The sequence below is a fragment of the Onychostruthus taczanowskii genome, unplaced genomic scaffold (assembly GCF_017590055.1).
Source record: "Onychostruthus taczanowskii isolate IOZ18803 unplaced genomic scaffold, ASM1759005v1 scaffold89, whole genome shotgun sequence".
Classification (NCBI taxonomy): domain Eukaryota; kingdom Metazoa; phylum Chordata; class Aves; order Passeriformes; family Passeridae; genus Onychostruthus; species Onychostruthus taczanowskii.
This window is the reverse complement of record NW_024506882.1, coordinates 1235280-1305137: the sequence shown is the minus strand read 5'-3', so window position 1 is coordinate 1305137 and position 69858 is coordinate 1235280. Positions and strand designations below refer to the sequence as shown.

General features: G+C 50.1%; 4 protein-coding genes across 5 annotated transcripts in view; 2 read left to right on the top strand and 2 right to left on the bottom strand.

The window, feature by feature from the left end:
- The window catches only part of TADA2A (transcriptional adaptor 2A), a 21230-nt gene extending 16730 nt beyond the window's left edge, over window positions 1-4500 (top strand). Inside the window, exons 13-14 of one of the 2 annotated variants that reach the window (XR_005954154.1) lie at window positions 1685-1758; window positions 3059-3125. Coding sequence is in view for 1 of the 2 variants with exons in the window: in XM_041425289.1 (XP_041281223.1) it covers window positions 1685-1758; window positions 3059-3244 (260 nt within the window). In the remaining variant the exon portion in view is untranslated. Of the gene's footprint in view, window positions 1-1684; window positions 1759-3058 lie in introns of both variants that reach the window. The other variant, XM_041425289.1, reaches the window with a different exon arrangement.
- A 5948-nt stretch (window positions 4501-10448) lies between these two features.
- DUSP14 (dual specificity phosphatase 14) lies at window positions 10449-22043 on the top strand. The gene is made up of 3 exons (XM_041425315.1): window positions 10449-10574; window positions 19220-19315; window positions 20655-22043. The coding sequence occupies exon 3, from the start codon at window positions 20774-20776 to the stop codon at window positions 21368-21370; it is 597 nt and encodes a 198-aa protein (XP_041281249.1). The 5' UTR covers window positions 10449-10574; window positions 19220-19315; window positions 20655-20773; the 3' UTR covers window positions 21371-22043.
- Window positions 22044-24523: 2480 nt separating this feature from the next.
- Window positions 24524-61076, bottom strand: SYNRG (synergin gamma). The gene is given in 22 exon segments (XM_041425280.1): window positions 24524-27704; window positions 28637-28672; window positions 29218-29328; window positions 31928-32076; window positions 32360-32456; window positions 33160-33213; window positions 33913-34076; window positions 34433-35017; window positions 41731-42675; window positions 44094-44156; window positions 44390-44508; window positions 46491-46618; window positions 47363-47626; window positions 49162-49358; window positions 50065-50142; window positions 51572-51799; window positions 53992-54103; window positions 54370-54475; window positions 54750-54880; window positions 56096-56214; window positions 57531-57571; window positions 61006-61076. Coding segments are annotated over 22 exon segments (3930 nt in total). The 3' UTR covers window positions 24524-27572.
- Window positions 61077-62635: 1559 nt separating this feature from the next.
- On the bottom strand, window positions 62636-68468 carry DDX52 (DExD-box helicase 52). Its single transcript, XM_041425282.1, has 15 exons — window positions 68364-68468; window positions 68010-68226; window positions 67580-67710; window positions 67199-67384; window positions 66806-66949; window positions 65966-66077; window positions 65666-65738; window positions 65388-65591; window positions 64912-65002; window positions 64609-64731; window positions 64233-64383; window positions 63902-63977; window positions 63501-63572; window positions 63290-63382; window positions 62636-63029 (listed from the first exon to the last, which is right to left on the bottom strand). The coding sequence occupies exons 1-15, from the start codon at window positions 68448-68450 to the stop codon at window positions 62942-62944; spliced, it is 1848 nt and encodes a 615-aa protein (XP_041281216.1). The 5' UTR covers window positions 68451-68468; the 3' UTR covers window positions 62636-62941.
- Window positions 68469-69858: the final 1390 nt, after the last annotated feature.

Below are 69858 nucleotides of genomic sequence, written 5' to 3'. Positions count from 1 at the left end.
GTTGTCACCAAAGTCATGACAGTGAACAGTGTTGTACAGAATAGTGGTTGCTTAGGTGATGTCACACTTATTTTAAATGAATTAAACAGAGCAGAGTTTAAACAAATAACATTCATACTATGCCAGGCTCTTCTTGCTTCAAGAGCTTCAGAAGCTGTCCCTTTCAGCCTGGTGCTACTTGGCTGCTCATTCAGCTTCCCTGGAGGTAGAAAACCTTCTCTTAGCCAACACAGCTAAATACTATTTGCAAGAGAAGTACTCTAAATAACAATGTTTTTTGTGCAACACTGGTAAATCACTGTGAGAAGGGCCTTGTGGGCAAGACCTACGGACAGCACAGAGGCACAAGAGTGCAGAGAAAAGAAGCACAGAGTGCTGCATCCATGGCTTCCCTGCACAGACCTTTCCTTGCAGCAGAAGGTGTTCTCAAAAGGCTGCAAGATGCAGCGTGGAGAGGCTACAGGACAGCAACACTCTTCAGGAACAGTCTGGACACAAGCCATGGCAGAGTCCCTCTGCCACCTTGGTATTTCACAGGAGAGCTCCCTGCCATTTTCCTGGGAGGTCTGGTTCATTTTGCCTGGTCCCTTGCACTCTGCCTTTCACGACTCAGTGACACCTCCCTCACTCTGCTACAACCAGAAATTCCCTGCTATGTCATTCCCTGCTATGGAATGAGCTTCTCCCGAACACTTCATTACGGACACAGTTGTACTACAGCTGAGACCAGAGAAGCTCTAACAAATTCTAGGAATGCCATCCTTTAGAGGGTCTTCCCTGGCTTAGGATATCCAAAGGTGGCAGGAAAGGGTTCCACTTGTCTGGAGAAGTCAGGCAGGAGCTAATAATCACTGCTCTGCGTGATTCAGATACTGACCTAGGTAAGATTCTGCATTCAGGACAGCAAATACTCACTGAGACAGCAGAGTGAAAAAAGATCTGCGCAAAGTGGAAAAAAAAAAAAAAAAAAAAAAAAAAGAACACAAAAAAAACTATTAGAAAAAGAAAAAGCCAAACCTGCAAGCAGACAGCCCTTGTGAAAGTTTAGGCTGTGCCAGGTAATGTCCAGCAAAGTAAATAATAACTTTATAACTGTTGTTTATGTAATAACATAGAAGCAATAGTGAAAGTGAAAAATACCAGATGAGCTTGTGATAAATATTCCTTCAGAACTGTTCATCCTAACAGACAAAAAAATCAATCCCCAAACTGCATTTGCCTTGCAATACCTGTATGGTATTTAAAGGCATTTGAAGAAAACTCTGCCTCATGAAGCTGTCAGTAATGCCAGAGAGAAATTGGCTGCTTAATCACACCAATAAAAAGTCTCATCATCCTTACAAGGTGCTGGTTTCAGCACACCTGGCACACCCTCCCTGGAGCTGGGATAGTCAGGAGGCTCAGCCCAGCTGAGCCATGCCTGATGCCAGTCTGACACAAAGCTTTTGTCTTGCAGTTCCTCCCAAAAACCAACAGCTCACGAGTCTCATGCAACATTCACAGAGCTTCAAATTGCAAAACCAAACCTTTTGTGGCATCAGCAGAGCTTTCTGCCGAGCCCTAAACAGCCCTGTCTGTAAACACTTGGCTCCAGCTGGGTTCAGTTGCCTCCCTAGCAGAGCCCAGGAGCTGCTTTCCCCTCCAAACTGCTCCGTTCTCCAGCTTTTCCTTCCTCGTTCCACAGGCAGGCGCAGCGCCCCTCCGCTGAACCTCACCGGCCTGCCAGGCACCGAGAAGCTCAACGAGAAGGAGAAGGAGGTGAGGAAAGGATGGAAGGATCCTCTCTGTAAACTGTGTCTGCACAGCACAGGGCTGCCCACACCACGTCTGGGGAGCTGTGAATGTCACCTCACTTACAGGCCCTGACTACTCTTCCTTTCTCACAGAAATCATTCAGGTTTTCCAGTTGGCTTCTTAATCCCCTGTGCTACACATGCAGCACAAACTGGCTGATTTAGCAAAGAAAGGAGCAGAGCACCAGGGTGTTATTTGGTGCTGTTACAACATCCATCTCCCTGCCTGCTCTGTGAGGCTGGGCTGAGCAGAGGGGTTAATTTTTCTTAATGAACACTGGTTGTTTTTCAGCCCAGTGCAGGCCTGTCCTCTAACTCAGTGAACAGCTATTGAAATAAGAGATTATTATTTCTTAATCCAAGCCCTGAGGTGTCCTTAGGCTGCCCCAGGCAGGTTGCAGTGAAGCACAGCTGTACCTCAGCCTCCCCTCTGTGCGTGTTTCCTTTGGATGGAGCTGGCAGCACTGGGAGTCAGCTCCTGGCTCCGTGTGGAACTGGCATTTCTGCTCCATTCAGCACGGGAATAATGGTGGCAGGACATCAGTGTGTATGTGGAATCTGATTTCCTGGTCAGCTGAGACACAAAGTCTGAGGGCTGAGGAATTCTGCAATTTCCTATCCGTGAGGAATGAGCATGAAGCATTTCCTTATTAAAGGGAGGAGACAGACAGTTTCTCCAGCAGGAGCAATGCCGTGCTCCTGGAAGGCAGCTGGAATTTGGGAGCTGAGCAGAAGCTGTACAGCCAAACAGCTCAGGGGCCATGCAGAGCCATTCCTTACCAAACTTCCAACCACGGAATGCCTTCCCTGCACAGCTTCCATGCCAGCCTTGTGGAGAGGGAGCTGCTTTTGTAGAAGGTATTAAAGCCCGAGTCTGCAGGGGATTAGCAGCCAGATGCCCTCCCTGGCTCCTGGCCAGCCAGCCCAGTTGCTGCTTCCAAGTCTGGCATGTGTTCTTCCCGGGCTTGGGAAGGAGCAACGCCCACACAGGACACACTCAGAGCTGTGCTCCTCTGAGCCCAGGGCTTGCTTTCATCCTCCTCCTTTATTTTTCCATCAGGAATGTTTCTGAATGCAGCAGCCAGCAGGCTCCTCCCCTCCCTACCTGTGGCTCCAAACAGCGTTCCCGTGTGCCTCCGCTGTGCAAAGAAACACTGGAAGTGTTCTCAGGAAAATATTCCCCGTGCTCCTCCCCCAGCAGGGCTCTGGGAATGGAAGAACATGACAAGTGTTGGTGTTTATTAACTTCACCTTTTGTCTTGCAGCTCTGTCAGATGGTGAGGCTGGTCCCTGGAGCCTATTTGGAATATAAAGCTGCTTTAGTGAACGAGTGCAACAAACAGGGAGGCCTGAGACTGGCGCAGGCTCGAGCCCTCATCAAGATTGATGTGAACAAAACCAGGAAAATCTATGACTTCCTGATCAGAGAAGGGTACATCACAAAGGCCTGAGGACAGCAGTGCTTGGCTGGAGCAGGCAGATGTGGAGAAGCTTTGAAGTCGCTTTGACAGCGCTGAAAGATTTCACCAGTGTTGAATGAAGGACATTTCCTTTTGTTTAAAACCTTTTGGGGCTTTTTTTTCCTTTTTTTTTTTTTTTTTGTAAAAACAAGTAGGGAGCTTTGTTAAATTGCATGAATGCTGACATTTGTCTGGGTTCCTTTGACTCTGCTGTTGTCAGGATTCCTCTGCCTCGCAGCGCTGGGAAGGATCATGTGCCATATAAGCTGATCTTAAACGTGAATGGGCATTCATTCCTCACACCTCCTGTGGCTGCAGAGAGGATCACGGTACCTCTGAGCTGATGGTGACAAAGAATAAGGACACAGTCTCACTTTTTGCAGTACAGGGTACAGAAATGCAGTCCCTCCCTCCTTGTGTTCCTTCCTAAATCAGCAGCAGCTTTCAGAAGCGACAGCACGTGCCCGAGGGTGTAAAAATAGAGCTTGCAGTGGTCCAGTCTTTTTAACTTAATTGTGATAAAGGATGAGAAAGGACATGGCAGGGAAGCTCCTCAACAGTTGTTACTTTTATGTGGTATTAGCACATAATCCCAGCAGGAGGGCTCTGCACAAACCAAGGAGCTTCAGCCTCTCCCCCCCATGATTTGGGGGTGTCAGGTTAAATATAATCCCTCAATTTGTCTTCTGCTCCTTGGGAAGGCTGGAAGCTACAGCCACTGCAGCTTTTGGGAACAGGAATAAAAAGGTTCTCGGGACCCTGATGTTCTCCCACAAAAAAAAAAAGGAGTGAAGAAGCTCCTGTTTGTGGGGTTTTATTCCCTCAGTGTTACCAACGACACACCCGAGGAGGTGCCACAAGTCACTGCTCAAACACAGCCCCCATGCCATCAGCTGCTCCAGGAGCTTCAGTACCAAACGCTGGGATCTGGCAGTCAGTTGGATGATGAAGATTCTCTGCAGGTGCAGCTTGTGTGTTTATTGAACAGTAAATTGTTTGTCAGACAGCTTCCTGCTAAGGTGTAATGCCGGAATAATGTCCCACAGGAAAGGCAGGAGCCAAAGCAGGTGGGCTGATGGATGCTCCCAAGTTTGGGATCTTGTGGAAGAGCCGAACTGAGCTACAGCTGCACCAGTACCTATCTGAGGTTGTTGTTTGTTCCCCAAGAGTAATTATCCTGTGGACGTGAGGTGCCATTGAATGTGAAGTATTTTGGTTTGTAATAAAATCAAAATGACTTGAAACAATCTTACATCCACGTCCCCAGACTGGGAGTGAGACTGTAAAGGTCACACAGCTGCCTGGATCTATATCCATCAGCTCCTCACCAGGAGAGAGGAGATGAACCCCAGCAGCGGCCGTAGGGATGCAGCCACTGCATTTCCTAGCAAATAGTACTATTTAAAGAAAAGCAGCAGTAATAAACAACGTGTTGGAGATTAAAGTCCAGAAATTAAGACTGGGGATGCCAAGGGAAAGGGCACAGTAAGGTGTAAAACCTTGGAAATGTTTTTCCCATTTGTCTTTTAACAGCTAACAGCCAAACTGCCTTTCTTTTGCCCAGCCTTTCAGGTGACCTGCACCCAAAAGCAGTAAAGGGGCCGAGGGCACTGGAACCATCCTGGGGTTGGTTTTGGGGGCTGCTGCTGTGATTTGGGAACCCCAGCCCTCGCTGCACTCCAGACTCACAGCTGGGGGATGCAGAGCCTCAGTTGCAGACTCGGGTGGACGTGGAACATTAAAAATGGAACAAGGCTGGAGATGGGCCCTTTGGGCTGGTGGCACCTGCAGGATCGGTGACACCAGGGCCGGGTGACGCGGGGAGGCTGCGCTGCTGCAGCCCAGCGGGGCTTAGTCACAGCACTGAGGTATGCACGGAATGAGCCTTCCCGGGGCTGTGTTATCCGCCTGTCATTAAAGCATCAGTGCTGGGGGTTTTTTTGGGACTCACAGCTGCTGTCACCCCAGCAGCAAACGCACTGGGCCCGCTGGTGACTCAGCCCGGGAGGTGGGGGCTGCCTGGAGCAGATCCTGGGGGCTCCTGCCGCCCCAGCAGCGGCTCCTGCTCCCCACGGAGCAGATAACGCTGATAACAACGGCACACGAGGAGCCCTAGTTTTAGTGCCTGCTCAAATTCCCATCAGGAGGGGCCTGTGAAACCTAAACCGCCTCCCTGGGAGAAAACAGCACACTGGAGCAGCAGCTTTTGAGCCGTGGTTAGAGAAACCCCAGGCTGCCATCCTGGTGAGAAGGGAAAAGGGAAAAATCCAATACCATGTGGTGATGCCCCATAGTGATCCCTGGCCTTCCAACAAACTGGCTGGGTGACCTTCCAGGAAAAGCCAGCATGGATTTATTAGTGACTGGAGAAAGCACACACAGTGGCACAGGCAAAGCACATTCCCACAGCCCTCCCTGTGACTGGAGCCAATGGACAGTGCTGGGACTGAGCCCATCAGCAGCACCAGGCACACGAATTTCTGCAGCCCCCATCCCCCTGGACCTCTTCCCACCTGGCTGCTTCCACAGGGGAACCACAGCCTGGCCACACATCCCAGCTGTGTGCTGTCACACCTGGCAGAGCTGGGTCGGGACCATGTGGAACCCAGCAAGGAGGAGGAAGAGCATGGGGAGCACAGAGATGGGGTCAAGAAGCAGCTCAGAGTACACAGGTGTCAAGTATTTTGGGTCTCAGGGAGTGGGAGCTGTTGGGCAATGCCTGCCCCACCACAGGCCCTCTGTGGCCACAGGTAAGGATTGTGAGCACCCTTTGCTCCAGGGAATGCACCCTGGAATCTCCTCAGCTCTCCATACAATCACCAACATCTCATTTCTTTTGCAAAGCCTGTCTGGAAAGTCAGTGTTTTATGAACCAGGCGCCAGCAGTGAAATGGGAACGGATGGGAGCTCAGAGCACCTCATGCAGTGCTGGAGGGGCAGGCACTGCCAGACAGCTCCCAGGGGATGTCTGGGGTCCCTGGGACGGGCCAGCCCCCAGCTCAGCTGCCCAGGAGGCAGGTGGTGCTGTGCAGGCTGCGATGGGGAGGGAGCAGTGAGCACCCTGGGGAGGCTGAGCTGCCAGCCCATGTCAGTGCCCCTGCTCCCAGCCTGGCCACAGAGCCCAGCCCTGGGCTGTGCAGAGGGGGTCAGGACAGGACACGGAGCATCCCAGAGGCACATGGGCCACAGCCCTGGCTCACGTGGCTGCTCAGCCCCTGACTCAGCAGGTGAGCACCACATGAAACTCACCCCACCCTCCCGAGACAAACCAGCACCCTGGCACCTCTCTGTGCCTGGCATCTCGCTGAGGGAGCTGCCAAAACGCAGCCCACGCCGTGGGGTCCCTGCACCACACAGCATCCCTGCATCCCTCTGCCTAGCGAGGGGCCTGGCAATGCAATAAGGGCACCCCAAACATAACAAACACAAATGGCAGCAGAGCTGCTCCTCCTGACCCTCTAGATCCCACAGTCACCCATAGCCCATGGTGGGAAAACTGGCCTTGGGGGACAGCACTTTCCTCCATGAGGCACCTGGGTGGCCAGGGGCAGGCAGGGATCCTGGCACGCAGGGCAGGGCACAGGGATTGCCCCGGTGGTGACCAAGCTTGTGGCACACGTGTGGCTCCCCACAGCCCAACACACCCAGGTTGTGGAAACACTGCCCATTTCATCCACTGGCCTTACAGATCAGAGCACCCCGTGGATTTGGGAAGGGTGACACACCCTCATGGCCACATCCTGGGAGCCCTTCAGCCAAAATCCTCCTGCCCAGGGAGCTCGGATTGGAACACGCTCCCTTCTGCTCCTTGTGCCGCTGGAAAGCCAACAAAACCCTGCCATGCTTGACATCCCTGCGGAGCTGTGACATCCCTGTGGAGCTGTGACATCCCTGCAGAGCTGTGACATCCCTGCCTCCTCAGCGAGGCCTCTGCTGACCCACATTGGGCCAGTGAAGCCCCACGTGGTGACCCAAGCCCAGGCTTTGTTCTCGCCCATCACGGAGCCACAGCTCAGCGCCGGCTCCGGCTGTCACCTCGCATCGAGCGCCAGGCAGCCGATGGCCCCTGCTGGCATTTGTCCCCACAGGAGCATTCACTGCCTCTCCTGGGTCCCTGCTGCTGTCAGGGAGGCGAGGAGGGGAAGGCAGGACCCAAAAGCAGCCCCTCCAAGGCTCCCTCTGGCTGGGCTGGGGGTGCTGCCGGGGGCTCAGTGCCTGTCGCTCCACGCTCCGACCACCCTGGATGCAGATGTTGTCCCAAAACTAGGAGGTCCCAGTCCCTGGGCTTTTTGCCTCACACAAGGACCTTTGTCTACATCACTCAGGTTCAGGTTGAAGGCAGGGAAGTGTAAACTGTGGTGTAGCCATGGAAACTGGAGAGGATGGATGGAGGGAGGGATGGATGGATGGATGGATGGATGGATGGATGGATGGATGGATGGATGATGGATGGCAGCCTGCTCCCCTCTCAGCAGGCCTGCGTGACCCTGAGCACAGCCTGCACAGAGCAGGGGAACACCAGTTATTAAGATAATAGCCCTAATGACCAGCTAATGGCCCGTGGTCAGGCGCACCCTTCAGGAATGTGCCCGGGACCCACCATGCTGTGCTCACCCCAGCACAGCCAGCGGCATCTGCCAGGCTGGGCTGGGCAAGGTGGGCTCACAGGAGTCACAGAACATCCTGACCCAACAGCACCACAGTCCATGTCCTGACCTTCCAAAGCCATCACCCCCAAAGGCACCGCGCCGTGTCATCGGTCACCACGTCGAGCATCTTGCCCCTGGAAGTCTTCAGAACTTTTCCAAGAGATGCACAGTTCCTATGGGAAGGGGGAAAACCTGTCCACAACACCATGTCAGCCTTAGAGGAGAGCTGCTCTCCCCACACCCCCTGGGGAGCCCAGGCTGCCTTCCCAGGGCTGGGGGTCCCACAGAGGCCCTGCTGTCCCCCCCATGCCATGTCAGCAGCTGTCCCAGAAAGCACCCAGTGCCTGACACCTCCCCTGTGCTCAGGAGCAAAACTTCACAGTCCCACCAGCCCCTCAAACATCCATCCTGGACAAAACAGAATGTTTTTCCTTCTTGGCATGAGGGGGCTTGGCAGGACAGCAGCCCCCAGCCACCCACCAAGTTCCCCAGCTCCTGTGAGTGAACCCCTGGCCAGGGCTGAGTGTGGGAAGGAGCTGACATTCTGCTTTTAGCTTTGTTCCCTGCTGTGTCCCTGGTTAAAGGCCTCCCAGGTCTCCCTCTTTGCATCCCCTGTCCCACACCAAACACACATAAAGCTCCTGGCAGGGTGCAGGTCAAAAGCACGAGTTGCACCAGCATTAGAAACATCTTTGCAGTTGTGTGAAGAGTTAAAAACTGCCCAGGATGAGCAACTGGAGCTGTGCAAGAGCCTTTTCCTCATTCAGAGGTGGTGAGGGGGAATGAGGGGTTTAGATGCTTGCGCAGGGAATCCCACAGGCTGCCACTCAAAATCCCAAAAACCCATCCTCGTCTCTCCCTACGCTGCCCGTGGCCAATAAACACCACCCCAGGCTGGCACTGCCAGGGCTCCGAGCCCCGGCCCGGGGAGCCCAGCTCCAGGGGGACACCCCAGGGGCTCAGCAGTCTCTCAGCTTCTCGCAGACCTGCGATCACCCAGTGATCACCCGGGGATCCGTCTCAGCCCCTGAGATGGTGCAGCTCCAAGGAAGGCAGCAGAACTGATGCAACACGGAGGCAAAGCAAACCTTGAGCTTGGAGAGCCAAAACCCTCACATTTTCATTTTTTTTGGCCTTTTGAGGTTTTCTTAATTTGTCTATTTTTGTTCCTCGCCCACCTCCGCGCGGAGTGTGACGCGAGCCCTCGCTGGAGAGGCAGGGTTTTAAGGGAGAGCTCTGGCTGCTATAAAGCAGCGAGGTTCTTGGAAAAACAGCCTCTGGAGCAATAAACAGATTTGGAGCTGAGGGCTGTGAGGGACGGCTCCATCTGGGCTGCTGAGTCATGAAACCTGCCCGAGCGAGATACCAGCCGAGGGCTCGGGCTGGGGGAAGCTTCCTATGAGGGATTTGGGCTATTTCAGTCGGAGCGTGCGACAACAAAACCAGAAAGCGAACAAAAGCGGGCTGGGGTGGCCACGCTTCGCTCCAGCAGCCGCGGGGTTAAGGCAGAGGCTGCCCTCCTCCCCCTCCTCCTCCTCCTCCTCCTCCTCCTCCTCTGCCAGTGCCAGCCTTGTCCCGTGTCCCTGCCATGGTGGGGAGGCAGTGGGAGCAGAGCCCTCACCTCAATCCCACAGTTTGCAGCCGAAGAAAAACTCTCTGTCCCCTTTGCTGTGTGGATCCCCTAACCCACGGCATCCCTCCCTGGGGATCCCTGACCCTCCTTGGGGATCCCCATCCCTCCTTGGGGATCCCAGCCCATGCCAGCTCTCCACCTGAGCCCACCCTGCCCTGGGCCAGGGTCCAGGAGGGTGCCACAAGAAGCCCCGGGAGCCTCAGGACCACCTGACGTTCCTTCACTGTGCTCCCAGCGTGGGGAGGAGCTGTGGCTTGGGATGTCCTGAGTCCCAAAAACCAGGTTCCTCTCTCTTTTTCAGGGCTGGACCCCTCCCCAGTGAGCACCCATTGAGCCGAGGCACTCTGGCACATCCCCATCCCCAAAGGCACTCCACCTTGTCCCCACACACACTGGCAGGGTCCCCACAGGGACATGGCATGTCCCATCCCTAACAAGGGATGTCCTGGGCCCTGCCACATCCCCACACGATGTGCCGTCCCCAGTGGGACCCTGCCACATCCCTGTGCCCACAGCGACCACCTCTCCCTGCCATGGCCCTTCACTGACTTCAACACATCCCATCCCCACAGTGATCCCATCATGTCCCCACTGGGATCCCCACTGTCTCCATCCTCACAGGGACCCCCACTCGTCCCCACACAGAGGAGCCACATCCCCACAGGGACCCCGTGTTTTCTCCACAGTGACACTCAGCTGTTCCCATCCCCACAGCGACCCCGCCATGTCGCCCCCGGGAGCCCCCTGTTCCCGTCCCCACAGGGCCTCGCCGCCCCCACAGCGGCTCCCACTCCCACAGGCCCCGCGGGCCCGGCGGCGGCGGCGCCTTTAAGCGGGGCCGGTCTCCCGGAGCCCCCGCCCGGGGGCCGGGCCGGGCCGCCCCCCGTAGCCTGGTAACGGCGGCTCTGCGGGCGGGGGCGGCCCCGGCAGCCGCGGTCAGGTGGCACCGCCGAGACGGAGCCGGCCGAGCACGATAAAAGTCCCGGCCCGCCGCCGCCACGGCCGCGAGGGAGCGCGGAGCCGCCGCCCGGGAGCCATGGTAGGGACGGGCAGGGCCGGGCGGGGGGAGCCGGGGCGCTCGGGCTGGGGGGCCCCGCCGTTCCCCGCTGTGTTCGCTGTCCCCAGCCCGCCCCGCTCGCTTACGGTGCCTCCGGAGGGGCCCCCGGCGGGCGGGACGGGACGCGGGGAGGTTCCGATCCGCGGCGGGCTCAGGGTACCGGGGTTGTGCCGCGGGACAGCGGCCCCGCTGCGGCGGGACGGGGCGGCCGGGGAGCCCCACGGAGCGGGACGCGGCAAAGAACGCGGTGGGCGCTGCTCAGAGCCCGGCTGAGCCCGGCGGGAGAGCGGGGGGCACCTCCGAGCTGCACCGGGGCAGCCGCGGGCACGGCTCCGGGGGTTGCTCGACGTGGAGCCAGCCCCAGCCCGGGCTGTGCTGGAGCAGGGCTCCATCCCTGCATCCTGGCTCCGCACCCACCTCTGGCTGCTGCCCGCGGCACCCCCAGCTCAGCATCATCCCCTGGACCCTGCTCTTGCACCCCTGCTGTGGGCTCCCATCCCTGGCTCCTGCCCTTGCACTCCTGCTCTGGTCATCCATCCCTGGCTCTTGCCCTTCCTTCCATCCCTGGATCCTGCTCTTGCACCCCTGCTGTGGGCACCCATCCCTGCCTCCTGCCCTCTCTCCAATCCCTGGCTCCTGCCCTCTCTCGCATTCCTAGATCCTGCCCTTGCACTCCTGCTCTGAGCATCCATCCCTGGCTCCTGCCCATCAGTGTGCTGGAGTGGAGCTCCCATCCCTGGCTCCTGCCCTCTCTTCCATCCCTAGATCCTGCCCTTGCACTCCTGCCCTGGCTCCCATCCCTGGCTCCTGCCCTCCACACCCCCTCTCCCAGGGCACCCCGGTGTCCCCAAGCCCCGCTGGGTGCCTGCAGCTGCCCGGCCTCACATCCAGCCCGGCTGCATGCACGGCCCTTGACTCAGCTCCGGAGCAGCTGCTTTGAGCAACACCGGTAATCAATGAGTGGCATTTGGCTGTAGGGAGATGGGGCAGGATTATAACCTGTTCGACTGGGCAGCAAATGAGCCTTTTATTCTGGAGGTTTGAGTGTTGGCAGATGCCTTAATATCATGTTGCAAGTTCAGTTTATCCCTAATGCCCCTGCCTCAGGAATGGTGGAGGATTAGCACTGACAAAACACTGTTTTCCCTTATGATACACCGGCTCAGCTGCCCTTCTCTGGCAGGGAGTGGATTCCTCCCCCAGGCCTCGCTGTAAACCTTGGTGTTTGCTGTGTTCCCGGTGGTTGGGACGGGCTCTGTGGCACTCTGGTTCCCAAGGAATGGGAAGGAAGGATCCCTAATTTGGGGGACACGTGCTGTTCCCCGCTGGCAGAGAGATCTGATGCCACGACTTGGCTGACGTGACCCTGGTGAACGTCAGGGGAGCAGTAATGCAGCAGGTTTTAATCAATTTGTGCCTGGAAGGTGTGAACGTGCAGCTCTGCCTGTCCTTCCTGCCCCCTGGACAGGGACACAGACATCCCGGTTTCCTCCAGGAACAAAGGTGAAATCCCAGGGATTTCATCCGAGTCCTCGAGTCCTCGCTGCGGGGTCTGCTCTGGGCTCTGGCACTGCTTCCTCGTTGGTCAGGGCAAGATGGAAATTTGCATGGCTTAATTCAAAACCTGATCCCAGCTGGAATCTCAGAGCTGGAAAGCCGGAGAGCTCATGCTGCTCCAGTGCTAGAAACATACAGGATGTGGGGGGAAATCTGCCTGAGCCAGGCTCCATGGGAGGGAGGAAAAAAGGGATGCAGAGCCACCACCAAAAAAGTCTCAGGTCTCTGCTCGGGGAGCCAGAACCAGCTTTGTCCCACGGAACCAGCCACCTGCACGCCTGGGCATGCAGGAAAAGGCTGGGAATGAGGAGTGGGGAAAAGGCACCTGAGCAGGGCAGTGGGGCCTGGGAGCACCATGTGCTGACCCCACCAGAGCCATCTCCTACAGGCTGTTCACCAGAGAAGCCTTCCAGGCTTCCTGCCACCGCTGCAGGACTTTCCTTCCAGGGTGGTTTTCCCTGGAAGGGAGGGGTAACACCTCAAACCAGGCACGGGAGCTTCTCCCAGCCCCTCCTCTCCAGGTACACAGCACACACACACCCATTTATCGCTTCAGAAAGGACACTCTGAGCAGCCATGACGTGAAGAGAGGGCTCTGGCATTTGGAAATAGCTGAGGAATCTCTGAACAGGAGCCCCAGCTCCCTGGATGCTTGGGAATAAAGCCAGGAACTGGGAGGCAAAGGCACTGCCCACCCTTCCCGGGGCACCTGTGGTGCAGGCAGTGCGTGGGCTCAGCTCACACAGCTACTCCCCTGCTTCAAAAATAGTATAAAATTATCATAATCAGGCAGGTTTGGGGTTCCCAGCAGGAAGAATCAACAGGTGCTGCCACAGTCACCCCTAGGCCAGATGGGTCAGGATTCCCAGGCCAATGAGAATTAATTCTCATTTATTTTCACCATCCCACCCTGCAGTGTGGGGGGATCTGCAGGTCCCTCCCTTTAGGGGCAGGAGGAAATGTGAATTTGCACAGCATCCCTGGGAAAGAAAATTCCCCCCAGCCTGGAGCAGCCAGAGCTCCTCCAGGGAGCCGAGGGGTGCTGCTCACAGGGGAGGAAGCCCCACGTGTAAATAAACTCCATCTCCCCCAAACTGATTAAAAAGCCTCTCTGCCTGTCACCCGACACAACCCCACGGGTGTGCTCAGAGCTGACCTCATTCCTCACAGCTGCTGCGGGCACATCCCTGTGCTCCCCTGCCCGGCCTCGGGCAGCCTGGGCAAGGCGTGGGCAGCCCCTGCCCCAGAGCTGACCTCATTCCTCACAGCTGCTGCGGGCACATCCCTGTGCTCCCCGCCGTGCCCAGCCAGCCCCTGCCTGCCGGGAGTGCCTCCGGAGGGGAATGTGCCACCATCAGGTTCATCTTTGAGCCCCCCTGGGAAGCCAGGCAGCTGAGAGCATGCAGCAGTTGGCAGTGCCCCTGGAAAAGGCCCGGGTGAGGCCAGCACGGAGGCACCGGGCCGTTTCCAGGACACGTCGCAGCGAATTCGCAGCTGCCTTCAATTTCATGGGCTCTGGGGTGGGCTGGGGCAGAGCCCCACGAGCAGCAGGCACAGCCCTGGGCCCGGCAGGGTCACACACGAGCAATCACACCAGGTCCCTGTGTTTTGTTCTGCTAACAGGGAAGAGATTGTGTCCCTCCTGTCAGCTGTGACTGCGCAGGGCACGGCTCCGGAAAAAACAAGGCTCCATCTTGCAGCACCCCGGGAGCCAGAGCCAGGCGTGGGTCTGCTCCCTGAACGTGCCCCCCCTGCTCTCCATCCACCTCCCCCGGGGTCACACTTGGACACAGGGAGCAGGGGATGGAGCTTTCCTAAACTCCACCTGCAATCCAGATGCCATCAGCTGGCGCTGGAATAATCTGTGGTGCTCCAGAAGAGGCGGTATCACCACTCGGGGCTGGAAAACAGCCCTCAGTGCTCAGGAACCGATGCTGCACGCAACTGTCGGATCCCTTGGTGACTCCTCACAGCTTAGTTGTGGATTTTAAAGCATTTCACGTGCCTCCCAGGAGTTTTTAGGCAGGATGCAGGTGGCCTCCATGCTTGGGGAGCCCTGTGCCCCCGCTGCGCTCTCCCAGCGAGCAGCACACAGAGCCCGTGGCTCTGAAAGCACAGACGTGGCGTTTAAAAGAAAGATGGTTTGTTTTTCTTGCATCAAATCCCTCGCTGCTTGCCGAGGGAGCCTTGTCCTCAGAGCAGAGCAAGGATTTCTAAATACCAGCGTGCCCCAGGTTGTGCCCGCTGCCCGTCTCGCTCCGTCCCTGCGGCCGGCAGCTCTCCCTGTGGCCAGAGGTTTGGCTGGCAGCTGGCAGGATCCAGCTGCCAGCTGGAGAGGCAGCAGTGCCTGTTCCTGCTGTGGAAGGGGGCGGCTGCACAGCAGGATCACAGCGTGGCAGGGATCACAGCGTGGCCGTGGGCAGCGCCGCTGTCGCAGGAGTTGGTGGCAGTGGGAATCCAGAGGCTGCCGAGCTGCTGCCCTGCCTGGCAGCCTGGGACCCTGCCCGTGGCACCCAGCGGCATGCTCAGATGGAAAACCTCACCGCCCGTTTTTCCTGCTGGGAGAATGGCAGTCAGGGGGTGCTTTTGGCCGGCAGAGCACTCGGGCACTGCTCAGCACCTCGGGCTGGGTTAGAGTCACCAGCCCTGAGCCTGGTGCCAGCCCGAGCCTCGGTGCTGCCCTGTGGGAGCAGAGCCTGCCTGTGGAGCGAGGGTGGCTCATCCTCAGCAGAGGCAGGAGGCAGTGGCTGAGCCTTGCCAAGCCCTGGCCTCACCCCACTGCTGCCAGCGGGAGGGACACAGGAGTGTCAGCTGTCACCCCTCTGGAGTGAGGCAGCAGGCTGGGACAGGCTCCTGAGGGATTGCCAGCCCTGCACCCGGGATGCTGCCCTGGCTCTGGGAGCAGCCTGCATGCCAGGCACGGGGGGCAGGCAGGACTCTGTGCTTGCAGACCAACCTGCTTGCTCTGGGGTCGTTCAGCTTCCCAGGAGAGCCAGGGACTGGTTGCAGGGTGTCTTGTCGTGCGTTTTGGGCACGATTCCCCTTTTTGTGGATCCTGGGGGAAGTTACTGGTGTGTTCTGGCAAGCGCGGGGACCCAGCTGTGCTGGGAGCTGCACAAGCAGCCAGGCCTGCTCAGAGCTCCGGGCAGACAGATTATTATCTTGATTTAACATCTGACAGCTCCCATCCTGCTCGGAGAGGCCAGCCCAGGCTGCCAGCAGAATCACTCGGGGGTTGGTCGCAGCATCCTCTGTCTCAGCCCAGATCACCCCGCCTGCTCCCCTTCCTTCTTTCCCATTCCAAACCCGAGCCACTCGACCTTTCCGTGGTGAGGATGTGCTGATGGCCCTGACCCACACGAGAGGAGCCTGTGATGGCTCCAGGAGCACAACCAAAGGCAGGAGAGCAGAACCAAGGGCTAGGAAGAGAGGAGCCGGCAGCTCCCACTCGTTCTCTCCCCTCCCAGCTCTGCTTTGGGCTCCCTTGGACTCAGCACAAGCAAGCCCTGACCCCAGAATGGCTGCAGTTTGTGCTGTCTGCTGAAATTTATTTGAAATGCCACTCTCCAGGACCATTTCTGAAGCAATTTGCTGTTCAGCCTGGCTGGGAAGAGCCCTGAGCAGGCTCGTTCATTCAGCGCCTGCGATATTGACTCTTCTCTTTACTGCAGGATTAGAGAGCATTTGTCATCTCCAAAATGAATAACTTTTCCTCTCCTGGGAGGGGGGAGAAGCCTTGCCTCAGTACTGACATTTTGCACACCCAGCCCACAAACCTGCTTCAAATCCCAGATGATGATCTGGGAATTAAACCAGGGCCTTCAGTGTCTCTGTTCCCTGGGCAGAGCAGGGCCCACCCTGCACTAAATCTGAGCTCCAGAGGGGGAAAGGGGAGCTCTCACCTGTCCAGGTACCAGCCCCATGCTTGTTCCTGCCACACAGCCCAACAGAAACTCAAGTGCCCCAGGGACAAGCCACAGCCTCAGCTCTCAAGACAGAGGAGCTGCATTAAAAAACAAACAAACAAAAAAAAACCCTTAAAAATCAGAGCAAACCACCCGGCAGCACCAGAATAAGAAGGCAGAAGCTCAGACTTGCCAACTCATTGTCTAGAGCCCGACCAGTTCTCCTTCCTGTCCTGGAGATCACAGCACTCAACTCACAAACTCACCCTGTTTGTCATTTGAGCTTCCAGAGGTGTTTTCAAGTCTTTCTCAGGAGGTCCAGGAACCAGCAATGCTTTCCCGTGGGAATTTCAGCCTTTGTTAACAGGACTGCGTTCCCAGGAATGAAAGCAAGAGAAACAAACTCCAGCTGTTGCAAGATTTGGAAGAGCAGAGCCACGAGCATTGCCAGCAGCAACCTTTCCAAGGGGCTGCACCACCAAAGCACCAAGCACGGCTTCGGGGTTGCTGCATTGCTTTGGAATTCCTCTTACCTGGAAAGGAGCTGCTCTGGGGCCAGGAGATCCAGCCCAGGTGGGATACAGCCAGCCTTCCATGGGAGCAGCTACAGGGCTAGGCACCTGCCCCTCCTCCTGCCACCAGGGAGGCACGAAGCTCAGCCTGGAGGTGCAGCAGGAGAGACCTGGGAGCTGCAGAGCTGCTGGGTGCAGGATGAGATCCAGGTGGATGGGGGCTGGAGAAGTATCCCCTCGCCATAAACCTGAGGATGGTGCTGGCCAGGAGCGCTGGGAAAGGACCTGGAGGCTTTGAAGAGCAGAGTGTTCTCCAGGCTGTAATTAGCCACTGGCTTCCCCCACCCCTGATTATGCAGAGGAGGGAAATGGCAGAACCCACCAGTCTGCCGGGGAGGGAGGAGGCTGCTGCAGTCCTGCCCCTGCTGCAGCGGGGTCCCTCTGCCACCCCGGGGACCCCCTGCCACCCCAGGGTCCCAGCCCTCCCTCTGGGCACTGTCTGGGATCAGCACGTGGGTAAGACCAAGTCACAGTCTGGAAAGGGATTTCCTGTGGGTCAGGGCTGCTGCAAGATTAATTAATTCATTAACTGGAGTCAGCCCAGAAAAGGAGGATGTGATGGCAGGAGCACCTGGATGCTGCCGGCCCACTGTTCTCCTGAAGGGCCATCTGCACCCCTGGGGATGTCAGGCCTTTGCAGGAAAGCCCAGTGACATTCCAGCTCCTTTGGAGGGCACTTCCAGTGCTGCTTTAGGGACGGTTCTGGATGCAGCCCTTGGACAGGCTCCAGCACCCTGGGGCACCAGCTTTGGGCTGCTGTGACTCCCCAGCCTATGCCAGCACTCAGAAACCCCAGCCAAGGAGCAGTGGGAGAAGAGGTGGGGTTTTTATTTCCATGAGGTGGGGCACCCTGGCTGTTCCTGGCATGCAGAGGCTGAAGGGGCACCGGTGCCCCTCCCTGTGCCCTGCCAGGAGCCTCTTGTGCCATCAGCCTTCCCAGGCACAGCCACGCCGGGCTGTGGGAGTGCTTTGTTCCATCTTCAGCGATTTTCTCCTTTTTTGTTCTGCACTCAGCCTCGGCTGGGAGGAGGCTTTTCATTCCTTTTCTCTTCCTCTGCCCCAGCACAATGAGGGGAATGGCTGCGTGAAGAGCAACAGTGTTGGATTACAGCGGGATGCGGTGGGATAAGGCGGGTGTGCTGGGAAAGGCAGGGGGACTCTCACGGGAGCAAAGCAGGGCCGGGCAGGAGGGATGCAGGGCTGGGCACCGATGAAGGCTCACACCTGGGACTCTCAGGCAGCAAAGCAGGGCACTTGGGGCCGGGCAGGAGGGGTGCAGGGCTGGGCACCGATGAAGGCTCTCACCTGGGACTCTCAGGCAGCAAAGCAGGGCACTTGGGGCCGGGCAGGAGGGATGCAGGGCTGGGCACCGATGAAGGCTCACACCTGCGAGCCTGCGGGAGCCGGAGCTGCTGCCAGCCCAGGCAGACGAGCCCCTTCCCTTCGCAGCTCCCAGCAGCTGCTCAGCCCGGTGTGTGTGGGCAGCAGCGTGGCTCTGTCACATGCCTGAGCCAGCAGTCGCAGCCGGTGCCATCCCAGCCAGCTCCCGCTGCGGGCACAGCACCCAGGGGACACGGCGCTGCATAAGGGCTGTCCCCAGCCCCGGGCACCTGGGCTGTGGGCACAGCAGCCTCATCCCTCGCTGGAATAATGAGGTTCTCCTCAAGATACTCCCTCCTTCTGGCTGAGAGCTGCTCTGGTTCGGGGGGGGAGCTGTGTCGGCCATGCCGAGCCCCGGGGATGCTTTGTGTGTGTGCTGGGATGTAACAGGTTGGATGGAGCAGCTGTGGCTGCCCCTGCGTCCCTGGAGATGTCCAGGGACAGGCTGGATGGGGCTTGGAGCCAGCTGGGATGGGATGGGATGGGATGGGATGGGATGGGATGGGATGGGATGGGATGAGCAGGTGTTTGCCGCTGGCATGGCAGCCCCAGTTTGCAGAGCAAGCCCAGCCTGTCACATGCAAATCCCTGGATAAGTTCCTGCCTGCAAACAGGAACCACTTTATGGAAAGCAGCAGAGCCCTTCCCAAACTGCTCCAGCTGCCCCGGGAGCAGCTGGAGGCTCTGCCTTGCTCAGAGCTGGTTCGGGACAGCACTGCTCTCATCCAGCAGCGTTTCCCAGGTGATTCACCTCCACTCTGAGGGGGTCTGGGAAAGGAACGGGGTGTTGGCCCCATCCTCAGCTTTTTGGGAGCATGGTGCTGTGCCTCTGGCATCAGCTCTGCCCCTTCCCATTTCCAGGAATGGGGAACAGGGGGTCCCCAGTGGGTGGCTTGGGCACCGTTAGGACACAGATCTGCCCCAGCTGTCTGGGCTTGGGTGGATACTAAAGAAGACATTAGAGTAAATTAATTACTTAAATGACTTAATTATTTTTGAGCCATGACTTCTGTGCCAGCCTCAGATTCCTGTGGGCTCACCGTGATTTGAGTGCCGTGTTGGCAGGAATTGGTGACATTTGGCAGCAAGTGCCACCCTGAGTCCTCAGTCTCTCTGTGGGGAAGCCGTGGTCCTCCCTCCCAGTTCCTGGACACCCCCCTGACTGGTGTCCAGCACAGATCCCAGTACAATCCATGCTCTTTTGTCTCCCCAGCTCAGCACTGGACACTCTCCCTGAGCCGTCCCAGCCCCAGCAGCCCAGGGCACGCGGTGCCACTCCGTGACTTAGAGCAGGACTTTGTGACCAAGGGTAAGTGCCCAAATCCTTTGCATTGTCAGTAAGAGCTGCTTGAGAGCAGGGATTTCCCCTGCTCAAAGAACTTTATTCCTCTGAAAAAAACACACCTTTCCTTGCTGCTCCAGCTGGGTGGAAGCTGAGCACTCGTAGCTGCAGCAAAAACCTTGTTGGGGCAGGAACTTTTACAGGTTTAGGTCCACAGCTTCAGGAGCTGCTCAAGTAGTTGCCAGCAGGGAAGAGCCACGGAGGAGGCCACGCTATGCTCATTAAGTTTCTCTGCCACAGAGCCAAAAATCCACTGGCAGCACCACCAGCCATGCTGGGACCTGCTGGTGCTTCCCAGAGCATGACATGAGGGCACACAGCTGAGGGCAGGGGAAGCCACAGACCTTTAAAGGACCCTCTTAAAATAATTAGGAATTCTGGAGGGACAGATCCGTCTCCCCAAGGCCCTGAGCATCCCAAGTCCCCTCAGCTCTGCCAGTGCCACCAGGGTGGGCTCAGAGGTACCTGGGCAGGGACTCCCCAGCCTGCACAGACTGGAGCCTTTCTGTGCCCTTCTCCAAACAGAGAATACACAAACTGATAAATTATTGATACTCCAGGGCTCATCCCCTTGCCTGCAGCTTCTCCCTGGCTTTGGAGGTGCCCCAGAGGAGCAGGGGGAGTCAGAGCAGGGACCCTCCAGGCCCGTGTGGCTCTCGGAGGTGATCCCAGGCTTCTGCCAAGCATCAGTCAGGCATTAAAGCAGGACAAGAGCCTCCCCTGTCCCAGCCTCAGCTCTTGGGTTTTCCTCCCAGCTTCTGACATAACCAGGTCACTCTTTCCACACTTGCCCTGCCTCCGTGAGAGCCGATGACTGATGGGGCTGGACGTGACTCACCGCCTTTCCTAATGAGCGACTTTCCTCTGTTTGTGTGCTTTGGCGGGGCCTTTCCTACACCTAAAAAGGAGAAGGGTGGCACTGGGGAGAGGGCAGCGTGCTGGAAATTGCTGGCATCTGCTGTTCCTCACCATCCCTTTGAACTGTGGCCAGCTGTGAAGCTGCTGTGTTTGAGCACGGAAAAGGTGTAGCTCACCTTCCACGTGCTGCTCCAGGTGAGATGCTGTCCAGGCCCACAGGTAAACCCTTGGCCAGTAATCGGAGTTAATTAGGCTGAAGATTTTTTTTGTTACTATCTGTCCAGGCAGTGCCTGGGGGACAGCAGTAATGAGCACTGTGAGCCCAGCCCCACATTCCCCACGGAGCTTTGCCAGGCCACAGCAGGGCGAGCTGGGCTTTCCTGTTCCCTGGCACAGACACAGGTGAGGGACAGCTCCCCGCTCACGTGGCCTCGCTTGTGTTTTGCAGTGACTAAGCAGCGGGAGCTCTCGCTGTCCTGCCGCCACCAGGCCAGACAATCCCTCCCTTGGCTGCAGATCCCCTTGGCTCTCTTCCCATAATGGAAGCCTGAGTGCCAAGGATCCTCCATGACCTCCAGAAGCCACAACTCCCTGCCGAGAACTCTGATGGCTCCGCGAATGCTCTCCGAAGGTGCCCTGGGGGGCATCGCCCAGATCACGCCCTCGCTGTACCTGAGCCGGGGCAGCGTCGCCTCCAACCGGCACCTGCTGCTGTCCCGGGGCATCACCTGCATCATCAACGCCACCATCGAGATCCCCAACTTCAACTGGCCGCAGTTTGAGTACGTCAAAGTGCCTTTGGCTGACATGCCCAACGCCCCCATCTCGCTGTACTTCGACAGCGTGGCCGACAAGATCCACAGCGTGGCGCGGAAGCACGGCGCCGCGCTGGTGCACTGCGCCGCCGGCGTCAGCAGGTCGGCCACGCTCTGCATCGCCTTCCTCATGAAGTACCACAAGGTCTCCCTCTTCGAGGCCTACAACTGGGTCAAGTCGCGGCGCCCCGTGATCCGGCCCAACGTGGGCTTCTGGAGGCAGCTGATAGACTACGAGAGGAAGCTCTTTGGGAAGACCACGGTTAAAATGGTACAGACGCCCTATGGCATCATCCCAGACGTTTACGAGAGAGAGAGGAGACCCCTGATGCCTTACTGGGGAATTTAATGGGACTGCAGAGGGGAAGCACGACGGAGGGGACGCGCTGTTTCGAGTCCACCAGGCTGGAGATGTTCCCTTCTCCTTCTACAGCCAACTTTGGTTCTCCACCATACAGCAGAACCTCAATTCTCACCTCACTAACCTGCAAGGCCAACGATTCCCTTCAAAGCATTTTTCTCTACGGGGATTTCCCATCTGCATCTCTGATTTAGCAAAACCAGGTCTCATTATAAGTTTATTCCTTCCATAAAGCCTACGTCTATTTTTCCTTTTTTTAGTCAGTTTATTAGGATCCTGCGAGGAAGGGCCTCAGAGGCATTGGGCAGAGTGGATGGCCCAAGCGCGCTTTGTGCTGCAGTAGTAGCCTGGATATTTTGTTATAGCTTGTTTGCTTCCTTGCAAAACCCTGTAGTGGCTCAGGAGCAGCACTGGCGAGGCCCTGCTCCACAGCAGCAGGTTTTCCAAGCACCAGGGAGGCAGGAATACAGGGGCTGTGGTGCTGGTGTTTTCTTTAACACTCATAGTGACTCTCAGTATATAGTGTTTGAGATCTTTAGTCAGCTCTTAATCGTATTCAAAGTTAGGGGGAAAAAAGGGAAAAAACGAACAAACAAACAAAAAGATTGAATCAGTCCGTGTCGGCCACAAGTAAAATAAAAATTGAGCAATTCAAATCAAATAAATACAAGATCCTTTTTCACTCATTCCATGCCAGGGCAATAGCCCTGGAATACACTTCAACTGCTGGAAAATGCTGGTGTGTTTTGTGGGTGGAAAGTTGACAGATCTTGTCCAGAAGCGAGAGGGTTGAAGCCGCTGGGCAGCCAAAGAGACGCTCAGGAATGTGTGCATGGCCCCTGCCCGGGCTGGGCTGGGCTGGGCGAGCAGCATCCCGGCAGGCAGCCCAGCCCGGAGGGCTGAACCCCCCCGGGGAAGGGTGAACCCCCCCGGGGAAGGGTGAACCCCCCGGGGAAGGGTGAATCCCCGGGGAAGGGTGAACCCCCCCAGGGAGGGCTGAATCCCCCGGTTCCTCAGCTCCAGCTCCCCTCGGGTCCTGCCTTAGCCCATCCCTGCCTCTCTCCATTCCGTCCTCAAGGTTATGCTGCATTCCAGGGCTGCTCCTCTCTGTCCCCAGGGCGGTGACAGAGGCCTGGCCTTGCTTGGAGTGTGCCAGGAGCGACTCCAGCCCCAGCCCTTCCCTGGAGAAGCCTTCCCATGGCTCCAGGGGCAGGGACTGGTTCCTTGGAGTGTGACTGGAGCCCTGAGAAGGCACCAGAGTTTCTGTTGCCTCTGGAGGAGGAGCAGGCAGAGTGCTGCGATCGCTGTCTGATTTAAATGAGATTCTATACTTGTAAAAAAAAAAAATCAATAAAGATTAAACCAGAACATGTGTTGGTTTCCTGTTCCAAACTGTGCTAGTGGAGCTCCAGCAGCAGCCTGAGGCCCAGCAGTGCCTTTAAACAGCTGGAGGATGTTTTCTCCTGCTTTTCCCCGTGAGTTTTGCCCCCCTGAAATGAAGGTGAGGTTTGCCATCAGCTGCTCCCAGCTCAGGTTCCATGGCTGCATCCCAGTTCCAGTGGCAGGCAGACACACAGACTCAGCTCCCAAATTTATCAGGAGTTAAACTTCAGCCAGGGAAATGGTAAGCGAGGAACTAGAGAGTGAAAATCAAGATTAATCATTGCTTTGGAGACGTTCCAACACATGACATTTTAAAGGGGAAAAAATGCTAAAAACTGAAATCTGCTCACAAAATTAAACTTTACCTAAAAATGGGCAAAGCAGGGTTTAGCAGCATTTCTGGTATAAAAAATGGAAGGTTAAAAATTCTCCACTTTGAATTATTCTTTAGATTTTATGCACACACGGACCGAGGGGAGAGGGAGATGCTGATGTTCAGCCAAGAAGGCACCAAAGGCTGGCTTTAAACACAAGGCAAAGTTAGACCTACAAAAAGTGAAATTGCTTCATAAAACACAAGAGGAAACAAGAATTCACCTGAAATCCCCATTCAAAGTTATACTGCAGTCTTAGTGCTTGTGGGGATTTCACTGCAAAAGCTCCTCTTGTATTCACTACAGCAGAAGATTTTACACAAGTGTTTTCCCCCTCAAAATCCAGGTTTTTCTCCATTCTCATATCTACAGAAACCATAGGAAAAAGAGCCCTGGTTTAGCTTGGATTGCTCTGAGCACACCCACTGGCTTTGAGGGGAACACCCCTTTCTCCTGCTCCCCACAGGCTTTTCCAAATGGTGTCTAAATTGTCTGAAAAATATTTTATACCTTCCAGTATTTGGTGAGACACCTTCCCCACCCCAGGCACAGAGCAGGTTTCACTTACATTATGATATAAATATTTCAGCTTCCCAGGCTGGTCAGATATGAAACGAGCTTTTTATTGAACACCAGGTTTGAATCTCAACACAGGATTTATAAATCATTGCAGGAATTAAGGGAGTAAACAAGGTACTAAAGTCAATTAATAACACTTATTCTCACTGGATCTAAAATATCAGCAGCAACTCCAGCACAGCACAAACCCAAACAGCTCCAACTAATAATCACAAAACCACTTCTGGAAGAAAAATAACATTTGCCCAGAGGGCAGGAGAAGAATCACAATAGAAAGAGAAGTCTTCTGATTGCTCTTCTTCACAAAACTATGACATTCCCATTTTAACATTGAGAACTGGAATTAAATACAGGTGCAGAATTAAAAGTAAATCCAAAGCAGCAGTTTGTACAATAGCAGCTTTCACTGGAAAGGCAGGTTTTGTTTCAAGTCTGATTCCCACTCAGCTGACAGGACTCCATGGGTGCCCACGAGCTCCTGCTCAGCCCACACCAGGAGGGAGCTCAGGGCAGGAGCTGCTCCCACCAAACCCAGCCAGGAGGAGCTGCTGCCAGGCAGGAAAAGTCCTTGGGATGAATGGTGAGCGCAGGAGGTGACAATGCCAGGGTGCCCTCCGGGGGTGACAATGCCAGGGGTGACAATGCCAGGGTGACCTCCGGGGGTGACAATGCCAGGGGTGACAATGCCAGGGGTGACAATGCCAGGGTGACCTCCGGGGCTGCAGGGACTCAGCCAAACACCAGGAGGGAGGAGCAGGGCAGAGGCTGGAGGGGTGACAATGCCACAGGTGACCTCCAGGGGTGACAATGCCAGGGCACAGGTGACCTCCAGGGGGGACAATGCCAGGGTGACCTCCAGGGGTGACAATGCCAGGGTGACCTCCGGGGGTGACAATGCCAGGGTGACCTCCGGGGGTGACAATGCCAGGGGTGACAATGCCAGGGTGCCCTCCGGGGGTGACAATGCCAGGGGTGACAATGCCAGGGTGACCTCCGGGGGTGACAATGCCAGGGGTGACAATGCCAGGGTGACCTCCGGGGGTGACAATGCCAGGGTGACAATGCCAGGGTGACCTCCGGGGCTGCAGGGACTCAGCCAAACACCAGGAGGGAGGAGCAGGGCAGAGGCTGGAGCAGCCCCCAGCAGCAGGGGGAAGCTGCCAGGGCAGGGGAGCACCAGGAACACCACGGGGTTAAGCCATAAATACATTAAATAACCGAGCAAATGGTTCCTCAGAACTGCCACTGTACACAAAGAGACACAAACCCCACTCACCACGGGTCACGCCAAGGCAGCCCCTTTTGTCTGCCTAAAAAAACAAAGAAAATCTCGTTTCTCTTTTCCAGTGAGAGAATCCATGCAGGAAAAGGAGTTACAGGTCTGAAATTGGACCCAAGCAAAGGGAAGGCAGCGTGTCCTGCAGCAGAGGCAGCGGGGGAAGGTGGGCTGTGACAATCCTGTCACCTTGGATACAGCTTGGAAGGACACTGGGCTTTGGCTGGCAACAACATCCGAGGATGCTGAATGCTCCAGTGAGTCATTGGAATGACTGGGATCTGCAGCTGATCCTTCCTGGGCACTGCCTTCACCCAGGGGATCTCCATGCAAAGCCTCCCTGTGCTCCCCTGGCTGAAGCTGCTGGCAGCAGAGCCCTCCCTGCCCCACGAGGACAGGGATGGTGCCTGGGAGCAGGAGAGCAGCAGTGTCACCCTTCAGTGAGCTCTGCTGCAGATGGAATTGTAAAATGTCCTTTCCCTTTTTTTATGGGCCAAAAGACACCTTGGCTGCAGCTCAGAGAGGGGCTGAGCTGGTAACAGGTACAGAGAAACCAGCATGGAAGATGCTCCTGTGACAACGCAGCAGCTGCTTTCACATTTCACACCATGGCCTCTGATCTGTGGCATTTTCTTTCAATTAAGGGGACAAAATTCCTCTCTAGCAAAGTGCTGGGGAGCTGTGGTGGCTGACAGTAAAATCCTTTTTCCCAACACAGCATTCCCAGCCTCTCCCATCACTGGAGAACACCTGCCAGTGGCTCCCTGTCCCCAAACTCCTGTGGGAACTCTGGTGAGGGGCACAGCAGCCTCACTGTGCTGGAAAACAAGCTGTGGTGCTGGAGCTCCAAAAAATGAAAGGGAGAGAAGCAAGGAGTTGTTTCCCTGCTTTTTTTGGTAATTGCTGGGCAGGATGTGGGAAGCACAGCACGGGAAATCTGCCTCTGGATCAGCTGGAGCTGCAGGCACACGGTGCTTTATTTCATGAATGAGCTAATTTGAGGCAGCAAGGAGATTTATTGTAATTGGTGTAAGGAAGGAGCCAGACACCTCTGAGCCAAGATTCTTTCATTTGGGCTAATTAATAGTTTCGTACAACTAAGCCTGTTTGTTTTTTAAATACAAAGCATCGTTTTCCTCATTGTAATTTCTGTTTCAGCAAATAATCACAGGTCAGTGTCAGGTACTTGTAATGGGGGCAGGATTAACTTGGAGAAGCTGTTGAGCTCTCTGGAGGAAAGGAACAGATCTGAGAGACTAAGCCAAAGAATTAAGGAGAAAGTAGTGCCCTGTGGATTTACAGCCCACCTCATTCCCTGCAGCCCTAGACAGGGTTGTGGGGTGTCCCTTGTAACACCATGAAGCTCCCCCAGGGTTAAAATCCTGTAACCAGCACTCCATTGCCTGCACTGTCCTCTGGATACCGGATCTGAAGGAGGAACCAGGTACTTTAGATGTACAGGTAACATTCAGTGAGAGTCTGTGACACAAACCTGTCCAGAGAGGCACCTGCAAAAGCCACAAACAGCAGGGACACAAAGCCTGCTTCAAACACAGCTTGCTGAGACCACCAAATTCCAGGGTTAATTCCCTCTGGGTGTTAGATCCCACTCCCTGCTGCAGCAGCCAGGGGCCACCTTGTGCTGCCAGCTCTGAGTCACAGGAACACGTTGCTACAGGTAGCAGCAGACTGCAGGAGTCACACACAGCCATCCCATCATCAGCAACAGCATCTCCACAGCCAAAAAAGGGAAAGAATCTCCACAGCAGCAGATGTGCTGCCTCAGCAGAGTCCAGCTTCCAGCAGTGCTGCAGCCACACAGCTCCCAAAAGGTCAGGAGAGACAAAACCCAGCCTGGAGCTCAGGACAAATCCAGGGAAGTTTATCTGTATTTACAACAAAGACTGTGAGTTTTAAACTCCAGCTGCCTGCACTACAGAATCCACACAGCACAGGGAAAATGACAGCAGTTTTCCAGTGCTCACCTTCCAGCACTAACCAGTTCTGATCAAGCACAACTTCCACCACAGAGCACTGGAAGCACAAACACCCAGCAGCTTCTCCTTCTGAGTCAACAATTCATTCTGCCTGGATGCTGCTGTGACTCATGGGCTGTGATATCACAGCAGCAAATACTTAAAGAACATCAAGGTCTGTGTCCCAAAAACGTTAAGGAAAAGATTTGCTTGCAAATACAGACTTCAAGTATTTCAGTGGTTGTTTCTGTGCAAATGAGCCCAGCATTCCAGGCTCTCTGGGAAGTTCCATGCTGGCCTCTCCCATGCACATGGTTACAGCTGCTTTTGCACAAGATAATGTTTTCATCTTCACAAAGACTGAAATGCCACTTTCTTTTGTTTTCTTTTTTTGCCATACTACATATCCAGTTATTCCTGAAACCTTGGCCATTACAAGTGAATTCTTCACCATCTGTAACAGTGGCTTTAATCCATTGATTTTTGGACCAAAAATCAAGCCCAAAGGTTTCAAACCTGGCCCAGCTGCAGCCTCTCCACAGAGCAGTTACCCCAGGTCCTGCACAGTGACACCCAAAGCTCCACCTGCAGTGCAGCTGCTCTCAGAGCAGGTCTGGCAGGATGAGACCTGGGGGTTTGGGCTCCACACAGTTGATCCAGAAGTTGGCACAGCTGGCGTGGTACTGGTGCCCTCCATATGCCAGCTTGAAGTTATCTGTCTCAGAATTAAAGGCCTGCAAGAAGAATTGAAACAAGTGTGAGAGTCTGGTCCCCTCCAGGCTCTAAACCGTGGGAAACAGCCCAGGACTCTCCCCTGAGCACTCCACCCCATCAATTCCATTTGATTTCAGTTGCAGGAGGACAAAACCTTCAGCCATCACACCTGAGCCAACCTAGACCTGCAGGAGGAGCCCTGGCCTGACCCCTGCCAGCTGACTCACCTTGTTCCCTGCATCTCCTGCTTCTGCTCCATCTCCCCACCAAAGGAGAAGCTTGCCCTGCTTGCCAGCAGACAGCTCCTGCATTTATTTCCCTGGCTCCATCCAGCCTGGCTGTGGGTTAGGCAGGTGCAATTCTTGCTATTAGTGTTATTCCAGGTTGAATTTGATCTGCTTTCTCCTGTTAATTGAAGCTGCTTTACAACAGGAGCCTGTGAGTGTGTGAAGCCACGAGCAGGCTGAAACCACCTTGCTGTTTGTTGCTAGGAGATATTTTCCAATGCCTCACAGCTCCCTATTTAAAAAAAAAAAAATATCCCAGCCCTGCTCTCCACACCCTGGATTTCCTGCAGAGATTTCTAAAAATGCCACTGCCTGCTACACAAAGCCAAAAGTCAATATTTCTAGCACAAAGCCCCTGAAATCCCCCCTCTGTTGCTAGAGACACCCAGGCAGCACAAACTCAGGAAGTCAGGGATTTTCTACCACACAACAGAAGGAGCACAAACCCAGAGAGCTGGGCACAAGGCACAGGCATGCAGACACACAGGGGCAGGCTCTGGAGCATGTTAGTTGGTCAGATCAAGAGTTAACGGCCACAAAACACGACTGGAGAAGAGGATTAATGATTGGTACAATTGAAATGACAGCTGAGAGCCCATCAGCAGCTCAGCCTTCCACACTCAAGAAGAATGAGTCTAGAAAGAATGTTTTTTACAGGTTCATACTTTTTTGGGAAGTTCTTCCACAGGTTTCTCTTCTTTCTGAAATAACGTTGAAACCAAAAAAAAGTCAGGAAAAGTGCCTCTAGTTTGAACTGGCTGGCACAGCTCTGCACATGTCCTGGGAGGCCCTCCCAGCTCTGCTAGTGGCAACAGTCCCCTCTGGTGAGCCATTTCATAAAGAAAAGTCATTAAAAATTTTTTATTTGTTAAAAAAGTATGTATTTTTAAATCTCAGTATGCCAGTTTCTTGCCCATTAGGAACAATTAAACTCAACCCTTTCTCCACAGCTGTGTCACACCAAAGCCCAAGGAACACTGGACATTCCATTATAGGATTTTACTGAGATCCAGCTACAGGTCAGAGTTTACAAATTATAACCAGGAATTTTATTTTTCAATGCACCCTGGCATTGGTGCCCAGGGCCAGGCTGGGCAGCCTGGGACAGTGGGAGGTGTCCCTGCCCATGGCAGGGGTGGCACTGGGGGGGCTTTTTAAGGTCCCTTCCAACCCAAACCAGTCTGGGATTCTACAAATGGAAGCCCAAAGTGTAAATTCAGAAGGAGTTCCAGCAGCACACACTTACTTTGCTTCTGGAGTCCACGTTTAGGAGACACACTCCACAGGCAAGGTCCTGGGCGTTTTTAATCCCGGGGCGCAGCATGCAGGAAGAGAAATCCAGGGAGTTTTCATCTGGCTGAAGAAAGCAGACAGGAACTTTCAGGCATTTTCAGTGCCTGGGAAGGTTTCAGACATCACAATAAAAATGACTGAGCACCAAGAGCCAGCGTGTCCCGTGGCATGGCAGGGTGACAACTGACAGAGCTGTCAGGGTGGGTTTGCCATCTCCACCCATTTCCAACACTCCAAGTCTTCAGAAAGGCCTCAGCTACAAAGGAAGGAATTCTTGAGCTGCACATTCCCACATCCAGAGGGGAAGGAGCACTGGGAGCTGGGGGAAGGCAAACAGAGGATCTGCAGGGGTTTGTGCAGCTGTGGAGGGAGCTCTCCCTAGGGAGTGGCTGCTGCAGGGTTCATTCCCCTGGATCCCTGGTGTTGCCTCAGCAAAAAAGGGCACCTGGTTGTCTCTTTTTGGGCTTTTTTTTGAACCTACAATATGGCAGAGCAGTACAAAATGGGATGTTAAGGTTAACCAAACCATGGAATTCAGGCCAGCAGCCACACACATGCTCAGGTTAAAGACAGGCAAAGGGTGGGAGAATAAACCTGTAAATAACAAATTATTGTGGTCACTTTTCCAGGACTCAATCTCACATTTCAGCCACAGGATGAATGATCAATTAAAACACTGCATAAAGATGACATAAAACTGTTCAAATTTTGCACTGAAGACAGTAATGCAAATAAAAGCAATGACTAGAAATGCAAGAAGCTTGCATCCCAAAAACTGTGGGATCCCAGGCCATGTGTGTCTTAATGCACACTGTGGGTGTGCTGCTCACACTGCCCTGCTGAATGGCTGGAGAGTAACTGGAATCCTGAAAAAAACACCCCTTAATCTCTAAGCAGATCAATCAAATTAATAAAGGCACTCTGATATTTGTTTACCAAATGCACGAGTGAAGCAAATGACAAGGTCATCCTGCAATTTGCTGCGGAAAAACCACAAGGCTGTGCATAAAATTACCTTGTAACAAAATCCTTTAAAAGATGAAATTAACCTTTCCAAGAGCATGCCCGGGAGCTGGGATCCTGCTCTGCAGTTAATTGGCATTTCTGCACCACTTAGGATCCTGTAACAGCAGAGGTGGGGCTTCCACCCCTCCCAGTGAACCCCGTGGGGAAGAGAGGCAAGGTCAGGGGTGATGTGGAGAATTGCAGGAGCCACAGGAATTTACACAGGTTTGTGTAAATTCAGCTGGACTCTGTGTGCAGGTGAGAAGTCACTGCTGCAGCTGCAGCACGAGCCAGGAGCTGCTGTGGCTCAGAGAACAGGGCCAGGCTCTGGACTTGCAGTAATCCCTGTAATCTTCCAAGGAAAAGCACTTTAGCAACTGTATTTTAATCCACCTGTTTGAATTAGGAAAGGATCCTGACAGCTCCTGGGATTGCTCCTCTCAGCAATGCCAGAGCTCAAACAGGTGAATCCAGGCCTAGCAACTTCCTCTGCCAGGCAGGAAAATGCTGAGGATATCAATTTCCTTGGATGGCAGGCTCTGTGCATCACCAAAACACCTGGGGAGGTTCAGAATGTGCAAAAGGTGTGTAAAAAGGGACTGATCACTCATAATACCTGCCTTGCAGGGAATGACAGTGAGCTGCAGATGGGCATTTCAAGCAGAATCCAAGAATTCCAAGCCTTGCCTATAAATGAGTGTTCATTGGGAAGGAAAAAACCTTTTGTGGCCACAGCTGCAGTGCAAGGAGGAAGCCACAGATTAAAAATCTCTGAGGAAGCCTCCCCATGGTGATGATGTGCTCAGTGATGCTGGGGGGTGTGCTGATCCTGAAGGCTCCTTGGACAGGCACAGAGGGATCCATCCACTGTGTCACTCAGTAGAAAGCACACAAAAATGGGGGATTCCCTAAAATGATGAGTTTGTCCTGGTTAAAGGAAGTGATTTTGCACATTGTATCTCCTGCAACACAAACCCCACCAGGTATTTAATGTCAGGGTGGTTTTCCTGCTTTCTATTCATGTCTGTTCTGTGCCCCTCTCTACCCCAGCTCCTCTGCAGACCCTTCCCAAGGGATGCTCCTGCTCCAGAGGGGCTCCCTCACACCATCCCTGCCTGTGTCCCTCACCCAGCCATGCCCAAAGCTCTCCAGCTCCTACCAGCCTGTCTGGGAGCTTTTCCTGGCAGTGCAGAGCAGGAAAAGCTGTTTAGTCTGTGGCAGGAACCAAAACAAACTCGGGCATTTCCAAATGCAGAGAGAAGGGAAAACAGTTCAGTTGTTCCTGTGTTGCTCCACTGTGTGTTATGGAATTGTGAGCATTAAAGCCAATTGCAGGGATATTAAAAAAACAAGACGTGTCCCTGTCATTCTGGCTTTGTAAAATGGCTTATTTGGATTTTATTAAATTTGCCTTACTGGAGATGCCCACAGACACCCAGGACATCACCTCAATCCCTGAGGTACCAAGTAAAACAACATCCTGTCTGTGCATAAATAGCAGTTTTCTCAGAGGGGTTTAAACTGGCTTTCACAAATAAGTTCATTTCCATTCTCCAAGACAAGAAACACAAACAGTCAACTCAGCACACGCAACAAAGCCTCTTTAAATAAAATTATGACATTTGTTTTAGCAACCAGGCAGCTTATTTGGGTCTTACCGTCAGAGCAGCCAGGGACATGAAGCTGATCAGGTTGTTCCACACTTTATCAATATCCTTCAGCAGCTGCTGCAGCTTCTCACTGCACACAGCAGTTGCTTTGATGCCCAGCTCCACCCTCTTTGTCACTCTGTAGACTTCAACAACCCCTGTGGATGTAAAAGAGGGAAGCAGAGAATGCACTGGAGCCCCAGCCCTGAACTCAGAAATGGCAAAAGCAGAGTGGCACAGGAGGGGGGGGCAGTTCAAAGCTGGAGTTACATTTATTTGCCAAATAATTTGGCATTTATTTGAAGTTACATTTATTATTCAGAGGCAGGCAAAAATTAGGATTTCAAATAATGCCATCTGGGGAAGAGTGATTCTGTATTCCTGGTTTTTAGGGAAGAACTTTCAGTGTAAAGCACTGTAAAGTGGAAAATGAAAACATACCCTGTAAATATTCCATGCCTTGGGCAGACTGGATAACTTCAGTGCAAACAGATGAACTGCTGATTCCATTTAAGGTGTCATTGGCTTTCTTTATGACCTGGTGGGAATGAATTTCATAAAATGATGGGGTTTCTATCTTCAAATAATCATTACAAACAAGATTACCCCCAGCAGAAGCTGTTATTCAGAAAAGGAGAAAAATTAAACAAGAAATGATTGCCACACTCCATCACATGTTTTATACACTCCTGCTTAAGTAGATCAGGGGAAAGTATGAACATTTAAAACCTTAATGTATTCCCCCCAATAGTTTCATTACCAAAATAAGAGTTTTAAGAGCATGTCTTGCTTTCTAATTTAATAAGAGCATTCACAGTCTGGGCTCTCTAATACTCAAATGCAAAGAAGAAATGTTCAGGAGCACTGATCTGGCTGTGAAATATCTCACAGCAGCACATGAACAGGCCCTGGGCAGTGCACACCAACAATTCTGTCCCTCAGGCAGCCCTGAGAGCCAGGCTCTGGTACCAGTGCCCTGAGCACACAACACTGGGCACCAAACACAGAACAACCCCCTAAGCAGAGAGCTGGAATATTCAGGGAGAAGCCAAACTAATCCCCAGGCACAGGGAGATCAGTGTAGGGTGTTTAGCTGAGGAGGTGGCAGCTTTTGGTTTAAAAACTGCAACTCCCAGGGCTGATTCCCACACTTCCTCTGCCTGCTGGTGTCAAACACTGAGGGAGGCAGGTCCTGCAGGGAGGAGGGAAGGATCTGGAGGAGGAGGAGCAGCCACACTCACCTGCAGGGCACTCTCCAGGCACCTCTGCCACTCGTAGGCGTACCTCTCACTCTCCTAGAGCAAAGAGAAGGACAGGCTCAGTCTTGTTCCTACACACATTTCTCTCCCTCTCTCCTACACAACAGACACACAGCAGACAGGTAGTTCAAAAGACTATTTGCAGATCAGCTGTGTGAAGTTTTAATGGATCTGTTCCTAATTTCTCCCCATTCTTTTAAGATTCTTTATGCACCTGAACTCTAAAATTTGATTTCTGGGAGTGGGAATGAGTTTCAAAAGGAAAATGTATAAGGGTGGGTAAAAGGTTTCATTGCACACACCTCCTCTTGACACATTTGTTACAGTCTGCTGTTCTAGCAATGGGGATTAGCAGAATTTAATCTGAGTCCTTCTCCCATCTCTTCTCAGGATGAGCAAAAGAAACAACTACACACAGCCAAAAAGCGATGCCATTTCCCAAAGCAAACTGTCTCTGCCAAAGCTGGGATTAGATTTAAACTGCAACTCATTTCCAGTCAAAAGCTTAGGCTGCAAGGTCAAGTGATTCTGTGTTTCAGACAACATCCTGTGTTTTCCCACTTCCCTTTGAAGATGTGAGAGAAGAAACTTCCAGGTCCCACTCACAACATCCGACTGCACCCGGACACATCTCACAGTCACGCCCACATTCAAGCAGGCAAAGCCCCAAAAAGTGGGATACAGAAGCCCCCTGATGGCAGTGGCAGCCCAGGTGTGCTCCAGAGAGCTCCTTACCTCCACCTCCCCAGTGAGGTCCTTGTACTTGTCCCTGATCACGGGCAGGGCTGGCTTCTCGCTCAGCGTGTTCGAGCGGTCCCTGAACGGCTGCTCCAGGGCTGCCAGAGGGGAGGAACGGCTGATTTCTCTGTCCCCCAGGCTCAGGCTCCTCTTATGAGACCCTAAAAAGTCAGGTTGTAAAAAGTTATTCCTTCACTCGAAAGACCCAGGCTATTTAAAATGAATGAAGTGGCAGCAAGGGTTGTCCCGCTCCTCCAGAAGAACAAATATTTCTCTTTACTCAGTGACTGCTGCAGATCTCCCCAAGTCCCTCAATTCTTACAGGTTTTTGGCCCAACAAATATTTCCCTTGTAGAAAAAGACCTGCTCCAAATGCCACAGAAATCAATGAGAAGATTCAGGTCCTTTCCAGCAGCCTTTGGAACAATCCCCATTAACTAATTTATAATTCAATTAGGAGAACCAGCCTTTGATGAGCACATGCATCATGAGGTTCCTCCACGGTGGGCAGGCTTACCTTGCACAGACAGGTCAAAGGTGGCCAGCTCACTCTTGATCATCTCCTCACTGGATTTCACCTTGCCTTGGGAAGTGGCCACCAAGAAGTCGAACTTGCTGATTTTTGGTTTTTCACTTTGGAACTCTCCGAAGTCGTCCGTGGCCTCTCTCCGCAGCTCAGAGGAGGCTCCAGCGAGGAAATCGGCGCCCAGGGCCGTGTCAGCCGCTGCTGCATCCTGAGCTTCCGAGGGAAGCCTGGCAAAGTCCCCAAAATCCCCGACGTCGTCGTCGCCGGCACCGCTGGAGACCGGCCCCGACTCCTTAAAGTTGGCGAAGGCTGCGAAGGAAACATCCTGCAGAGCATCCTCGCTGGAGAAGGTTGTCACTTTGGAAACCGTCGTCATGGTGATGTTTTCCGAGCTGCCAAAGAAGGTCTCCTTCTTCTGGAGGACGGCGGTGGCCGCCGAGGAGCCGCTCGCCGAGAGCCGCTTGCCCTGCTGGCCTTCGTCCCTGTCGGAGCCGGAGCAGTCGTAGCTGGCCAGGCTGCTGACTGCAGAGCCACTGTGACAGCTTCCAAACGGGCCACCCTTTAAGTCATCCACATCTGAAACAAACCCCCACAATTAGGAGCTGAAGTTCAAAGCCCTGAACTCTCCACGCCGCCTAAGAACGACTCGCTGAGAGCCTGGAGGAACTGCAAGGACAAACACAGGGAACTGCGGTCGCGCTGAGGCTTCGGCTGGAGTTTGCACAAAAAATAACCTGGAAAATACCTGAGCGTTTCATACAAAAATTTCTGAATACAAAAATTCATTCTTTCTCAATGAATGTAAGCCTTGACCTTTGAATGCCGCCTTACATTTTAAGCTGAAAGTCACCATACTGCTATGGTAGTGAAGAAACACTAAAAAAAAACCCAAAAAAATGAGTTTCTGGCCAGTCCAGGCTGCACAGATCACCAGCTGAGTTTTCTGGCTGCAGAATCTACAATCAAAATATAAATGTTACAACTCAAACACCTTTAATGCGTTATTTCATCTTATCAAATCCAACCACACAGGAGACTGGCCTGGCTTTTCCATTCCTCTGATAAAGTATTAATACACTTTAATTTCATATTCATGCTTTGATACAAATAACATGTAAAAATGTGCTGCAAGGATCTAAAAAAGCCTAGAAATCCTGTTTGAGCTTATCAGGGCTCCTGCAGTGCTGCACGGCCGACTCGTCAAACTTCCAGGTGCCAGCACTGACAGGGATATTGCAGAGATCATGTTTTAACTGAATAAATAGTTTGTAAAAGCTAAATCTAGAGAAAATCCAATTATTTTGCAGAAAGCTCTAAACATTTATACCCACCTGGTGATTACATGGGCCAATAGGTTCTTCTCCCTGGCAGGGGCAGGTGTGAGATCAGAGGGGGCTCTGGCTGCTCCCACCCTGCTGATCTGTCACCTCCAGAGTGACACTGATCCCCAAAGGCACAGGGAGCCAGGGCTGGGCAGTTTGCACTAGAGCATGAGCCCCCCATCCCAGCAAACCAGCCCTCCTACCCTACTCCTGGCATTTGTTTTCCAGCAGGAACAATTTGTTTTCCAGCAGGAACAACTGTCAGTTTGGATTGCCTGGGCCTGGCAGCTGCAGGAACAGCAAACCAGACCATGGGAAGTTTTCCCTGAGCCTCCCTGGGGCTGAGATCCTGGTGCTGAACACCAAGGGATGAACAGGCTGGCACGCTGGGCTCTGACAGGGAAAACAAGCTGAATTCCCAGCTCTCCTTTTCCTCCACTCCAGCCACAGCAGCCCGAGGATGAAACCATTCTAACAACCCATTTCTGCCTTGGTTTATTCATCTCACTGGAGGGGGAGAGCAGGCCAGGCTCCAGGCTGCTTCCCAGGCATGACCCACACACGTGGCTGATGAAAAACCTGAGCCACACAGCGTGTCATCCACCAGCCCCTCCTGCAGCTGCCACCTTGTCCTGCCAGCACCCCAAAGCCAGAGCTGAGCCCCCTGCTCACACATCTCCGAGTGCCCCTGGAAGTGTGGATGTGCAGAGGGTGAACAGAGATGGAATCACCCGAGTGAAAGGAGCAGCAGAGGGGTTGGTGATTTAGCACCACACACCACACACCCTGTGCTCTCAAGTTTTTGTCTGAAGGAGGGAAATGAAAGCTTTGCAAGAAAGAGAGAGCCAGAAGCACCTCCAACACGTGAGCCAGCTGTCATTAACCCTGGGATCCTGCAAACACCACCAGCCACCAGGCAAGCTCTGCTTCCCTTCAGGCTGTGCTGGCTCAGACCCCAGCACAGATCTGAGCCTCACCACTGTCCCAGAGAGAGGGAGCAGAGCTGATCCCACCAGCACCTGCACACCCACATCCTGCTGGGAACCACTCCTGTGCTAACTGCTAAGATTCTGAGCTGCAAACACATCCTGGAGGTGCAGGATGCTGATCCAGCCCTGGCTCAGGCTCAGGCAGGAGCAGCAGCAGCTCCAGGGGGAATCCTGAGCTGGCCTGCAATCAATAGGGCAGGGGAGGCAGAACAATAGTTTAATTATTCACAAACCAAGAGTCAAGATTCTCTGTCTGTGAACTCAGGCAGACACAGAACATCAGAAGAGGTGCCAGGGCTCAGGTGAAATGTAATGGTTCAGTTCTGTACTTTTGGTTTTGGTTTTTTTTGGTTTTTTTTTTGATAATTCCAGAAGGATCACTCCAGTGAATAAACCTTTTTCTAGGAATTTTTTATTTCTGGAAAAACACTGCATTCAGAGTCAGTGTTAACAGTTCAAGCAGTCCTAAAACAATTTAGTGAGAAGTATGAAAAATAAGAATGTGGAACCCAAAGTCCAAGGTGCCTGATCATCACCTGGGAGCAGGTGCACCTGCAGGAGCCAGGCAAGGGAAAGCACTGGCTGCAAGGAATGCACAGCAGGATGAAATACAGTTAAAAATATTGCTTCCCAGTCTCATCTCATCTAAAGAAAAACTTGCCACCCCTGATTTGAGCCAACTATAATAATTTATTTCAACTACCAAGGATTAAGTTATGGCTGGAGGCAAATTACAAGCTGGAGCCTCAATGTCAACAGTTTAATCATTTAAGGAAAACCCTTGACAGCATTAGTGACTATCTGAAGAAAACTGAGGAAGACAACTCAGGGACACTGGAATAAACCTGGGGGATTCCAGCCAGCAGAGGAGACTTTCAGGTTTTTGTATTTCATTTGTAAAGCCAGCTGGGGTGGCACGTTTTGGTTGTTGGGGTGACCCAGGTGACACCAGGGCTGCTGTTACCCTGGGAACATCCCCTGCAGCCCAGGACCTGCACAGGGACAGGCTCCACCTGCTCACTGCTCCCCAGAAAGGGACAGCAGGCTGCACAGCACACAGCTCCATGCACTGCTGCTGGCAGTGCCATGCCTGGCAGCAAACCTGAGACATCCCCAGCCCGTTTCCCAGCTGGGGAAGCCTGGAACAGCTAACAGAAAGGGAATTATTCCCTTTGCTTTCTCTAAAGAATGGCTGTAGCAAAGGTGGAAACCATCAAGAGTGCTGTAAGATAAATGAAAATGAAGGAAACAAGAGAGAAAAGGCTCCAAACCTTGTGGAATTACAGGATTTGCTAATTATTTTGAAATGATCAACGTTTCACAGCAGAATAAAACCCCAGAGCTGACACTGGGAGCCCAGAGGCCCTTGGGAAGCCATGGCAAACACATCCACACCCTCCCTGTCAGAGCCTTCCCGGGATAAACCAGGGTGGATAAGCTCTTCTGTGTGCAAAAGTAACCCAAACGAGGGCAAGGGAGTCAATCTGACTGTCCAGTCTGGACAAAAACATCATAATTACAGTCATGAACGTTCCTCTGCCTCCTCCAGGAATGACTGGCTCAACAAACACAAACTGCACCAGCCCTGCAGAATTAGCCTCAGCTTTATGCTCAAAGCTTTGGTTTAAAAACCTTTAGGGCTGGGCACGACCTGGGATCTCCAGAACCAAGGAGGGGTGTTATGTTTTTCTCCCTTTTTCTTTTTTCCCCCTTTTAAAGCCTCTCCAGTTTGGTGTAAAGAGGAAAAGCCACATTCTGCTTTCTGGGCTGGTTTCTGTTCTTGTGGCAACTCCAAAACCCCACAACATTTTAACTATTCCACATCTCAATTATTTTTAGCTTTTTTCCTTGTCTCCTAATTTGATGCTAATCCCAAGCTGTCGGTGGCTCAGGAGCTGGAGGAATGTGAAGTGACATAATTGCATGCCAAAAAATTTGCAGCTGTCATCCATGTTTGAAAGTTTCAATATTTAAAAGGTAGAACTTCCCAAATGGAGAATTTACTTTGGGGCTCTGGTTAACTCACACTGGATTAGGTAAATAAATATCAGAACATTATTGAGCGGGCTGCTACTCATAAAAGTCTAGACAGCAACACAGTTTTTCAGTGCCAAGTCACAGAAACAACCCTGCCACCACACATTTCCTCCACTCCATCCCTCTCAAACACAGATCTTTGGAAAAATATGATTTAGGCTGATATGTAAAGATTCAGGAGGTCACAGGGAGCGAGGTCAAAGCGTTGGAAGAGGAGAAGGAAGCTCACCCACACCCTGCTCTGCAAGAGACAGGCACCCACCAGCTTAAGGGGATACCAGAACCTTCAACTCTGTGTTTTTCAGGAAGAAGAGATACATTGCTAGTTTGCAACAAATCACACACACCCCCACGTTTTCAAAATATGCCAAGATAATATTTATTAACACAGCAGGACTTACAGATCACAAAAGATAGTGATACAGAGGAGCTCGGAAGGGCGGTATCAGAGAAAAGCATGCAGGTCAATACTTGCAGAAGAGAGATATCAAAGCAGATCTGAAAAGGCACATTCACACAGGAAATGTTTAGTTGAAATCAGACATTAGAAAAAGCAGCAAAAAAAACCTGAAGTTGATTAAAATATACAGAGAATCTCCAGTAATGCCAAAGAAAAAGGTATTTTACAGGTGTGTCAGTGCAGCAGATAACCCTTTGAGGGTGCCTGGGGCAGGGCTCCTCTGGCTGCAACCTTTGGCAGGAAGAACAAATCAGGTTCACCCCACAGGAGCAGGTGCCCATTCAAATGCTCTCAGCTCGGAGGGGAACAGAAATTTGGTGTCACAAAAGAAGCAGCCTGGTTCAAACTAACAGCATGCAGCCAGTGCTCAAAGGGTTATGGAGTAAATGCAGGAGAAATCAGGGAACATTAGAATCATCTACCTTCCACACAGAGAGTCAAGAGCAGAGCTTGAAGAGGCTGTATCCCCTTTGGAGAGAGAAAACCTGGAAACCTTTCATCCCTCAAGAGACAACAGGGCCCTGGCAGGGGAAGCAAGGATTTCTCCCTAATTCCCAGCACCTACCTGCCCATACCTGGAAGCTACAAATGTCAAAGCTCACAGCCCAGGGACAAACAGCTCTGTGTGGGCACGTCACCAAGTCAGACCATCCCTGTGCACCTCTGTCCTGCTGCTGCTCCCCTGCAGATGTGACACAGGGCCTGCACAGGGACAACCTTCCATTTCCCAGCAGGGAGGTGACAAAGGGATACTGTCCCTTTCTGACATTTACAGATGGAAGGAAACGGTGAGGGAAAAAATAAAAAAAAAATCTGCTTTTTAACTTCATGTAAACTGAAAAAAAGGAAAAAAAATAAATAAAGGACTTGACCATCAGCAGTTCACAGCTTGAAATGCAAACACACAGAAAGGAACACATGAGCACAGGAGTGTTTGTAGCAGGGTCCAGAGCACATCCTGCCACCAAATCCAAACAGTTAAATGGAGCAAAACTCTCCCTTTTGGAATAACACCTAACTTGGCACCATAGGAGAATACAGACTTAAGTTTAATAAAAATAGCTTCTAATTAATACTTCAGAGTTCAAAAGTTTAGCAACAAGCACATGAAGGGCTAACCCCTTTAAACAAACCAAAAAGAAGAGGCTTTCCTGCCACAAACAGCAATTATTCATCACGGATTGCTGTGGCAAAATCACACGTCCTGTAAAGAGCTACAGAAGTCAAACTACCACCAAAAGAGGCTAGAAAAATATTAGGAAAAAGTGCTTTCAAACCCAAAGTAAACATTCAAGAATACACTGTTGGTGCTACGTTTTGACAGCTCACTCAACTTGGAGTTTTCCCAAGCAGCAATATGAAAATTAAATGTCTTTGCTAATAAATTATTCCTGATATTTGTACCCTGTTAGAGAGTATCTTCCACATCGAAGTTGCCGACTTAATTCTCTCCCCTACTTAAAAATATCATAGAATGCAAAATTACAGTACTGTATATCTTTTCTCTACCCATATCTGCAAAAAATGGAAGAAATATTTCATGTGGAAATAACCAATTCTTGCAGTAAGAGCTTTTACATTTACAGTTTGTATGTTCCCCCTGTTCAGAAAAGCCTTTGACTGCATAAAACTTGTCCTAGAACACAGTAATAGTTCCCATGTTGTTGAAGGCCACAGAACATTTAACTACAGCTTATCTCCTATGTATATATGAAAAGAAAAAGCAGGACACTTGGGAAATTTGTTTTATGATATGTGTTCAGGTCAGAGATGGTCAGTTCACTCCCTCAGGAATGTTGTCATAAAGGGAAATTAAAGAAGGTGGAAACCTGATAAGGATAAAGTGAAAGTCCCATGGTTTAAATTTAGGTCCAAGAGCTCCCAATCGTGAGACCAGCACTTGCAGCCCCTTGGCACAATGATTTCCACGAGGGATTTAACACTGGAAGGTGTGTGAAATGCTCTACAACTGCAGTCCTGCAAAATCCTGCCCACCCAGACTGAGCCCCACTGTAAGGGGAACACACTGGTGTTGGTGATTTGTCAGCTTCTCATTAACAGCCCCAATTAGTGACCCTTGGGAAGCGCCAGTGGGGAAGTCCCCAGGCCAATGCTTTGTGGAAAACAAGAGACTCAAGTGAGACTCTGCCATCATCTTGCTGGTACAAATGGAATGACACTGTGCACTGAAATATTTCCCACTCGAGTCCCTTAAGTGCCAATAGGGAACAGGTACCAGTATGATGATGTTAAATCTCAAAAATAAACTGGCCTGGAGTTCAAACTGTTCCAGCTAGTTCTATTTATAGTCTTCTAAGACAAAAAACTAAAGAGTGCCCTGCTGAGGGGCCGTGGCTGGCGGGGACACACACTGAGGAGTCTTCCACTACTGAAAGACGAGTGCATAATACTGTAATTGAGCACAGAGAACACGGAATCTGCACCACCTACGTTACCAGAGCAATCTAACCAGTTCCTCACCTGCTGCTGGTGGATGCTGGCCACTAACTGTTGGCAAATCCAAAGAGCTATCAGACATGACATGCTTAAGATCTCCTCCCACATCAGCCAGTTTCATGTCAAACTGAACAGACAGCGCGTCTTCGGAGTCCTCCTTGCCCACGCTGCTGCCGCCGATGGAAGGCAGATCCAGGGATTTCACCGAAGCCGAGTCTTCTTTGGCCTGCTTGAAAGCTGCCACTTTGTCCACCAGAGACTTCTCGGCGCCGCTGGAAGAAAACTTGTTGGAGTGGAAGTCAGCAAAGTCATCGTCGCTCTTGACCGAGGAGAGCGCGCTGTCCTTGGCCTCCTCGAAGCCCGCTCCAGAGCCCTCCAGGGACAGCTGCTTGAAGATGTCGTACTTGGTGGGCGTAGCAGTGGTGGCAGAGCTCTGCCCACCCGTCACCGTGCTGCCCGAGGAGCCAGCCTGAGCAGCAGGGCTGGCCTCCTGCTTGAGGGAGTCGTATTTGTCGTCAGGTTTTTGTTCGGAAAACCCCGCGCTGTTGTTGAAAGCCATAAAATCTGCAAAGTCATCTTGTCCGCCGGCTGATGCGCCGTTAGAAAATTCCCCAAAGAGGTTGAACTCTCCAAAGTCATCAGCTAAGCTTGAAGTTTTGCTGGGTGCTGGCTGGGCAGAGGCGGATGGAAGGGGTGGGGGGGGGAAGGAGCCCGGTTTTGAGGTGTTAAATGCAGGTGGGAAGGATGGCTGCTTGTTTTCTCCAGGAGAGGAAAAGAGCTCCAAGTCTGCCAGATTCAAAGGGGGCTTGGCTTGTGTTGGCTGTTTTGGCTGAGCAGGCAGAGGAGGGAAGGGTGCAGGGAAGGTTTTGTCTTTGGAGGGTGGCTCTAAGGGGGAGATGCTGTCAGCGGTTTTGAAATCTGTGAAACCATCGTCGGATCCTGTGGGCTTGAACTCTGCAAGGTTCTCTCCTGGGAATGAAAACAGGGAGAAAAACAACAATTAAACCCTGCACAACAAACACAGCATGTTCACACCACGCAAGCAAGCAAATTATTCCATGCAGTGGCAGAAGGTTTTAGGCAAACTGTTTAAATGGAAGACCTCGGGGTGCACACAGAACTGCAAACTCAACTCCCGTGAGCCACACAAGTGTCAAGGGCAGTGATTCTACTTTTCACTCCAGCAAACACCTAATTCTCTCAAATAGCCTCAAAGTCATATTAAACTCCCTTTACACTGAGTTAATATCAAAACACACCATGACAAATGGATTCAGAAGGAGATCAATACTGCCTTATTTGGCTTCCATGCAAGTTCTTCTCCCCACCTCATCCTCTTCGTGTTTGCCAAACAATGAATGTAATTTTGAATTTCACTTATACCAATACAGTATTTGCTTTTTATGGAAGCAATTCCTCCCTCTGAAATATTGCAGCTTTTTCAGGGGGGATCACCAGATGGCTGAGACAAAACCAGCCTGAGGTAAGAATGTTTTCATTGAATTTACATTCAATATTTTGGTGTGCTGAATTATAACTTTCCTCTTTTGAACATGAAAACATTGTTTAACCCATTCACCAGCATGGACATACTTGGACTACTTGTAATTTTAAAGTATTGATGTTTACTTTAAGACAAGTGTCCAATAAATAGATTTTTTTCTGTTTTAGAAACACACCACTAGCATTTAATTGTTAAGCTACCACAGTGTCACACTTTAAATCAGTTTAACCAAGATTTAAAAGAATATTCTTAGTAATGGCAGTAAAGGACCACAACTACACCTGACCTTTTATTCCATTCTCCCTCCCCTCCAAATCAATTCATTTGGCTCAGTAACAATATAAATATTCCTGAAGTTGCTACTCATTAATCAAAACTGCAACAGCACAGCAAACTAAACTTACTGAAGAATTGCAAACTTTTCCATTAGAAATGTAAGCTGGTGAAAGGGTTAAGAGTGGTCAGACCTTGACAGCAGGTAAATACAGCAACTTTCTATATTACAGAACATGTACAGAAAGAGATCAAATATTATTTCATTTTACTGCAAGCATTTAATCCTGAAGAGGTTCCAAGCATGAGAAGCTCACAAAACACCACAGGGGTTTCATAAATGAATGACTCCTTACTTAAAACAAATTCCAACCACATCATTGCTTTAAAATAAAACTCAGGAGCACCCAGAAGAGATGCCAACCTTCCAGAAATACCATCAGCACATTGTTCCAACAGGATATTGCCCTGTTTTTACAAAATACTTCCTACCAAGTTTTTTAGAGAAGCAGCAGCAGCATTATTTTAGAATTGCAGAGATGGAAATTCTGCAGCTCAAAGAGAAATGCTACAAATGATAATGAAAATCCAAGAAAGCCCCAGTGCTTACCCAAGTATTTGCTTTCTGCTGGTTGCTCTAATTCCCGGAAAGCGCTGTACTTGTCCCCTCCATCTAAAGAGGAGAAAAGAAATACATTTACACAGAGAAATTATCAACTCACACAGCAAAATTATCAATTCATTCAGCAAAATTATCAATTCATACAGCAAAATTATCAATTCATACAGCAAACGTTCTATTAATTGCTCTGATTTTTAAATATGAATATCTTATCAATGCCAAAAAGAAGATATATGAAACTGTACAATAAATTGCTCATAGTGCTTGTGTATTTGTCCTTTTACCTCCAAAAGCAGCTGCACTCTCAGAAGGCTTCTCAGCTGCCATTCCTTTAAACACAGCATATTTGTCAGCTGGTGAAAGTGGCTTAGTACCTGGGAGTGGCATTAGTAAAGAAGGAACACTAAAAACAAAAGAGATAAAAGCAAAGTTCCTTAATTTATCCATAAGAAATCTGCATTTCCAGGTTTTAAATAAAAGAGTCTCTTATTATGGCTACACAATTTGGTTCCTAAACCTAAGCTTATGCCTTAATGAGTGTTTAATCCAGCCCCTATGTAAGTGACCTCAGCTGGGTAAATTCCCACTTTATCTCACCTAATCATATTTCTTTGGTTCAAAGTCAATTTACACCGTTCTTGATTTTAATTTCTGTCAAAACCATGAACAAAACACTCCAGAAATTTATACCAAGGAATTCGTAGCCCAGGAGAGAACAACCACACAGACACACCCCAGGAATCAGAATCACTCCTGCTTAATTCATCCCTAGGAAAATTCCCCCTGATAAAACCAGATACAGTAAAGAGCTAAAACTGCATGAGATTTTAACAGCTCCATACTTTCAGCTTATCTAATTCTGATTATATCTCATTACATATTGTAAAATTAAGATAATAAAGTGGGATCACTGTTCAAAGGAAGGAAAATAATAACTCTGAATTTCTGTCAGCGCCAATCAGCGAGCTTAGGCAGGTATCTAGTCAGCAAAATAAGGATTAATGCACAGTTACACAAGCAAGCCTTTTTGCATAAACACACTGTACTTTATCCAGTAAAACTGCCACAACAACCTAACACCTTGTTAGCAAACGCTGGAAGATTTAGGAGAGAGCTTTGCTGGCCCTCCACACAAGCCCCGTTATCAGAGCTTGGCAGCTCCACACAACAACATCCTTTACATATGAATGATGCATTCTACCTCCAGTTTGTGTCGTTCACATTGGAAACCTGAATGAATTTCTATTGCATTCTTCAGCCCGGAGCAAGAATCTTTCCAGAGCCATTTAAATCTCCTTATCAGCAGCCTACAAGCAACACACAAACGAAGCACTTGCACACATGTGCTGATGCTGGTCCGTGGTGCTTGCAGGCAGACAGTGCAACGGCAAAAAAAAATAGAGCTTATGGTAATATAATTAAATTTCCCATCCCTGCAAAGCAGGCTATTAGATATGCAATCTTGGCAAATGGAATGGTTAATCAGCTGTACTCCACAGATGGCTTTTTTTTTAAATAAAGCTCCATAAGCAATTAGATTATAGCTCATTGTAACGTTTTGTTCAAAACTGAACGCTTTCACAACTGAATAAAGAGAACTGCTGCAGTGAAAAAGAAACATCATTTTCTGAAATATTTCTTTATGATCCTCTACTTTCCATTGTGCAATTAACAAACAGTTTTCTGTCAAAACTTTCAGTAACAGATTAGCTTCAGCTGCAAAATGACATCTAACACAAGATCTACTTAAATCAGCATCTTCAGACCCACGTGGCATTGACTGACACCCCTGGGAGTGTCCAAGGCCAGGCTGGACAGGGTTTGGAGCAATTTGGTTTAATGGAAGGTGACTCTGGCCCATGGTGGGGGGTGGAACTGATTATCTTTAATGTCCCTTCCAAACCAAAACATTCTGGACTTCTGTGCCATCAGCAAAATTCTATTTCTTACACAGAATCCATCTGCCATAGGTAGGAGAACAATTGGGCTGAGCATCCCCCTTTGATGTCACTGCTGAGGAAGCACCTGGTAATCAGGGCTCTCATGGAATTCAGAGCTCTGTTTGCCACTAAGAACAGCCAATTCCTACCCAGAAAATGTGTCTGTCTACAATCAGACACCTGGGAGGTGCATAAAGAGGAAAGAAGGCTGAAATTCTGTAGTCTTTGTAGACCTTGAAAGGTCGATTGTGAACTATCAAAGGGAGGAAACATGTTTATTTATTTTGTTATACAAAACCTGCCTGCTCAGGAATTACATCTTGTCTCCCAAAGGGAAAGCCAGGATTGCTGGAGTCTGAATCATGTTTCAATTGAGATTTACAGTCAGGTATCAAAAGTTTAGGCACTGGCCAGAGCAATGACAGAAACACCAAGGACCTGGTACCTGCTCCGGTGCTGTGAGCTGGCTGCTTTGGCTGCCTCCCCCTGGAAATCAGTGAAGGAGTCATCCAGGGAGCCAGACTTTGAGGCATCCTGAAACTCCTGGAAGTCATCATCTTCTGGTTTTACTACCTGAGTTACAAACAACACATGAATTGCTATGCTGCTGGCTCTTCAAACTGTCATACAGCAAGAAAGCAGCTTGAGCAGTGTGATTAAGAGGGGAAAAAAAGAAGGAAGAGAACCTTTCAACACCAGCATCATCAGCACTTCCACTTTGTCTGCACCTCACTCTGTTCAAACATACACAGGATTACAGGAGCAGGAATGAACAACAGTTCATTATTTCACAATAAATGTGTTATTGATCGTAGCCATGTCATCTTTTAATACAAGACAAATATTAATAATTTAAATCAATGAATAATTTAAAATTAATAGCACCACAATAATATTTTCTGAAGGATGAAGCATGTCTGCAAACAGCAAAATCATCCCCCACATGATTTACCTTTGTAAATGGAAGGTTTTCAGTGTTCTCAGCTGCTCCTGGAACTCCTATTTTACCAGCTATTAGAGTCTGCTGTACAGTTTAACCTGAAATTCCATTTTGTGCGCATTACAAAATCCTAACTACAACTAAAATCCTCTTTGCAATACAGAACACTTCTGTACCTCTCCTAATGCCACCAGAAAGAACTGCAAAAATAAAAGAACGCCCTTACTGGCACTTCACATTTACAGACGTCACATGCCGGATTTCAGCTCTGGCTCTTTTTACCATTTATTTAAAACCTGTTCTCACCATGCGAGTTTGGAAGTGCCAGGCTAATTTCCCCTGCAGGGAAGGGGGTTTCCGGGCAGGGAGGAGCTCACCTGGCCGGCCGGGTAGGAGGGCAGGAAGGCTCCGGAAGGCTGTGCCGCACTGGAAGCGGGGGCTGGAGCCGGGGCTGGAGCCGGGATGCTCATGCCCATCACGGAGGGCCCGATGCCCAGCCCCACGGAGGCCGGGGCAGCCGCGGGCAGCAGCGGGGGCTGGCTCACCCCGCCGGGCAGCGGCACCGGGAAGCCGGACAGGGTGGGGACGGGCGCGGCTGGAAACTGGTTCAGCACGTCAGGGCTCACGGCAGGGATCCCTCTCTGCAGAGACAACGAGCACGGTTAGGTACAGGTGCAGTGCTAACAAAGGGTGTAGTGTGCTCCCAGCGCCAGCCTGCAGCTCCTTGTGCTGAAGCCAACAACGAGCAGGGTACTGGTTAAGCTCCCAGGAAATCTCTGACATCCAAACGTGCCATCAAGGTCTATGTGAGTGAATTATATTCAGCACAGAATTACTGAGGTAAGAAAAGGCCTCCAAGGCCACTGAGTTAATCCTTTGACCCACCTCTCACCCAGCTCAGAGCACTGTCCTTCCTTGGACACCTCCAGGGATGGATACTCCAACACCTCCCTGGGCAGCCCCTTCCAATGCTGAATCACAATAACCCTTTCCATTAATAAATTGTTCCTCATGTTCCAGCTGAAACTCCCCTGGCACAGCTAGAGGCCATGTATTCTTGTGCTGTCACTTGTTCCATTTGCTATTAAAAACATACATACATGAGTTTTGTACCTATATCTAAGAACTTCAGCCGACACTAAAGAAAAGAGTAACTGAAATGTAAGGAATGAAATTGAAGCAATGAATTGAACGAAATTCAACTGCCCACTGAAGTCACAAGAGCAGCTTCTCCACTGGGCTCCAACACAAGCAGTGTTTTAGGGGAGATGAGCAGTCCCAGGCAGCTGCCCAGAGGCTGCCCAGGGGCTGCCAGGTGAGAGCACACCTGGGTCACTGCTGTCATGGAGCAGAGCTCCTCCTTGCATACCTGGGTCACTGCTGTCATGGAGCAGAGCTCCTCCTTGCATACCTGGGTCACTGCTGTCATGGAGCAGAGCTCCTCCTTGCATACCTGGGTCACTGCTGTCATGGAGCAGAGCTCCTCCTTGCATACCTGGGTCACTGCTGTCATGGAGCAGAGCTCCTCCTTGCACACCTGGATCACTGCTATCATGGAGGAGAGCTCCTCCTTGCAGACCTGGCTCACTGCTATCATGGAGGAGAGCTCCTCCTTGCAGACCTGGCTCACTGCTATCATGGAGGAGAGCTCCTCCTTGCAGACCTGGCTCACTGCTATCATGGAGGAGAGCTCCTCCTTGCAGACCTGGCTCACTGCTATCATGGAGGAGAGCTCCTCCTTGCAGACCTGGCTCACTGCTATCATGGAGGAGAGCTCCTCCTTGCAGACCTGGCTCACTGCTATCATGGAGGAGAGCTCCTCCTTGCAGACCTGGCTCACTGCTATCATGGAGGAGAGCTCCTCCTTGCAGACCTGGCTCACTGCTATCATGGAGGAGAGCTCCTCCTTGCAGACCTGGCTCACTGCTATCATGGAGGAGAGCTCCTCCTTGCAGACCTGGCTCACTGCTATCATGGAGGAGAGCTCCTCCTTGCAGACCTGGCTCACTGCTATCATGGAGGAGAGCTCCTCCTTGCAGACCTGGCTCACTGCTATCATGGAGGAGAGCTCCTCCTTGCAGACCTGGCTCACTGCTATCATGGAGGAGAGCTCCTCCTTGCATACCTAAGTCACTGCTATTATGGCCAGCAGGGAGCAGAGCTCCCCCTTGCATACCTAGGTCACTGCTATCATAGCCAGCACGGAGTAGAGCTCCTCCTTGGTCAGCTTCCCGGGTGTGGTGCGGTTGGCCAGGGCCCAGATCTGCCCCAGGGTCTCCCTGGGCAGTCCTGAGGACATCAGGATGGGGTAGAGCTTGGCTGTGTCAATTCCAGCAGGAGTCAGAGTGGTTTCTAAGATTTTCTTATACAGCTCTGTTGTGAGGGAGGCAGTGTTAGACAGTGACAACTGTTCTTTTCAAATATTATTGCTTTTTTATGTTCTCAAACTCAACATGATATGAAATCAGGAGCACTCAGTGTAAGGTAAGGCAAGAGCATTCTGGCACTGTATTGTATTACATGTTTCATCTAAATGTGCTATTGGATGGTCTTTACAGACAAGTTTAACTCAAGCAGAGAAATATTTTATATAAAATACACTTAGTGCTGCATTTCAAACCACATTTCTTTAATGAAATTGCAGGATAACCCATATAAAAAGATAGTTCTAAGATCCTTATGTGCTTAAACCTCAGTGTAATCAATATTTACTACAGCAATTCATTTCCTATTCACTGTGTTATTTACACATAGAAGACAAATAGCCTTCAGAAATGAGCCTGCCTAATTACAAGACATGCCAAAAACCAGAATACCCATGAAAGCAGCATTATCAGCAATGCATCCTCTGCTGGGATAAGCTGCTGCCATAAATGTTTAATCTAGAATTTGTTAACATGCTCAAATAAAACCCCCGCTTCTTCAAATGCAGATAAGACACCATAAATATGTAACATATCAAAGATCCAGGAATCTTTTGATGAGGGAATAAGGCTTTGATCAATAAGTGGCCATGCAAGCACAGGTACACTCACACCTTGCACTGCCCACCTGGCCAAATGCCCACTGGTTGCTTTACCTGGGACCAAGCTGTCGTTGTAAATCCAGGCAGGCATAATTTGCTGGATGGGGTCCTGGGGAGGGAACACTCCAACTCCTAAAGGAATTCCATTCAGTAAGAAAAACAGTTGTGTTAGGGTACAGAGCACAATGATCTTCAGAGGATACACCACAGCTGGTCAGCATCATTCAGCATTTCAGGCAAAGATTTCAGATAGGAATCACTGTGCTCAGAGGAAAAACAGATACTGCAGGAATATGAAATAATAACTAGAATGATGTGGCAGTTATAGATTATAGTTATATATGTAATGAAATAAGGAGCTCCTCATGTGCCTCCCTCTTGACATCCAGATGTACAGAACCTAGTCTCACTGTCTTCAAGTTTCACAGCAGTTCTGTGTCATAACAAATTCAGCTTCCCATCAGCTCCCTGCTATCAGGGCTATTTGTGGAATAAATAAATCCTTATCTACCACAAATCCCACAATGTTCCCCCAGAACATCCTCCCCTGGGAAATGCACACACAGCCCAGGGACTGAACCTCAAGAACCTCAGCAAGATGGTATCCCACATCCACAAACCTGTATCCACTGCTCCCAGTCTGCAGCTCCAGGGGACACCACACTCCTACAGTAACATGATCTGCCACACTCCACTCCCCAAAAATGGGTTATTTCCTTCTCCACTATGTGGACTCTTCCCCTCAGCAGATTTTATGCTCATCTTGGATGGAGCTCTGACCAAAATCAGCATAATTTCAGATTTCATTGTCTTGCCCAGTACCCTTGCATCTCCTCGTCTTCCACATGGATTCCCTCTTGACTGCAGTCTAATTTCTAATTATACCACAACTCCAAGCACATTCTAATATAAGTAATTCCTTCCATTTCACCAACCAAGTAAAATAAATTTGCCACTTCCTCAGACCTCGTTATTCTTTGGTTTTAAGCCCCCCTCCATACTCAGCCAACAGTTTTTTTAACAAAATCCAAACTGGAACAAAACCTTGTTTTAAGTTTTCCTCTAACCATCTTTTGAATATTCACCCCTAAAGTACAGGTAGTTTTAGACATAATGTGTATGAGCAGCAAATACTTGAGAAACAAGTATTAACTAGCTAAGAGTTCTAACCTGGCAAGATTTTATCCCCTTAAGGTTAAAAGATTAAAACCCACCATGACACTGACCATCTTTAGTGGTAAGTTTCCCTAAACAGTTTTTTTTAAATATCTTCAGACAGCACAACTTCTTTTTCCCCGAGACAGGATAGACTATTTTAAAACAGCAAACCTGATTAAACAAACATGTTAAAGGTGACTACAACAATAAACTCACGTGGAGAAAGTTCAGAGCAAAATCATGGCAGTTACACTTTGAGCAAGGAGCAGGAGGCACTGACATTATTCAAGCAGGCATTCAGAGCAAAATTACGCAGGGTTGGCCTTGGAATTAGTGAACAGAGCGTTAGCACCAAGCAGCATCTCATTAGACTGAAATTCTGTCAAACGTTTTGATTGCTCACCACACTCTTCAACTGCTCTGTTTTGTTCTGAAGCCTTGTGCACCTCTGCAGCAGCAGTGGGACCACTTTCATGTCCACCTACAACATCCCAGTCACTGCTGGTGAGGCTGGGATGGGCTTGGCTTGCAGCCGAGGCTTTGTGCCCAACTTCGGACGTTTTAAGTTTGGTTTGCTCTTGTTCAGATTCATCTGAGCCATTAGCTAAGGCTTTCTCCTCCAAGGAAGAGCCTGAATAAACAGCAGGAGGAATTATTTATACTTGGTTATGAACTGCCCAGACTGCACTTCCACACTTCTCATAGAAGTACTTTTGGTACCACTGATGAGTTAGAGATGATCAGCCCCAGCTCAGACCAACAGCACCACCCTCTCTGGACACTGTCAGAGCCTGCTTCTGCCCTTTACTTACCACAAACACAACAAACTCAACAAGCAAAAAACAAGAGGAGGAAGACACAAAACTGTTTCCTGTGTTAGGATTATTGTTGCATAATCATCCAGGCATCAGGAGCAGAAGTGCCCAGTATCTACTCAGATCTCCAAAATTCATGTTCATCTCACCAACATCCCTTCAGCCTCCAAGGGAGGAAGCACACAAGTGCTCCACAGCAGCATAATCATTATTTCATATACCAGCATCTCAACTGTGTCTTTTGCTATCCTACAGATTTAGGATGATGCTGCTAAAACACAAGATTTAATTCACCTAAGATCAGGCATGTGTATATTTAGCAGTATTTGGATCCATACACGACTTGCTTTTACAGGCAGTTCTAAGGGAAGCAAGAAGGAGACTTAAATCATCTTTTCCCATGGATCAGCAGGTTTCTGCTTAATTCCCTAAGTTATTTTTTCCAGCCAAGCTGAAAAAAAAAAAAAAACCCCAACAAATTAAGTAAAGACTCTGTGTAGCTCAGAGGGTGACATGTAAAAGAAGATACTTTAGAGTTACCTGTTTTATGGGTATTGGATGGAGATGCAGAGGTAGGAAAATAAGGAACCTGCCCAGTTGTACCATGCAGGGTGGATAACACTGGAGCCTGGGCTGGAGGGACAGGTTGGAGCACAGCCCTCTCTGAAAGCAGCTGCCCAGCCTCAGTGGCAGGATGGAAAGGCTGAGAGGTAGACTGAGGCACCAGTTTGGGGGTTTCAACAGGCCCTTGCATAAAGTCACTAAATTCTTCATCATCGAGAAAAGCAGAATGGGAAACAGATACAGCACAATGGGATGGTGTGGGATGATCTGCAAATGGAATGAACACACAAGCAAAGTGATGAGGAATAAGGGTCATGGGTGGGAATGGGGGAAAGTGGCAAACATTGGGAATACACAGCAAATGGGCGAGGAGGAGCAGGGTGGAGCCTGTGTGGTGACACATGAAGGGTGTCACTGGCACAAGATAAAACTGAGCAGCCCCTTCCAACCACAGATCTTCTCTCCCAGGTTTTTAGGATGTGAACACTGAAACTTGGTTCTTAACACTGGCTGTGAAAGTATTCTCTCTGTTTTAAGCAGACAGGGTCAAAACAAATCCAGAGGTAATATTTCAAACTGGACATAATGGGGTCTGTCAGGGGGACATTCTCCCTCAAAGGAATGTTTTATCCACAGAAACTCCTCAATGTATCATAAATTTGATAAATCACAAATAAATCATAAATCAATTTGTGATCATAAATCACAAATTCTTGATTTAGAAGAAATGTCTGCTCATGTAGACCATTTTCTGCTTGATCCCTTCCAGTGTTACCATCTCAACAGAACTAGTGAAGGACAGACAAATCTCCAGACAGAGGGAAGTTGTCAGAGACCACCTGTAACTGCAAACTTACCAAGGAGTGAATCCACAGCAGAGACACAAATTTTATACAGGAAAAAGCTGGCCTAGATAAGCTTTGTTTCAGGCTAGACACTAAAAAACTACACTACAGACCATTAGAAGTCTTAAGTGGCAATTGTTGCCAGTGTAATTACTGAGAACAGAGGCTTGGTTTGACCATGCCCACCAACACATCAGCCAGCTGTGACACTCCACTCAAGTCCTTAAACATGGTTTTGATCATTCTTAGCACTTAAATGCCACTTCTCATCCTCAAAAGCACTCTGCAAAGCATTAATTAATGCTTTGACTAGAAAAGAACAAACGCTTTATCAATTTCCTTGATGTTTCACATTTAGCACAGCACATGAGGCTTTCTGTTGAAGATTTCAAGTCTTTTAATAAAGGCTCACATCTAATATTTCACCCTCATACCCTGACCAAGCAAACAGTTGCCAGAATGACATTTGATTTTACAAAACTGTTAATCCACTCATTTTGTACCACCAAATAAAAATACTTGTTGGAATTAGTCCCCCTGCTGAGGATTTCAAATTTTGGAGTTTTATTTTCTGTTGGAAAATGAGGAAAATTACAAACCTGGCTTTTTTGGATGCGTTGCTGGTGTTGGGTGCATTTTGGCATCTCTAGAAAAGCCATCTAAGTTCCCTTTAATGGCTTCCAAAGCATCATCTCTGCTTTTTTCACCTGTCTGAAACAGCACAGAAAAAGTTTTGATAAATTGACAGAACAGCTCAGTTTTCTCCCAATACCCACACTTCTCCAGTACCAGAATTAGCAATGCCTGCTGCTGGCAGACTGTGTAAAGGACTGACTCTTCCAGAGATTTTTCAAGCCATAATCTGGCATCTCATGCAATTCCCACTGATTTCCTTGTTGAAAGAGACCAACCCATTAAAAGCTATTAAAAAAAAAAACCCTGAAGAAAGAAACACCCCACTCATTATCAGGCCATACCTTGGGTTTCACACTGCTCAGGAGTCTCAGCTTTTGTTTCTGCTCTTCAAACTGCCGCCGTTTTCTTTCTTCCTCTAAGAACTTCTGCTGGTGCTCAAACCTCTTCCTGAAGGAAAATTATTTTTCAAGAAATAAATATATATCTAGAAATAATTTTTATTATACTTTTCACATCAGGTTTGTGTTTGTTTTCACCATTTCAAATTCAGATGGTTTGGTGCACGCACTCCTGCTTCTTCTCAGACCTCGACAAGCACCACAAACTTCAGAGGCAATGGAACATGCAGCAATATTCTACAGCCCCAAACAGTGCTGCTGCAGAAAAACCCCATCTCCCCGTGACAGAAGGACTCCCCAGGAGTCAGGGAAGTGCCACTTACTGCTGCTCCTCTGCAAACTGCTTCTGCATGTCGGGGCTGTACTGCGGGGCGGCCGGGCGCATTCCCAGGAAGGAGGCCTGTCCCATGTAGGGCATTCCAGCTGCTGGCATCGGCCCCAGGGCCATGCCACCCTACAACCAAACACAGCACACAGCTCCAGGGGATTGGTTTCAGCTCCAGGGTATTTTTTTTCCCTGCAGAAAAAGCCAAACCACCGGCAGTGCCAGTGAAGTTGGGCGGGTGGCAGGCGGCGTTAGGGAGTGCTGGAGGAGCAGGGCCCTCAGTAGATGGCACTCTTCCTCTCCACATGCACTCAAACTCGCAGCATTTGGGAAAACTGGCAAAAAGCAGCTCTTCAAATCCAACCTGCCCCAAGAGCAGGAAGGCTACAGCCACCCTACACCGCTCAGTACGGGTTTTCTTGGGATTTCTGGTTCCTATTCTAAAGGATTTCATAATATTTTTATATTCCCTCCTACCAACCACAGATGCTGGAAAATGTGGTCTAGGCATTTCCCAGACATATCCAGGGAATCAACAATATATGGCAACAGGCAAGAGGAACCTTGTCTGAATAAACTGTATCAGAAACACTCACTGAGAAATATATTCTGGGACATTTAGAGCAGCAAAGCTGCCTAATATAGAAGGAGAAAGAAAATAATTTACTTTTCTTACCATTCATTTTGCATTTGGTCTCAGAACACGTAGGAAGAGAACAAAAGTTGTTTATTATTTTTAGACCAGCTGTCATAAAAACATCTTCCTACTATAAATTTTGCCAAAATAACATAATAAATTGCAGCTGGGGGAGGGAAGGGAGTGTAAGGACATGGCAAAACAATAAATTCTGTTTGTGACACAGCAATTTGGTTAGAAAGTCATGCAAAAGCATTGAATTTTAGCAAAGTGCAAATCTGTACCTAGGCATATACATTGCTAAATAGAAAAAAAAATAGAATAAAAGAGAGGAAACATAATATTATCTGCTCATATTTCATCCTTATTCCTCAATCAGCAACAGCAGCACTGAAGACAAAGAAGTTACTTTAAGGAGAAAGAAAAATGATGGTGATAGGACAGAGGGAATGGCCTTAACCTGAAGGAGGGCAGGCTTAGATTGGACATTAGAGAGAAATTCTTCCCTGTCAGGGTGGTGAGGCCCTGGCACAGGGTGCCCAGAGAGGCTGTGGCCCCCCCTGGCAGTGCCCAAGGCCAGGCTGGATGGAGCTTGGAGCAGCCTGGGATAAAAGGTGGCACTGGATGAGCTTTAATGTCCCTTTAATGTCCCCAACCTTTCATGTCTGGGGTTCTGCAGTTTCAGCCCACATTTCACCGCCACACACCTGCATGGCCATGGGTCCAGGAGGCATCTGAGAGCCATAATTCATTCCCATCATCCCTGGCATGTTGGTCTGCATGACAGGAACCATTGGAAACCCTTGCTGTTGCATAGGAATCATCCCTGCAATGAAACATTAAACAAGCTAAGTGCCCAGTTAATGTTAAAAGCTTTTTTTCCCCCTTCCTTGACTCTGCCTCCCCCATTTAATTGTTCTTTTTTTTTGTTTACTAAACCAGCAGAGGAAAGTAAAAACTCTGAGTTGTACTGGACTGTTTAAAAATAAAAATAATAAAATTTCCTACACTGCAGGCAGCCACAGAATCTCCTGGTCATACACACTGGTCAGTCTACAGGGAAAAATATTACAGGGCTTTTCAGTAACTAAACTGATGAATTATCCCACCATCCTAAAGATTCTCTGTGGGTTTCTTCCCATATGATTTTTGGAAGGGTCATTTCCAATTAAAAAGATTTAATTAACCAGGGTGACTGGTGCTGGTAATTCCCATTTCTCCTGAACGGCAGTTTCTGAAAATAAATCTTGGGAAATAAAGTCAACCTTTCACAAGCAACTTCACACTCTGACCTGGCTGGATAACTTGTCTGTAGGTTAATTAAAGCACTTTATGTTAATTAGCCCACTACACGTGTTAGAATGGTAACAATATTTGTCAGTAAAAGCTAAACATCCACAAAATTGGACAAATCAATGTATTAATGTATTAATTCACTGAATAAAGCAAGTCTGTTATGTTTCAGTACCTTCCTGTCTCACATTTTGCTGTCTTGGGAGACAAACACCAACATGCATTTGCTACCAGCACACCATGAGACAATTATGCAAAAACACTCCAGGAGGCCATGACACAGGCAGGAATAATCCATGAATCAGTCCCTGAGATTTTAATAAAAAAACTCTCCATTTTCCCCATAAATTCTCTGCATATTTTCCCCTAATTAAACAAACAGCACTGCATCAGGAATGAGAACAAAGGCAATTTAAGGCTGGGGCTCTCCCATTGTATTAATACTTTCCACACAGGTTGTGACTCTTGTCCCGGGGTCTTGATGTGCTTTGTAAATATTTACCAGGTCTTGCAACACCCACACAGTATGGGTATACACAGCTGGGAGATGAAGCAGAGCGAGGTGAAATACCACACTCAAAATAACACCAGAATCCAAAAGGCCAATTCAGGTTAAAAAGGGAGATGTAGTTTTCCTGGACCTTTAATCCAGATTCTGGTGACGCTGCTTCAACAACACACGGGAGGTTTTCCCAACAGAGGAGTGAGAGAGCTGGATTCAAGGGAAAAACCAGCCATGGAGTTCAATTAATAATCACACCTCTGAACATCACTGCAGACCTGGTTTAGGTCTAATTTGTCTAAACAAAGTCAAGAAATTTGTGCTCAAAATGTGAAGTTGATACATACCTTGAGGGGGGCCCAAACCACCTGCGACGGGAAACATGAAGCTGCAGGAGGAAAAAAAGAGGATGTGAAATTCTGTCACTTCAGAGCAAATGGAAAATCCACCTCGATTTCCACATCAGCACCATCACCAGGAGCCTCCCACCTTCTGGTCAGCACTTGCAGCAGCTCCTGCAGGTCCCACAGAACCCAAGCCCATCCAAGGGAAAACGTTATCCCTCGGCGGGATCCCACAGCGCCGTCACAGGCTGCAGAGCCAGGACACACAGATCTGATCCTCCCAGCAGCCCTGACACGGCTTTGACTCATCCACATCACCCACAGGAGACTTTCAGCACCCACACAGCTTGGGAACAGGTCAGTTTGTTGTGTGGGCTAAGCACGGAATGAGTAAACATCTCTTGGAAGTATCTGACTCAGCAGGACCACCAGAGAACACTTCTCAGCTGCTTAGGAACAGCTTTTCTGAAGAAAAAGAAACTATCCACAAAACCCCATCACTTTCTGCCCCCTCTAGAAACACTAAGTATCACAAAATAACGGAGTTTCTGTTTTCTCAGGTATCTAATTACAACAAAAATAGCACCTTGGAGAAAGCATTCATTCACCTATTGAGGGTCAAGTGCACCTAGAGGAAGAACCATTAAAATTTCAACTAAAATCCTAATGGAAATTGCTAGCCCTCTCTCTCAAACAGCTGCCAAACAGCAAAAAAGGACCTAGTTTAAAATTCTCATTTGCAAGCAACTTGCAGAAACCCACGTCAGCAGCAATTTCCCAAACAAGAACCTCACTCAGTGTCCCAGGCAGTTATTACATCAAAGTGCTGTGGAAGAGAAACACACTTATAGAGATATTCAGTGTTCAATTCCAAGGGTGGATGTAAAAGAAACTGATGAAGAGTACAAGAGAAAATGCCATCAGAAATGGCTGCAGGAAGTCCTGAAAGCCAACCTGGTTTATAAATATAAAAGAGCTGTGTAATATGAGCACGAAGATAAAATGAGGAATTTAAATTATGCATTTATCCAGGAGCAAATTGCACCTCCTCACTGCACAGGCAGCAGGTCACACGGTCACCAAGACAACCCATTTGCTCTTCACTTCATCCTCTACTCAGGATCTTCACCATCCTGAAGCTTCTTCTGCAGCCCTGAGGGCTGTGTGCTGATTTCTCCTTCCACAACAATCACACACCTGTGCTTCCCAGAGAGCCAGTCCTGCCATCCTCCACCCCACCATTTGGGGTTCTCCCTCTGAAGAACTCTGCAGACTCACACAGCTCAGCCCCAAACACGTGCAGGGCTTGGTTCTCACCACAGCCAAGGTCTGTTTAACTCAGTTCAGTCATTTTAATCCACTCCTTGGCATGCAGTATCAACATGAAAACAAATAGACTTAGAATGATGAAATATTAAATGTGATTTCTGAAGATCTCCTAATCCTGTAGAAGTGTTCTAAGCTTCATGCTTCCCTCCTTGTTGGGGAACCTGACCAACAAGAATTCTCCAAACCAGCAAGGGCAACGTAAACTGCATCGGGAGGTACCACTGCTTGTTGGGAGCAAGTAAAGGCCAAACTATTAAATATTTATCCCTTTCTACAGAGCTCCTGGTTTATTTATAAGTCTGTGCTGAAAAAAATGAAAAGAAACAATCAACAAAAAACCCCTCAGCTGATTAGAGGGCACCGAAAGAGGAGCTGGTCCAAAGTAGCAAAGCAAGCTCTGGCAGCACAGCCCCGCTCAGATCCACCACGGATTCACTCCAGGATTCAGAGTGCGACTGCCAGCACCAGCCACGCTGGCACGGCCACAAACCATCCCACCAATGGGAATTTATCACTGAGCTGCTTTTTTGGAGATGCAAAATTGCCCAGAGCGATCAGTGAAAGCAGCTGGGTCTCGGGGCTGAGGGAGCCAGCGCAGGGACGGTCCTGTGCGAATGCTGCACAAATACAACAAAGAGAAGGGAGCAAATGATCACCCTGCAACAGACCTCTTCCAGCAGTGCTAGAAATCTCATTCCTACTAAATGAGTATTTTAAATATGGAGCTTAAAAAAAAACAACAAGAAGCCCCAAACCAACCAAGCAACAGATTCAGCCAAAACGCAGGAGGCGTGGGGAGCAGCAACTCCTTTTCTGAATGGAGACTTCACTGTAACAGCTCCAAACCACACAGAACGTTTTCCTGTCTACAAGTGGATTTTTAAACCCCTTAATTCCCAAGCAGCACAACTCCATCGATGCAAGAGACTGTTAGAGTATTTTTTGAATGGCAGAAATGCACAAAAATTGAAGTGAAATCAAGCAAAGAACCCACACAGACACAGAACTTCTCCTCTACTTCCAGACTTTGTCCTCAAAGAAACCAAAATACTATCAATGGGCAATGGTGATTTGTAAATCCTTTTATTTTTCAGAACCTTTATTTCTGAAACTGACAACAGTGACAACAGTCCCAATAACACTGACAAAACCGTGGGCTTCAGATATCCAAGACAACTCAATGAGCTTAATTGTCAAATGCAAAATTTCCTCAGCCTCCCTGGAAGTAGGACAAGAGATAAATAGCAGACGAGAGCCTACATTGAAAAAAAAACCATTACTAGAGTCTTCAAAGGCAGTGAAATCCAGTTTTCCAACCTTTCCAGAAACGCAACAACATCTCTTCTAACACTGTTTTTTCCTCCTCACAGGATTCCTCAGTCCTCCCTGTGGCCAAGGTGCCCTTTGTGAGAAGGAGGGGAAAAGGGAAGTCCCCAGGGAGGCTGGGTCCCAGGAGGCCACAGACAGACAGTGACAGGAACATTTACTGCTGCTGACACCGGCGGCACCGAGCGGGGCTGGCAGAACCCCCAAATCCTTCCCACCCAATACGTGAGATTGCAGCTGCAGAGCCTGATGGCGAGTGGGGCGCAACTGCCCAAGCCAGGACACTCGGGGGAGATCAGCTGGGCCCCCAAAATGTGAATAAATCTCGGCAAAGCGCAGAGCTACCGCGGCTGCATTCCCAACAACACACCTGGGACTCCCCACCTCACCCAGGACCCCACCACATCCTGCCTGGCACCCTGATGATCCATCCAGGATCACAGGTACTACACCTGAGACCCACACAGCCTACCCAAGACCCCACAAAGCTCACTTGACAACCCACGAACCCCACCTGGGACCCCCACCCAAGATCCCACGTAGCTCACCTGCGACCCCCACATCCCACCCAGGATCTACCACACCGGAAAGCCGAGGCACCCCACCTGGGACCCCCACACCCCAGTCAGAAACACCGCACAGCCCACCTGGGCCCTGACCCCCCTGCCCTCACATCTCACCAGCACTGCGAGCCGCCACCCCAGCCCTCTCATGGCCCCCCATCTCTGCCCCTCCCCGCGTCCCCTTCATTCTCCATCATCGCCGCCCCTTTGTCCGCTCCCTCTCCACAGCCCCTCGCCCGCTGCCCTCGGTCACCACCGACCTGGCGGCCCCGGCCGCTCCGCCGCCCGCCCCGCCGGCGCCCCCCGCGCCGGGCCCGGGCCGCAGCGCCATCTTCGCGCTCGGCCCCGCCGTCTGTCAGCGGAGCGGCGGCGGCGGCTTCCGGGGCCGGCCCGGGCAGGCACCGCCCTCGGCCCCGCCGCTCCCTCGGTCTACAGCCCCTCGGTTCTTCCGTTTCGCGGCTCCACAGAGCCACGGGCCCTCGGTTCCTCCGTTTCACGGCCCCACAGAGTCACAGCTCCACAGAGCCAAGGCCCCTCGGTTCCTCCGTTTCACGGCCCCACAGAGTCACAGCTCCACAGAGCCACGGCCCCTCGGTTCCTCCGTTTCACGGTCCCACAGAGCCACAGTCCCACGGCTCCTCTGTTTCACTGCCCCACAGAGCCACGGCCCCTCGGTTCCTCCGTTTCACGGCCCCACAGAGCCACGGCCTCTCGGTTCCTCCGTTCCACAGCCCCACATCCCCTCACTTCCACAGCCCCACATTCCCTCGGCTCCACAGCCCCACATCCCCTCGGCCCCACAGCCCGAAGCTCCCCACTTTCACACCCACAGAGCCCCTCATTTCTACAGCCCCATAGCCCAGCTCCATCTCTCCGCCCCACCGACCCAAAGCCCCGCGGGTTCTCGGTTTCACAGCCCCACAACCCCTCGATTCTTTGGTTCCACACTCCCAGAGCCCCTCGGTTCCTCAGCCCCACTACCCCGCGGTAACCCGGGAACGGCCTGGATGGGGATGAGTGGCCCCCACTTCCCCTCGGGACGCCGGTTTCCAGCATCCAAACCACCGCTTTTCCGAAAAAAGGAAAATAAAGCGCTGCCTTTCCGCCCGACCTCCCCCAGGGGTCACCTGGGGACAAGCGACAAGAGCCTGAAGTGACAGGACAAGGGGCAATGGATTCATAGCGACACAGGTAGGGTTAGATGGGATATTTGGAATAAATTCCTCCCTGCGAGGGTGCTGAGGCCCTGCCACAGGGTGCTGTGGCTGCCCCATCCAAACTAGATTAAACCAAGAAAATCCTGTCCAGAAATTCTTCCTTAAAGGACTGTAGCTCCAAAGAAGCCATTCCTGCCTGACTGGAATTCTGATGACAAAAGCAGAATGGGCTGAGTACACGCTGGGCAGATGAAGACAGGGAAAACACATAAAGCTGGGCCTTTTTTGCCTGCAGACTTGTTCCACCGAGGCTGCACAGACACACAGATCTCTGAATTAGCATCTTATGACCTTGTTTATTCTAGTTTCAGGCTCAGTTATAAAACCGTACAAAATTAATGGACATGTAAAGTATTAGTTTATTTCAAAATAATTTTATAGAATAAAAACAGTAAGGCAGGCTTTACTTTCACATACAAGTAGGTTTGTTTTGGCTTTTTCGAAGTGTCCAGAGAAGTCTCTTGACAGTTGCATTTATCAAACCTGACAGTAAATATTTTGAATTAGTTTATTTCAAAATAATTTTATAGAATAAAAACAGTAGGGCAAGCTTTACTTTCACATACAAGTGGGTTTCTTTTGGCTTTTTCAAAGTGTCCAGAGAAGTCTCTGACAGTAGCATTTATCAAACCTGACAGTAAACATTTTGTGGTTTTTGTCTCTGAATCTCCTGGAAGTGTCTAAAAACTGTATTAGGAGTGATTTGAATACAGATAGTATTTTCTGTGAAAGTAACACAAACTGATGCTGGTTTTGAACTACTCTCAGAAATACACAGCATTCACTGCACATGCTCCAGCTTCTATAAGAAGCATCCAGGAATTCTCTTCTGGCATTGCAGTAGAGATTTTCTAGCATGTAAACCTCCACCCTCACCCCAAAGGAAAAATGAGAAATGTTCTTCTTCTTTCACCATCGCTGCCATCTTCATTCTTCTATTCCAGCACAGAGGTGTCAGCCCCAGCTCACCAGCCTGAATTCAGCTTTCTGCAACAGTCTGTAATTTACTATCATTTTTGTCTTCTTCACCTTTCTTCTTTCCCTTAGTATTTTCCTTTGTAGTTTTCCTGCAAGAAACACATCAGAGATCAAGACACCTGAACATAACCAGTGGCTTAAATTCAGGCTGCTGTCACCTGACACATGGCACCACACAAGGCAAAATGTTGTCATTAATCCAGCAGATACTGACACTAAAACTTCATCATTTAAACCATTATGACTGGGTGGTCCATCCAAACAAGTTATCTGTTACTTTCCTTAAATCTTCTGGGCTGTTTCTGGATAAACAGCATCTCTTACCTCCTCTTCAGCAAAACCTACTTACATTTTTCTTTTGCCTTTTTTCAAGAAGCACTTTGGGGTGGTACAAATGGATTCTCTTGTCAAAGGTTTCTTAATGAATTTCTTCTTTTGTTTGCTGAGAACAACATTTAGTGAAGAAAGCTGAAATTACTAGGGTTTCTAGTTCTAGAAACTACCATAAGTCATTAAAAAGCACTGATTGAAAGAGTGGTTAACTGCTCAAATGAACATACCTCTGCAGTTTGGGCAAATGTTTAATGTATTCTGGCACAGGACAACCAGCTCGCTGGATAACACTGGCAATACTGGAAAGGAGAGGAGGGAAGAGATCAACTCCAGTGCTTGGACAAGTGATAAATATTTTTTGTGGAAAACACAAACCAAACTGGCTGGTTTGTCGTTGGTCAAATGTTTAATGTATTCTGGCACAGGACAACCAGCTCGCTGGATAACACTGGCAATACTGGAAAGGAGAGGAGGGAAGAGATCAACTCCAGTGCTTGGACAAGTGATAAATATTTTTTGTGGAAAACAGCAAACCAAACAAACTGGCTGGTTTGTTGTTGGTCTTTTGTTTTGTAGTGGTTTTTTTTTAAAGCAAGAAATAAAGCCATTATTAATCCAGACATATTACCTCCGTAACAAAGGTTTATCATCTTCTGTAAAGAAAGTGACTGCCTTTCCTCTGTGTCCTGCTCTTCCAGTACGACCTGCCAAGCACACATTTTGCAGAGCAGAGATTTTACTTCAAACATCTCCCTTTATTCCTCCTCACAGCCCCAGCCTCCTGATGCAGGTTCACAGACCAAGCAGCCAACCCCCAAACATTGCTCCCAGTGAATGAAAGCACAGCTATGTATGAAACATCCAAATAAGGTTCACAGAGTGCTGACAAAAACAAGAGCATCTACATTAAAAACTTCAGAAATGGGGAAAAGGAGGTGATTTTTTGAGCCATGCCTCACCTATCCTGTGGATGTATTCCACTGCACTCGTTGGCAAATCATAATTGATGACCATGTTCACACCTTTGAAGTCCATCCCTCGAGCCAGTAACGCTGAGCAGATGAGCACCCAGATCTTCCCAGCTCTGAAACTCTGCACCACTTTGTCTCTCTAGGAAAAGAACAGAAAAGATGTTTGGAAACAGTCCCAACAGCAAACTGAGAAAGGAGGTGAACTTGTTTCCTTAAAGTTGTCATGATGTTAAGGAATAAAACTAAACCTCTGAACAAAATCTGCAGGAATTTGCTGCCACGGTTACCTGGAGTTACATTCCAACACTCTTGCCTTTACCTTTCTTTCTAAAGCATTTCTTGAAAAGAAATAAAATCCTCCTACCTGTTGCTGAGTCTTGTCTGCATGGATGACATCCACGTTGATGCCTTCATAAATAAGCTCATGGAAAAGCTCTTTAGCCCTTTCAATGGACTGTACAAAAACAAGGACTGGAGGAGCAAAACCCTGCAAAAGAGTAAGTTTATCTCAGGTTCCAAAGTCCTTTTCCTTGCAGAAACTGAGACACAGCAGATTTGGGCAATGGTTTGACATGTGAGAAGGGTTTGACCTGGGAAATTGGGAGTCTCTGACAGACCATAGCTCAGTTGAACAGGAAGAACAACATGCTCAGTGTCTCCAAAATACCTTTTTAACAAGCTCTCTCATTGCTGTTAGTTTTCCTGTCTCAGATCCAACAAACAGCAGCTCTTGTTCTACTGTCTCAGCTGCAGAGTTTCTGAAACCAGAAATCCAACAGAAACACTTTACTGTTTTTTATATACATTAACAAAAACTTATCTTATATATTAATAAATATATGCAGTATATATAACCCCCATAAAAATATAACCTGGTGGATGAGAAATACTGCATAACAAAATCTATTTCACCAGTGCATGCTCCTGAAATTGATGTTTATTTGATGATAAAAGTAATTGGCAAAGGAAAAGAACACTTCATTCAACACAAGAGAAAGATCTACGTGCCTACACAATTTTCTCTGGAGACAAACAACCTGCAGTGCTGACTAACAACAGCCACACAACCCAGCAGGCTGATGATGCAGAGAAAACAACTTCCTAAGACATTTTTTAAAAAAAAAAGAAGCAGACAACACCTACCTTGCCCCAACAGACACCAGCACAAGGTTGTCCAGGTTGAGCTTGCACCACTCCTCCACGTCGTGGGCAAAGGTAGCGCTGAACAGAGCCCTCCTGGCCAGGTGGGAGGTGCATGCCAGGAAGATTGTGCCCAGCTGGTCCCTGAATCCTGACTTCCCATCCTCAAACAGCTTGTCTGACTCATCCACCACCAGCCACTCCACGCTAGGAACAAGAGGTTTGATGTGCAGGAGAGCCACTTCTGAGTGGCACAGCACATTGCAAACAGACTCTCCTACCTGCTCAAGTCTATTGCTGGAGGATCTTCTTTCAGCAAATAAATGAGTCTGTTGGGAGTAGTAACCAGTATATCTATTAAAAGAAAAGAAGCAAAATGTCAAAGAAACAAACAGAGCTTTGAGAAACACCAGATCCAACCCAATGTGCCAGAGGTACAGTTTAGCAGAGTCCATGTCCTCTCACTTCCCATGTCTTCCCTGCCCCTTTTCAAGCATCTCTTTAAAAGCACACAGCCCAAAGAGAAAGGTCAGTGACACTTTTTAATTTTTTAGAAGCACTTCAGTCGTTAGAACAGTTACCAAATTTCTTGGAAGACTTGGGCCCAAACTTCTTGGCTGCCTCAGCTGCCTTGTGGATCATGTGGATTCTGAAGCCTGTGCCCTCTGCCAGCTTCACCAGCTCCCGGTGGGTCTGAAAGGCAGCAGAGATTGGATTTCCACACTGAGCTGATGAGCTTTTCCATCCAAAAAACTGCTGGCCACCGTGGAGTCACGGAATGCTTTGGGTTGGAAGGGCCATTAAAGCTCATTTAGTTCCCCCTGCCACGGCAGGGACACCTCCCACTGTCCCAGGCTGCTCCAAGCCCTGTCCAGCCTGGCCTTGGGCACTGCCAGGGATCCAGGGGCAGCCAAATCCTGAAACTAGAGCTTCAAACTTCACCCTGATTTCAGTGTCAAGAGAAAGCTCTCTGGTTTCCTTAGCACAATAAAATGCAGCTCTCCAACAGGCATTATTCACGTCACTACACATGAATAAAAACTGCCCAAAGGTGTCATTTTTATTTCATTTTAATAACACTGCCTTGTTATAAACTTATCCCTTGAAATTCCAAGTTTGGGACAGATAAATCTCTCGTAGCAATCTCAAGTAGGAAAGGAGGTTTGAAGAGCACCTGAGCATTGGGCAGTTTAAAATATGATCAAAGAATCTTGAGCCCCTAATCTAATCATTGAGATTAGACTCAGATAATAGATATGTACCTACTCCACAGAAGTCAAAAGACTTGAAAGAAACATTTAAATTAGCTTTCTCTGATATGTGAGGGCAATAAAGGAAAAAAATATTTACTAAGGTGCTGTTTTGCTGATGCAGAGTGAAAACACTGCAGCCCATCAGGGTGAGATTCCCCCAACACACACCTGGCTGGCAAGTTCTCGGGTGGGTGATATGATCAGAGCCCTGAATCCCTTGTTCCTGGGTTGTTTCAGATGTGTTAAGAGAGGGATACAAAATGCCAGTGTTTTTCCAGACCCTGTAGGAGCTGAAGCCAGAAGCTCCCGACCCTGTAAGAAAAAAACCAAACTTCTATTTCAGCAGGGAAAACAAAAAGCAAAAAAAAAAAGAGTAAAAACCCCATTCCCATAAACACCAATGCTGCAAACTGACCCAAAATACCTCAGGAAAAGCACAGATGAGGAAAACTGAAAAAGCCAAGCTTTCAATGTGGATGAAGTTGATCCAGCTTTGAAAACTGCCACCAAGGCAGCCACAGCCCCAGATTCTGTAGGATCCCTGGAGCCCAGAGAACTCACGTGCAGCATGACAGGAATTGCCTGCATCTGGATGGCTGTTGGCACACGGAAGCCTGCAGCCTGGATATTCTCCAGGATTTTGGGGTGCACTTTGTACTCCTCCTGAAGCTGCTCAAAGGTGGCAATGGGGTCAGGGAGATCTGTTCCCTGAATGCTGATCCTGTGCTGGTGCCTGAAGCGATTCACCTACGAGGAAAAAGAGGAACTCCTTCTTCATTTACACCACAAAACTCACCACGTATGGATCCCTCTCCTGGGTCTTTCCCTCACACTCCTTCACCCTCCTTCAAGGAGGAATCTCCATAAATAAACCTCAATTTTGGCTCAAGCACCCACAGAACACCAGGCACCTCCTGCTGCACCAGAATTCCCTGCTCCCACCTTCTCTCTCCTCAAGCGTTCAAGCTTCTCTGCAGTAGGTTTTTTGTCTTTTGCATCTTCAAATTTTGCTTCCAGAGAGGACATCCACTTTATCCCATTGTTTTCTGACAGCTCTGGCATTGACACTGCTCCTGGAAGTTGCAAACAAATTGAAATTTCCTTTAGTAAAATACAGGCAGGCATTACTTGCAGACAAAAAAAAAATCTCAGAACCTTTTTTCTCTCATTCTCAATAAACCTAATGAAGACTCCAGAAGGATGGCAACCACATGCCCAGCTCTCAGCACTGACTCTTGGCCCAGTCATGGGATCAGCTCTGAGCCAGGCCAGCCAAGGAATCCAGAACTGGGTGGGCTTTAAGGTCCCTTCCAACCCAAACCATTCTGGGTTTCTGCCAGGGATACACGTGTGTGTGCGTGTGTACAGATACCTCGTGTCTTTCTCTTTTTTCTTTTCCCTTCACTGCTTTCTGCCGTTCTTTTCCTCTTTCCGTCGTTTTTCCCTGCTCCATCTTTCTGCTGCTTCACCTCCTCTTCATCCCCTGCGAGCCCGCTGCCCTCCTCGGCTGATCCCTGAGGGGCTCCCTCCTTGTTCCCGAAGAAGTCGAGGCTCTCCAGCGAGACGCTGCCGCGGTTCCCTTTAACCACCTGCGGGAGAACAGGGAGAGGGGTGAGACGCCATGGCCGGGCCCCGCTCCTCAGCGCCGCGGCCGGCAGGGACGGGGCTCCGGAGCCTGAACCGCGCACGGGCCGGTCCCCGAGCCCTCCCCTCGGCGTCCCCGCACCCCGAAGCGCCGCGCGTCGAGCCCGAAGCGCCGCACGTCAAAGCGAGCCCCGGCTCCCAAGCGGCGGAACAGCTCGTGGGTCTCCATGCTGCCGCGCTCCCAGCAGCCCCCGCGCCCCGCCGGAAGCGGGAGCACTTCCGGCGGAGCGCCGGGTACCATGGCAACGGCCCGCGGGCGGCATGGCGGCTCGTTACCATGGCAACGGCGCGGCCAGGCCGCGGCGACATGGGGACGCTGTCGCGACAGCACGGGGGTGCCGAGGGAGGGTTCCTTCCCCCTGTGCGCTGCCGATGCCTCCATGCGGCCCCGTCCGGCTCTGCCGCAGGCCTGGAGTCCGGCAGGGAGCAGAGGAGGGTGTGGGTGCTGCCCTGTGCGCAGCCACCGCTCTCATTGATACTCACACAACCCCGCCTCGCAAGGTGCCCCAGGAAAGAAATGCTTCAGGTGGTGGCAGGAGCAACCTGGCAACTGGCTGAGCTCCTCAGGGCGTTCGAGAAAGTTTGCCCAAATTAAGATCAGAATTTATTTAATTAATGTATTTATTCGTTATGATAAACTGTGAGATCCAATAATGCAGGTAAATCTAGTACTCTCTATCAGATCAAAGAATACAGATTTTTTCCGGGTTGTTCATGAAGGAAATCAAACAGAAATTTAATGAGCAGCAACAGAAATTATTTAATGTAATAAAAGTCTCGAGGACTAAAGGGTTATGTTGGTGAAATCCAAGAGCTCTAAGACATACAGGCCATGGCTGTTCCTCCTCTAACATTCACTACTTTAATAACAAACTTTGAGATGAAAAATTGAGTAAACCTGATCCTCCCCTCCACCCTTCCCTGCCTGATTTATAGCGCTTTTTCTTTGCCAGACCTTTAACTTCCCAGCACATGGTGGAAGCAGACCCAGGGACCCAGAGCACCACGGTGGTGACATTTCCCTTTCTTGTGTCCCCAGCGGTGTATTTACAGCGAATAAAGACCCAGCTCTGCATCCTCGGTGCAGTTCCCAGGCTGAGGCTCCTGCTCTCTGCTGGGAGCAGTGACTAATGGTTGCTGCGAGAGGATGGGGAAGAATGTGGAGGCATTTGTGTAACAAAGAACCATAAATCATCTCCAATATCCATCACTCACCAAGGGATGCTGCTGGCAGATTCAAGAGTGAGGAAACGGAATATTCTCTCCATGGGTCAGCTGGGAAATCCCTCTGTGTCAGGGTGAGGAGCTCCCGAGGGCAGAGAGCGCTGTGCCAGGAGCGAGGGAGCGTGGAACATCCTGAGCTGGGACCACAGGGACCGTCCAGCCCTGCACAGACACCCCAAAAATTCCACCCTGGCCATCCCTGAGAGCATTGCCCAAAAGCTCCCGGAGCTCTGGCAGCCGTTCCTGTTGTGTTTAGGACGAAGTTTTTTACAGAAAGGGGGATAAAGTTCTGCAATGGCTGCCCGGGGAGGTGGTGCAGTCACCATCCCTGGGTGTGTTTAACAAAGCCTGGA

What these genes read in the sequence shown, in the direction of transcription:
- DUSP14 (XM_041425315.1), top strand. Translation starts at nt 20,774, where the DNA reads ATGACCTCCAGAAGCCACAACTCCCTGCCGAGAACTCTGATGGCTCCG.
- DDX52 (XM_041425282.1), bottom strand. Translation starts at nt 68,450, where the DNA reads ATGGAGACCCACGAGCTGTTCCGCCGCTTGGGAGCCGGGGCTCGCTTT. An exon ending in CAAGTCTTCCAAGAAATTTG is followed by an intron (nt 65,739 to 65,965) that starts GTAACTGTTCTA and finishes TTCTTTTAATAG; the next exon opens with ATATACTGGTTACTACTCCC. An exon ending in GGAATACATCCACAGGATAG is followed by an intron (nt 63,978 to 64,232) that starts GTGAGGCATGGC and finishes TGTGCTTGGCAG; the next exon opens with GTCGTACTGGAAGAGCAGGA.